Source organism: Vigna angularis, chromosome 1, assembly GCF_016808095.1.
Source record: "Vigna angularis cultivar LongXiaoDou No.4 chromosome 1, ASM1680809v1, whole genome shotgun sequence".
Lineage (NCBI taxonomy): Eukaryota > Viridiplantae > Streptophyta > Magnoliopsida > Fabales > Fabaceae > Vigna > Vigna angularis.
The window spans coordinates 2,789,190-2,861,071 of NC_068970.1; the positions used below are offsets into that span (position 1 = coordinate 2,789,190).

At 30.4% G+C, this 71,882-nt stretch overlaps 7 protein-coding genes and 1 non-coding gene across 10 annotated transcripts; 4 read left to right on the forward strand and 4 right to left on the reverse strand.

The window, feature by feature from the left end:
• The first annotated feature begins 11,206 nt into the window (after positions 1–11,206).
• Positions 11,207–15,347, forward strand: LOC108319336 (two-component response regulator ARR2). Of its 3 annotated transcripts, none has more exons than XM_017550449.2 (7): positions 11,225–11,683; positions 11,995–12,147; positions 12,235–12,618; positions 13,223–13,299; positions 13,400–14,581; positions 14,688–14,799; positions 14,882–15,347. In XM_017550449.2, exons 1-6 carry the CDS (start codon positions 11,428–11,430, stop codon positions 14,757–14,759), a joined length of 2,124 nt encoding a protein of 707 aa, XP_017405938.1. In that variant the 5' UTR covers positions 11,225–11,427; the 3' UTR covers positions 14,760–14,799; positions 14,882–15,347. The 3 variants fall into 3 exon arrangements, with proteins under 3 accessions (XP_017405931.1, XP_017405938.1, XP_017405944.1); XM_017550455.2 differs by having other exon boundaries at positions 14,688–14,793; XM_017550442.2 differs by having other exon boundaries at positions 11,207–11,683; positions 14,688–15,347.
• Positions 15,348–17,609: 2,262 nt separating this feature from the next.
• On the reverse strand, positions 17,610–20,061 carry LOC108323895 (COBRA-like protein 7). The gene is made up of 2 exons (XM_017556707.2): positions 19,393–20,061; positions 17,610–19,198 (listed from the first exon to the last, which is right to left on the reverse strand). Exons 1-2 carry the CDS (start codon positions 19,910–19,912, stop codon positions 17,784–17,786), a joined length of 1,935 nt encoding a protein of 644 aa, XP_017412196.1. The 5' UTR covers positions 19,913–20,061; the 3' UTR covers positions 17,610–17,783.
• A 7,165-nt stretch (positions 20,062–27,226) lies between these two features.
• LOC108335761 (leucine-rich repeat extensin-like protein 6) lies at positions 27,227–28,300 on the forward strand. The gene has a single exon (XM_017571901.2). It carries the CDS (start codon positions 27,461–27,463, stop codon positions 27,989–27,991), a length of 531 nt encoding a protein of 176 aa, XP_017427390.1. The 5' UTR covers positions 27,227–27,460; the 3' UTR covers positions 27,992–28,300.
• Positions 28,301–34,934: 6,634 nt separating this feature from the next.
• LOC108338020 (GATA transcription factor 15) lies at positions 34,935–35,969 on the reverse strand. Its single transcript, XM_017574658.2, has 3 exons — positions 35,680–35,969; positions 35,463–35,603; positions 34,935–35,377 (listed from the first exon to the last, which is right to left on the reverse strand). The coding sequence occupies exons 1-3, from the start codon at positions 35,698–35,700 to the stop codon at positions 35,159–35,161; spliced, it is 381 nt and encodes a 126-aa protein (XP_017430147.1). The 5' UTR covers positions 35,701–35,969; the 3' UTR covers positions 34,935–35,158.
• Positions 35,970–41,299: 5,330 nt separating this feature from the next.
• On the reverse strand, positions 41,300–45,481 carry LOC108323297 (importin subunit alpha-2). The gene is made up of 11 exons (XM_017555713.2): positions 45,107–45,481; positions 44,886–44,982; positions 44,682–44,773; positions 44,466–44,597; positions 44,198–44,383; positions 43,949–44,112; positions 43,792–43,870; positions 43,469–43,597; positions 42,213–42,340; positions 41,735–42,122; positions 41,300–41,622 (listed from the first exon to the last, which is right to left on the reverse strand). The coding sequence occupies exons 1-10, from the start codon at positions 45,317–45,319 to the stop codon at positions 41,753–41,755; spliced, it is 1,590 nt and encodes a 529-aa protein (XP_017411202.1). The 5' UTR covers positions 45,320–45,481; the 3' UTR covers positions 41,300–41,622; positions 41,735–41,752.
• Positions 45,482–48,093: 2,612 nt separating this feature from the next.
• LOC108341744 (uncharacterized) lies at positions 48,094–48,875 on the reverse strand. Its single transcript, XR_008246514.1, has 3 exons — positions 48,714–48,875; positions 48,359–48,609; positions 48,094–48,228 (listed from the first exon to the last, which is right to left on the reverse strand). It is a non-coding gene; the product is annotated as an uncharacterized LOC108341744 (transcript).
• A 10,080-nt stretch (positions 48,876–58,955) lies between these two features.
• Positions 58,956–59,345, forward strand: LOC108330009 (zinc finger protein 6). The gene has a single exon (XM_017564449.1). It carries the CDS (start codon positions 58,956–58,958, stop codon positions 59,343–59,345), a length of 390 nt encoding a protein of 129 aa, XP_017419938.1.
• A 5,433-nt stretch (positions 59,346–64,778) lies between these two features.
• On the forward strand, positions 64,779–69,894 carry LOC108324574 (uncharacterized). Its single transcript, XM_017557517.2, has 6 exons — positions 64,779–65,019; positions 66,107–66,236; positions 66,358–66,416; positions 66,500–68,308; positions 68,704–68,864; positions 69,145–69,894. The coding sequence occupies exons 2-6, from the start codon at positions 66,137–66,139 to the stop codon at positions 69,749–69,751; spliced, it is 2,736 nt and encodes a 911-aa protein (XP_017413006.1). The 5' UTR covers positions 64,779–65,019; positions 66,107–66,136; the 3' UTR covers positions 69,752–69,894.
• The last annotated feature ends 1,988 nt before the right edge of the window (positions 69,895–71,882 follow it).

The window sequence follows — 71,882 nt, forward strand, 5'->3', positions numbered from 1 at the left end:
CTCTTTTTATGACGTTGTGACATATTAATCGTGGAAACTAATCACTAACTTTGTTTAATTCATTGTCATATTATAATCGAAAATGTAAAGAGTCAAATTCCTCGTCATATTCCACCAAACAACTTTACCCACAAACAGAAGTTAATAAATCTCATGTCTCTTACATATATGCCACGTCTTTAATTAATGTATAAATAATAAAGTGAGTAATATTCTCTTGTTATATTTTAAAAAATAGTTTTTTTTTCTCAAGAGAGGGATAATACTATATATGAGTACCACGTGATTTGATTTATAATTTTAAAACTATTTTTTATATGATTTATTTTTCCAATAAAACAGAACTTAAAATTTTACTATTAATAAGTACAACTAGAATTGTATTTAAAGGTGATTATTAATTAGTTGAAAGAACAGTAGAGTGAGTTTGAAAGAAAGAGAAAAAAGTAATATTATAGTCTCTATCTGGATGCCAACCCGCACGTTGTGAAGTTACGAAAGGAACTTGTCGTAGACGTAAACGTTTTGGCATAACACTGTACACTCATAAAATCAAAGTCTCTCAAATTTTGTGTAGTAACATACGAATATTATCTTCAACCTCAAATAAGAAAGTCCCAATTTAGCAGGAACAACAACATTTTTATATCTATTGTAACAATAAACTTTTTATTCAAATTTATAACATTTTTATTAAATCAAGTCACCTCCTTTTTAAATACCACATTTTATTGTTAAAAAGTTACTGGGCACTTCCTTTTTTCAAATATGATTGTGAAAAAAATTATTTTACTAAAAATTAATCTCATCAGTCTAATTATTAACAATGTGTTTTGTGGTGTATCTTCTTTATTAGGTGGACTGTCTTATCCTAATCCCATAATAATTATGTTAATCAATATATTATAATAATATTTATAACAGTAGTTTTTACAACTTGGAAAAATCTCATTGAGGTCTTAAACTTTATATTATTACTGAGCTTTTATTTATACGGTCTGCATGCTTGGATCTTACAATCAATAGTGTAACACCTTCATTACCAATATAAGTAGTTATTAGCATATAAACAAGACATGTTAGCTTTGATTAAGATACTAACGGTAACGATTCTATACAGTCAACATTTTTTGTTCCTTTCTCACATTAACATTGTTATTGAAATCAAGAAGATAAATAATAATATTAATAATAATTAATAATAATAATTTATCAACATCATACACTCATTTATTATTAAAAAATTGTTAATTCATAAATATCAAAACAAAATGTCTACCAATAATATCTTATTCAAATAACAACTGTTTAGCTCAAACTAGTAATAATTTATTTGACTCAAACTCATAATATAGATATTTGATTCTATTTTAATAACTTCAAAATTTTTGTATTAATCATATTATTTCTCGTTTGCATATAGTCACATATACATATATATTAGAAACTAACTAATCTTTATTTCTTAATTGATATTTTACTTAAAATATAATTTTAATTAAGATTTGTCATAACATGCGTTCAATATAGATTATAAAAATATGTTAAAAATAATATTTAATTACATAAATATATTTTGAATATTTTAAAGTGGGTTAGTACAACTACAGCTAAACTCTTAAAAATATAAAAATGAAGTAATCAAAATTTCATGACATCTCAAAAATTAAGTCAAAATTAACAAATAATCAAAGTTGCAAGAATTCAAGTCGACCATAGTATAAAGATAGCAAAACGAACATGAAAAAATGATAATTAGGAGAAAGCCAACAAAATTAACTTGTGCAATTTTATCTATTTTTTCAACTAAAAGGCATTTGATAATATAATAATATTGTTAATAAAAAGTAATTTGGACAAATATGTTTTTAGATAACTATTTTAATATTTTTAAATTATTTATTTATTTAATTATATTATATATGTATAGAAATATAACCGATGTAAATTTTGAGTGATAAAAATTACATCTAACATTAAAAAAATTAAAACTATTAAACATAGTGGGATAAAATAAAAAAGTATTTAACCTTTGTTCAAATGAGAAAAGAAACTTCAAATGTCTTATTCCACATGCTTCCATTTAATGGGGAAAAAATAACACTTTATTAAGAAAAATAAAGAAGCAGTTATTTTATAGAGAAAAATATTAACATTTTAAGTATAAAATGTCAATATTTTTGAATTTTTAAAAAACTTTAAAATTAGGAAATTTATAATTTTATTAATTTATTCAGTCGAACTTTAAATTAATATATTAAAAAACTAAATAGTATCTAAAGAAATTAATGTAGTGTTTTTAAAAATTTGTTTCAAAAATGTATTTTTAATTAAAAAATATGGTGTGTATGATGTGTCCTGAAACATTAATTAGAGAAGGTAGAAGAAGGTAAAAAATGAAGAAAAGGACGTGTAGGAGACGCGCACGTACATGGGAGTGGGGCCGCTTTCTGTTTTCAGCGATGATGACAGATGAGTTGCTGTGGGTCCCACTCTTCCGCGTTGGTCCACTCACTCTGCAACATCTTGCCCTCTTTTCCATGGCCCCACACCTTCCCAACACGCCACCTCCCTTTATCCTCTATTTTTCTATTTTTTCATTTAAGTTAAATTGCTGGATAAATATTTTCTTCATTATTATTATTTTAAACATATAAATAATCATTTCTTTATAAGTAAACTAAAATAAAAATCTAAAACTCATTTTGCTCTTTGGTTTAATTGAACCCACTGCTCACTATTTTATTTTAGTTATTAATATAAGTGAAGTCACGAAGTCAATTTTAGCTACTATAAATTTACATAAATGGAATTAAAAATAATTTATAATATAAATAGAAATAAAGAAAACAAGTTAACAATAAATACACAATTAAATAATAGAAATTTTTAGGAGTGTGTCAAATCAAAAATTGATAACGTACAAATGCTTTTCAGAAAAAAAAATACATTAATAACTTATGTCTTTTTGTCGTGTTAAGGATTTTTTAAATTCACTGTATGGACACTGTTGATGTTCATGATACTGAATAGATTTTACATGTAGAGTTGATTGAATATGAATTTTATATTTCTAATTATTAATTCAACCAATAAAATTAGTTTGTAATTTCAACATAATTTTATCATCTTGCTAAATCATCTAACTAAAAATCTAATTGACAGTTTACTCTTTTACTTCATTTTACAACTATGTTGTTTAAAATTAAAATAAAGATTCGCGAGTAAATTAAGTAAATACAAAAATGTTCAACTTATATGAATTTTCTTTATACATATCTATAGATAAGTAATATCCAACAATTAATCAATTCCATTAGCTGACTTTCTTTTTTATTTAAAGTTATTAAATGATGTAAATGTAAAAGTTTAGGATTCTGTGAGGGAAGAAATTATTATGATAAGTTACATAATTTGACTTCTATTAATAAAATATAGTATAAATAGTTTAATCATTCACTTTTATATATTTTTTTATATTTTTTATTATAATAAGTATAATTTATTTATTTTTGTGAAGTGTAATTTGTTATTATAAATTTGATCTGGTTTTCATATTTTCTTTCATTTTCTATTGTAATAAAAAATCATGTGATAACTTATTAAAGTATAACGTTAAATATGATGAAGAATAAAAATATTTCTAAAATATTTTTGTATATTTTCTCTTCTTACCTCTTAAGTTATTTTTTGTGTTTATCTTTCATTCTCTCACTATTTCTTTTATCTGAAAAAATAGGCAAACTTATTATTTTTGTTCTTATTTATTTGTGTAATATATTATTTTTAAAGGAAAAATTTGAAGTAAATGAAGAATAATCCTTTATATATATATATATATATATATATATATATATATAATTTTTTATATTTATAATTATATTAAATTATATATTATTTTTGTTGTATTAGTAATAATAATTGAGTATATGTGTCAGACCTCATTAAAATGCACCCAAAAACCCCAAGTAGTGGGATCCATGTGCCAAGAAGGGAGTGAGCGTCTCAGTTAGTGAAAAACATGTGACTGCACGAGAGTGACCGTTTGTTTTGGGTGACGGTAGTATTTATGACCAAATTTCAAATAACATGCCACTTCTCTGCATGTCTTTCTTCTTCTTCAAACTGCTGAAACTCTTTTCTCCTCCTTCTCTCTAAAATCTCCTCCTTCTCTCTAAGAAAACCTCACCATTTCTTCTTCCGATCACCTCTCAAGCATCGCTGGAACACTCCCGGCATCAAGAGCTTCCACTTAAACCGATCGGTTTATGATTCTGAGTCGTGCTCCTAAGACAGGAGTGTCGAACGTTAGTTCTTTGGTAGAGGGGAGCTTTATTCTGCTTAGTTGAGCATTCGGTTACGTATAAAGGTAAGGGAAGCTTATATAATTTGATTAATATTCTTGTTTGAACGTTGGTATGTTTTCATGATATGTTGTTTGGATTATTAGATGAGTATGAAATAAGTACGTACGACTTATTTGGATGTTTGTATGGATGACTGATATACGTTGTGAATTGAGTCGAGATATAACTTAATATTCAAACTATGGTATTCTGAGTAAACGTGGTAGTAGGGTCGAGAGTGGTTAACGAGCGTTTGATTCTTCTTGGAAGTACATGGTTGTACCTGAGTTCTCATGTTTTAGGGATAGAGTATAGAGTCTTCCTGTAATACTATATAGGATTAGTCAAACTTTGACCTAGAGTTCATATTAACCATTATGTTCCTCTTAAGCGTCCGTGTACATTAAGTTCTTCTTCTACAAGGAATTTCGTTAGTGGAGATCGTGTTATAATAATAGATATGTATAATGAGTGTTCAGCCTAAGTGTAGTCCTTCTTTAAACTTCCTAAACAGCGTAGTTGTGAGTTTATTAGTGATCGGTCTTGGATCAAGCGTTCAGTCTCAGTAGCGCTCGTTCTTGATAAGTACTTGGTCTTGGACCAGCGCTCGTTCAATAATGTTAGGTTTCTACAGGACTCGGTCTTGAACCAAGCGCTGGGTCTTGTTTTCTATAATATATTATTATTGTGCTTAGAATCAGAGTCTTTATTCAAACTAAATAGCGTTCGTTAATTCATAGTTTCTCATCATTATTAGTATTTAGTATAAATCAGTGTTGGTCTTTAAAAGGTGTTCGACCTAGAGTCTTAGTACTCGTCCTAGGTTTCGTGACGTCCGGTTTGAACTCTTAGGAGTCTGTTTATTGAAGTAGATGAGTAGCGCTCAGTCTTGTTAGTTTCTAAGAAGCATTATACCAGTCGTACTTGAGCTATGATAATAACTTATGATCTTATTTCACTTGAATATGTGGATGATAAAGTTTGAGAGAATTTGAAATGTGATGTGTATGAAATAGTTTGATTATGAACGAGTATTCCGGGGAGAAATATCTTAGAAAGTGGTTATTGATTGGTAAAGTATGAATGTGGGCAAAGCTTAGCGGGTGTTCATCCTGATATTCCATGATTACTCGTTCTCATGTAGAGAGGAGTAAGTCATGTGTGGGAATGGCAGGAGGTCCTAGTCCATAAAGTTAACTTAGACGGAACGGATCAACCTCGGGTGGCAGCTGTTGAGGGTATCCCAGTTACTAGATCACCCGGGTGCACGAACGTCGTAGCTACACAGGATTCATACAGTCCAGACAGTCAGAGTCATGTGGTCGTTATTTGCATGCATGGATGTATGAATTATGATGTGGTCGTTGTTGGTTTTGTTATGAATGTTGTATGTTGTGATTGAATAAATTAAATTACATAAGCTTACCCTGTTTATCATTTTTGCATGTGTGGTACGTCTTGTCGTTGTCCTGTTGCAATGATCATCCGTGTGGATGTGAGCAGAAGGAGAAGAGCTGCTAGAAGAAGTATTGGAAGACGCGGAGGAAGTGAAGGCCGAACCTTAGGGACGTTCGGTCTGATATTAGCTTTATGTTTTGTAAGACCGCTCGATATGAGTTCCTTTTGTATAACGTTCGGTCTAGTGGCAGTTAAAGTAGTGGTAACTAGCGTTAGTTTTTAATTCTCTGCTGTTATGTAAGGTCGTTCGGCCGTAATTGTTTATAGCCGAGCGTTGAACTGATCTGTAGTATTGTTAACGTGTGATTACTCTATGTGATTTTACACTGTATTTTTGGAATGTTACAATATGAGTTTTTAGTATATTATTTTGACTTTTCAGATATTATTATTATTGGTCAATAATAATTATTGATAATTGATCAACTTTAATATGTTAGGATAGTTGAAAATATAAGTTCATAATTATCCTTAAATTTATTTGAAAAAGTCTCGCATCGTATCATTAATCCTGATTTACTTATACATGTTTTTAAATTTTAATACAATGCAGGAGTGACTGTCTATTTTTCTAAAGCATGTTTTTCAATCATGAGACTTGGAAAAAAATAATTTAGGACACTCCGCAAACTATTATGAGAGTTGAAGAAAAAAACACCAACATAATTATTCATTACTTATTTTTAGAAGTCACTATTTTTTTAGATAATTCTAACTTTTATTTGTTAAATGTTTTTTATCATTAAGAATGCATCTGAATAGTTAATAACTAAATTACACAATTAAAAAAATAGTATCTATGCTTCTATAGTCAAAACTTTATCTTTCATTAATGATTTGTTTCCTGATGGAGGTTAGGGTGGTAGAGTAGTACATGTCTCCCACCATGGGATTTTCTCTGGCACCGTTCGATCAATTCAATTTTAAATGGAAGGTTCAGATTTCTTCTCGTGCGATGGACTTTTGTCTTCTTCCTCTTACATCACCAGCTCTTGCGCCCCGTCGAGCGTGACTTTTTACACCGTTATTTTATTTTATTTTATTTATTATCAACTTTTTTTTAATTTGTTTATTTATTTAGTATTATGATACCAAATACTGATAATTGGAAAATCGAGCTTTCCTACGTAGAAGATTATCTTTTTGTAGTGCAGATTTGGTGGATTTTATGAGAGTATTAATTAAAATCAGGAAGTTAGTCAAATTTTTAAGAACAAAAAGCCGCAGGTACGACGCTTTTTTATTTATTATAAGTTAAATTTAAATAAAATTCATGATTTATCATAGGTTAATGAGTTTTTATTTTATCCGTGATTTAAAAAGTACCATTAATTTACTTTGACTGACGCTTCCCTAATATTTAGGCATCTGGCGGACAAATTGTGGGTCATGCATATATGATAAGTACCACCATGCATGACCCCATATTAGAACCAGAGAATTATAAATTTATTTCATAATTTTATTAAAGGGTTAATCAACGATCATGTGATCTAATTAAAAACCTACACGTGTTTATTTTTCTAATTTTAACCACATCCCTGCTAACTTTGTTTGACTAAATTAGGATAAAATGAAAACGAGTGTTAAAGGATTTGCATAATGTTTTGCTTGATCGTTATTTAAGAACATTTTCCACATTTAAAACGTGTACTAAGTATTCTTCTTACATGAGTAAATGACATGAGAAGGTTAAGTTAAACAGATGATTATGTAACGATAATAATCGATGCCATGTTCTTCATACTAGGTATAGTTTGCAACAAATATTGTTTGACTTTGACTAATTTACATCGATTTTGCAAGCAACAAAAGTAATTTAAAAATAATACCATTTGCAGTAATTATGAGTTAAACAAAATAAAAAATAATAATTCTCTTGCAACAGCCATAATTAGATATATACACGAAAACAAAGATTACGATGATCAAAAGAATCGATTATTTCATATTTGATTTATTTTGAGAAAGTATAATAAATGATAAGAAAATTGCATTAGAAGCTCTAATAGATATGAATGATTAAAGGAAGAGATGATGGATGGTGGCATTGAAAGAATGGAGATTTTAAGAAAAAATAAATAAATTATTGGATGAGAATGGGAGTGATGATTGAAATGCAGAGAGAAGAGAAGCAGAAACAAAAACAAAAAACAGAGAGAGAGAGAGAGAGAGAGAGAGAAAATTATTAGAATGCTATGCGAAGAAAGACAGGGAAAAGTTGAGAAAAGTTACTCACACTTTTCTCCAACTTCCAGGAATCGCCATGTGGCTTAACTTAACTCACCATCTCCACACCCACACCAACATATTATGAATTATATATAATAAATATTTTAATTCCGCGCATGAAAGAGTGACGCACACAAATATTCGATTTTCCTTAAAAGCATATATCAGCTGTTTTGGGTATTCTCTAGCCCATAAAAAGCTTAAATGCAAGAAACAAGAAATAAAAAAATAAGCAAAATGATGGAAAGAGGCATTATTAATAGTATTGAATGATGAACTTTAAAGATTTAAATCTGTTGGGAGAAGACAAAGTGAAAGGGAAGAGTTAAACTGGGGAATCAATGTCACAGTTTGAACTTATGGTCTACAGTTTTGTTTTGTAAACTGCTATTATTCTAAATAATTCCACTTTTTCACAGTGAAAAGCGTTTCTTCTCTGCGGCCTTATTTATTCATCGTAAGCAAGAAAAGGTTCCCCAACCGAATATACGTTTTTCAGATGCTGCTGCTTTTTGCACTACTTTTCTTGCAATATAAAAATAAAATAAAAAATGTGTTTTTTTTATTTTAGAAACATTCCCTGTGAAAATTGTGGTAGAGGAGATGAATTTGTAGTAGGTAGAGATGGAAAAGGAAAGAGGTTATAGGATGAAAGGGGCTTGGCGAAACACGTGGCGAGAGGGGGGAAATGGTGGAGGAATAACAATATAATATTATCTTTGGATAGAAAAAGGGCAAGAGTGAGTCAGAGTGCACACTGATAAAACGCAAACGAAAGAGAAAGAGAGAGAGAGAGGAAAAAGGGATAGAGATTGAAGTTGTTGAGTGAATGAATAATGAAAGGATTGAGTTCAAGTGGCTTCAAAAGTAGAGCTTCCAAACCATAAAGTTCTTCAACCGAATACCCACTTTGCACTCCCTTTCTTACGTTACACAGGAATGACAACGGGTAGATAGGCATAGTGTTTACATGTAACCTGGCAGATAAAATTGTATTTGTTACTCTATAGATATTTTAAAATTTGCGTGTACTTGCATATACTCATAAAAATTGAAAAAAAATATTTTACACATTTTTAAATTAAAATTAAAAAAATATATATATAATATAATATAAATTAAATTTTAATTTTAATTAAATTTAACCTAATAAAATATAATATAATTTTATTTTTAATTAAAAAATATATAAATTAATTTTATTTTTTTTTTTGCAGATAACGGATACCCATGGGTCGAGTAGTATATTACCCGTTTAGAAGTGAATATTAAAATATCTGCTACCCGTTATCCGTGGATAGTAAATAACCGCAGATAATAACTGTCTGTCACGAATTTTACCCATAGATACTCGTGTTCGTAGATTTTTTTGTCATCCTTAGTTATACATTTTCACTTTCTTTAAAATAATTAATTAAAACAAACAAAATTTAAAAATTATTGAAAGTCTACGTCATCTAGAGATAAGACTAACTTATAATATATAAGTTGAGTTAAATTTAAAACTTATTTTTTTTAAATTTATTTGAAGGCCACCAAAGTGTACCGAAACAAGCAGCATTTGTTATATATAGAGACTTGAAATGTGATTTTGGGTTTAGAAGTAAGGAAGGTTGAGAAATGGTTTGGAGTCAAATCAATGAACTGGCTTGCATAAGTTTGGCATTGGTTTATATGTATGTGGACATTGACCCAAACTACCAACATCAAACTTTGTACTATTTTATTTATTTGTTTGCATAAAGCTTAAATGACAACAGACCCACCATCTCCATGGATAATGCTTCCTTTACTAAATGCTATAAATATTAATTCCCTCTTCATGCGCAATTTCATACCATCACAAAATTAATTCTCATTTTCTAATATTACATATTCCCACCCAATCACAATGCACATACTTTCCTTAAATCAAATTTTTTACTCATTTCCAACAATTAACATACTTTATGACCATTAATTGAATACCATCCGAATGTCCATAAAAACATTTCATCATTCTTACTCATTGAAAATTCTCTTATTGTCAATTTAAACACCATAATTCCTTTTATTGTCTTATACACTTTTATTATTAGAAAATAACATGTATTATTTGAAGAATAAAATAATTTAAAACGAGGTTCATTTAAAAATTGTTAAGCTTTTTATCCAAATATTATTATTATTATTATTTTTAACAGCATTTTAGTTAATGGTTTCCGTGTGCCGTAATTATTGTACTGTGATATATATATATATATATAACAAAAAAATAATCAAAGTTTCTATTGGTGTCAGTAGAAAAATAAATAATTCACGTATAATTATTTATTACCGTTAATTGATTTCTATAATAATTATTCGAGGTTATAATTTTAAAAACTGTATATATATTTTTCATTTTTTACAGGCATCTTATGGATTTTTATACCAACTTGAATAAATATTTTTTGCTTTGTACAATCGATACTTAAATTTGGTCATTTAACATTAAATACGATAAAATCCTCACACTTTTTCATTAAGTGGGTAAGACCTTAATGGAAAATAAAAAAACCAGTACTATACTATTTCAGTAAAAAAAAATTACAAAAAATAGTTGGGAGGTTATAAATATTTTAAACCAAATTTAAATTGATTAAGTAATACTTAATTTAGTTTTTCATGACTTTAATGAATAAAAAAATAATAATAAAAAACGAGTTTACTGAACACTAATGAGCATTAATTTAGAAATTAATAAGAAAATAAAAATATAATTGAGCATGATTATTAGATAAGCATGCATGGTCGTAAACATGGGCACAGTTAAAATAAAAAAAAGGTTTTGGAAGAGTAGATTTAAGAGGAGGGGTTAGTTCCTACCATGAATGAGCTGGATCCACTCTTTCAGGAGCCACTCACACCCAACTTTCACTATATTATAATTATAAAATTATAATTATTATAAATATGTAACATCACAAATTATCTCTCTGGAAATAGCAAAATTAAAACTACAACTATTACCGTCATACCATTATTACTGGAAATTAATTAAGTGGCATAATAATTAACATTGATGTCTTGCTTAATACTGAATAAAAAAATAACAAATGTCATCAATACCCGAGAATAATTAAAGAATAATTAAATACCCGAGAAATTCAGCTTGTAACAGTGACAAGGCGAGGACATAAGCTTGAGGCGCAGAACGATAGTTATTGTGTTTTTTTTTTTATTATTTATTTATTATGAAATAAAAATATATTTCTCACCCAAAATTCGTCTTCTCTTTCTTTCTACTCCGATTCCTGCTCTGCGTTTTGGTCCAATTGTGAACTCAGCAGCACCTGCTCCTCAATTAGTTTCGCTTCACTTTCGCCTCAAACTCGATTCGAACTATGTGAACGCCACTGTTGTCTCTCGTATGTTGTTGTTGCTGTTATTATTATTATTATTGTTGTGGTGGTGCTACTGTTCTGTTAGGTTCGGTTTGGATCTCCGAAGCATGAATCTGGGCAACGGAAAGGGATCCATGTCAACGGTTACTACAACAGGGGTTATGAAATCCGGAGATGTTGTCTCCAACCAGTTTCCGGCGGGTCTCAGGGTTCTGGTGGTCGACGATGATCCCACGTGCCTCATGATTCTCGAGAAGATGCTTCGCACATGCCTCTACGAAGGTACTACCACTCTATTACTACTCCATCGGGTTGTTACTGTTTTCTGTTTCTCTTCTCTATTTCCTATTCGAACGGTTATTAATTGACCTTCTCAAAAAACAACGAAAGAGAAACAGAACAAAAATTGAAACCCCAACTTAATTAACTACTTGGTGATTAGTTTCTGTTTCTTGATTTGTTGATTCTTCCTTTGAATCAGACTTTTGGTAACCGTTGGATGTCAGATTTGTAATTTTGTTTCTGTCGTGGAATTTTTGTTTTGTTGATATGTATGCGAAATTTTAGGAGTTTTGTTTTGGTTGTGGTTTCAGTTACCAAATGCAACCGAGCAGAGACTGCGCTTTCACTTCTTAGAGAGAACAAAAATGGGTTTGACATTGTTATAAGCGATGTGCATATGCCTGACATGGATGGATTTAAACTTCTGGAGCACATTGGGTTGGAGATGGACCTTCCTGTTATCAGTGAGTGTCTCGTTTGACCTGATTAGATCTGTTTCTGGTGGAGTGCATTGGTGTTTAAATTTACTTGCTTTTCTGTGATGGTTGCAGTGATGTCTGCGGATGATGGTAAAAGTGTTGTTATGAAGGGTGTGACTCACGGTGCTTGTGATTATCTGATTAAGCCTGTTCGCATTGAGGCTTTGAAGAACATATGGCAGCATGTGGTTCGGAAGAAGAAGAATGAGTGGAAAGACGCAGAGCAATCCGGCAGTGCCGAAGAAGGAGATCGCCAACCTAAGGCATCTGATGAAGCAGATTACTCTTCCTCGGCTAACGAAGGCAGTTGGAGAAACTCAAAAAAGAGAAGGGACGAGGAGGAGGAGGAGGCAGAGGATAGAGATGACACATCCACGTTAAAGAAACCTCGAGTTGTTTGGTCTGTGGAGCTTCATCAACAGTTTGTGGCTGCTGTGGATCAGCTGGGAATTGACAGTATGTATCTTTTGCCTGGGTTTTTGAAGTTGTTTTTGCTTTTCTATATTTGTTGCATTTCCACTGAAGACCTATGTAACGGAACTTTTGATGCATGGTTGTTAGGATTTTTGTTTTTATATTGTCCAAAACAACACTTTTACCACTTTGGTCTTCAGTTTTTAGATACTCCCAATTCCTGGATCATTGCAAGTAGGTTTTGCATGCTTTTCAAATTATCGGGTCAGCAATATTAATAGATACATTATGACTCCATTTTGGCTTTATAATTGCATCTGTAGTCAAGTCTTATCCCACAGGTTGGGTTTCTAGCCAATGAGGTCTAAAAATAATCAAATCATTTCTCTAAAACCATTTTTAATAGTCTTTCTTATATTTTTAGGAGTTCCTCTTCTACGTGTTTTACTTGACTATTTTCCACTTTTCTTATTGGAGCCTCTATTAGTTTGCTAATATCATGAAACCATCTATGGCGAGTTTTGCTCTCCTACTTTATCCTGCATTAATTTGGTCATCTTATCTTTTTATTGTATGTTCACTCGTCCTTTTGTAAGAATTATGATGTTATTTAATTTGGCACGACTCATCTGATATTTGTATTCAGAGGCTGTTCCTAAAAAAATTCTGGAATTGATGAATGTTCCTGGGCTCACTAGAGAAAATGTTGCCAGCCACCTGCAGGTATCATACTGTTATACTGTCTGTACTTTGGGAAGGACTTGGGTTAAATTTTATTCTTACTTGATTGAAGATCCCTTTTTTCATCCTGTTTTTGTTGCAGAAATACCGGTTGTATCTTCGAAGATTGAGTGGAGTTTCTCAACACCAGAATAATATGAACAACTCCTTTCTCGGCTCTCAAGAGGCAACGTTTGGAACAATTTCTTCAATTAGCGGGATTGATCTTCAAACTCTTGCAGTTGCTGGCCAGCTTCCTGCTCAAAGTCTGGCTACTCTTCAAGCAGCAGGACTTGGTAGGTCAACTGCCAAAGCTGGTGTACCAATGCCTATCATGGATCAAAGAAACCTTTTTAGTTTTGAAAACCCAAGGGTAAGATTTGGAGAAGGCCAACAGCAACATTTAAGCAGCAGTAAACCAATGAACTTATTGCTTGGAATCCCTACCAACATGGAGCCTAAGCAGCTTGCCAATTTGCACCAGTCTACCCAATCCATTGCCAGCTTGAATATGCGAGTCAATGCATCTGCCCCACAAGGCAACCCCTTATTGATGCAGATGCCACAATCCCAACCTAGAGGTCAGATGCTAAGTGAAAATACTGGTCCTCGTGTTCCTAGGCTTCCATCATCTTTGGGGCAGCCTAATGTATCAAATGGAATTTCTAATGGCTTTCTGGGAAGAAATGGCATTGCTGGTAATAACAGAGGACCTGCGTATAATCCTGTTCCACCAAACTCTTCGTTGTTGAGTTTTCCAATGAATCAAAGCTCTGAAATGTCCGTCAACAATAGTTTACCTCTTGGAAGCACTCCAGGTATGTCCAGTATCACAACAAAAGGCTCATTTCAGGAGGAAGTTACATCTGGAATTAAAACATCTGGTGGATTCCCAAGTTATGATATTTTTAATGAACTGCACCATCACAAGTCCCATGATTGGGAGATAACAAACCCAGGCCTGACATACAGTGCCCCCCATCATGCAAATCCTTTACAAGGTAACATTGATGTATCCCCATCAGTTTTAGTGCATCAAGGGTTTTCTTCTACCCAGCAGACCGGCCAGAGCAGAGATGCTACTTTAATTGGAAAATCTATGTTCTCCGTGGGACAAGGCTCGGAACAAGATAACCTCCAAAATGCTGTTCAACACCTCCATCCGCTTCTTGTTGACAATTCAGTAAGGGTTAAGTCTGAAAGAATTCCCGATGCAAGTTCCCAGACTAATCTCTTCCCTGACCATTATGGGCAGGAGGATCTGATGAGTGCGCTTCTAAAGCAGGTTTGCCCTTCATCCCTTTCTTTGGACCTGGAATATTTACACGTACTTGCATGTAACTTTCCGTTATGAGCAAATCGGTTTTCTCATGTGTTTCTAATGTTGGCAGCAAGAAGGCATGGGACCAGCTGAGAGTGAGTTTGAATTTGATGCTTATTCTCTGGACAACATCCCTGTCTAGAATAAACCCTGGCCAGTTCTTTCTGATTGCAGTTGTCAGTGTAAATAGTTTATGTTACACAAGCACGTTATCATCTTGCAGTTAGTAATTTTCGAACTGAATCTAAATTGTTCGACAAACAGGATTTGGTTGGTGTCAAATATTCAGACTTCTGGGAGTAGTAGTGTATTGTAATGCCTTAGTCTGGATGGTTAAGATGAATCGGCTACAAACGTCAACTGCATATATATATGCACAAGGCACGTGCAATTTTGACTGCTATTGATAGCAAAGTTGCTAGCAAGCTTCTCTAATTTTAGGGTGTTCTTGAAGGTATGTTGGCGTAGGACAGAATTGCAGAAGCAAGGTTTTGATACATCTGCAAAGTTGTCGTAGGATCTTTTCTAACTTGAAATAACAAATTATGAATTTTTTTTTCTTCTGTTTCTTTTGTAATTTATGTCATTCAAAGTAAGTAACGACTTCAGTAAGCATGTAAATATTGCATTTGGCTGCTCTAGACGTTTGGTCTGGCCATTCTTTTCTGGCTGCTTCTGTACTGCGATACTTCTGTGCTTTTAATGTTCATTATGTCATGCATTCTTTGTACATGAACCTGGTTAGGTACTTCTCTCATATTATATGGCTATTGGTCTATAGCTATGCAATATGCATTGCTAAGCATATTTCACGCTTATAAAAGAATCTCTCAACGCCAATGCAGCTTCCCGAAAACAACTTAATTATCAGAATTCATATATATATAGGGAAAGTTAATTTTCTGTAATTGTTTTTTTATTATAATTGTGCATGCAAATTTGGTATAAAAAAATTATGCAGTAATAATAGACCACCAATGCAAAACCTTTTTTGACGATTAAACATTCATATCCATAACAAATAAACCAAATGTAGATGAGTTTTAGCTAAAGCATGATAAACTGCTTAGGTTTTCTCTCATCTATTCCTACCAAGTTGTGGTTTCCATTTTTTCTTTCACATGCTTGAGCCGCTGATGCTGCAAAGAACTCTGTAAAGAGCTTTTAAACAGCTGTGTCTATTGCTTAGGCTTTCTTATCACTTAAGCCACTTTAAACTATAATTACAACATATCGATCAAGATTATAATTTTCAATTATTTAAATTAAGTTTACAGTATTAAGGGTTATTTTTTGAATAATAAATAATTTAAAATTAATTCTGGAACAATTCTCAGAAGAAAATATACAAGTGATAAAGAAAGAAAGAAAGAAACATTTATGCGGTCCTACTTAAAAAAAAATAGTGTTTCTTTTCAAATTAGAAAGAAAATAAGAGTTACAATTTTTTGTAGACTTAAGAGGCTAAGACAAAATATCTTTATTTATTTCGCATCTATTTTAAATTAAAGTTATTTATGTTATTTTGCACATTTTTTGTTTGATTTTACTTTTTATCTATGTGTGAGAGGATAGGGATTAGTTAGCAAGAGTCCTACGTTACGTTTACAACTTTTATTTTTCGAGACATTCAACTTCATTAAATATGAATTAATATTTTTTTGAATTTTTTTATTTTCAAATATTTTATTTTTAAAATATAATTTAAATTGATTGAATTTTATTTTTTAATAAAATATTTTATTATCACCAAATGAAAAGAAAATCATAATAATAAATCAAAAATATTAATACTGATGATATTTTTTTTATCCGATTTTAGTTGATAATTACTTTTCAGTGTCAATGTTTTTTTAACTGATATTGACAGTTTTTTTCTCGATTGATATCATTCAAATATTTAGGTCGACATCGACCAAAGTTAATTTTACCTAGTTTGTTTTTGTACCATCTTTCAATCAATGTCAACTAAGAAAACCTTTTCATTTGACATTATAAAAAAATCTAATTAATGCCAGTTGAAAGTATTTCTGGTCTAAATTAGAAAAAGAAAAAGCTAATATTGACAGAATAATGTTAGTGTCAATAGTAAAAATCCATTAAAGACATTGACAAAAAATAATAATATCGATAGATGCCTATAGAAAAACTCTAGTACAAATCCATCAATATTAACCTTTGTTATGAGAACTTGGATTAAAAAAACAAGAGATCAAATTAATGTTGCTTGAATTTTTTGTTTTAGTCTAAATTAGAAAAAAAAATGTTGGACACATTGATAAAAGGTAATAACCAAGATAGAGGTCCATGGAAAAATCTAATTCACATCTATCAATAATAGCGTTCTCAATATTGATATGAAAACTTTAATTAATATCAAACGAGAAACAAGATATTTACAGCACTAAAATAAACCTAACAATTTTAATACAAAACTAACTTCAATCGATATTAGTAAAAATAATCTTAATAGACACCAATAGAAAAAAAATAGTCTCAGATTTGAAATTGAACTAAGGTTAAAAAATAAAAATATAAACATAAATTTGAGAATTAAAAAAAGTTGGAATTGTTACTTTTTAAGCAATCTAGTTACTCTCATAAAATTTGAAAATTAAAATTACGTCTTAATAAATTCATCTTAAGATTATGTTTCGTTATGATAGTGAGTGTTTAGATAGTTAGCATGAGTTCTAAGTTTTGAAGTCATATACCATTCAAATTTGCTTCCAATTTAAGGCATGTTTGGTTTAATCTCAGAATCAATTATTTCGGCCTCTTATAATTTAGATTAATTTAAACACTTTAACTACTTATGTTGGTCTGCGTCGATTTTTAAATCAGAATAAAACATACCACGACAAGGAAAAATTACTGAGATTGAACGCAAACAAAAGAAACAATCAAAGGAGAAAAAAAAAACTTTTAATAGAAAAAGGAATATATTTCTATCATCTAACACAAATCTACAATCCTCTGTACTATAACATGCTCGAAAGAATCACATATGAATTGAACAATGAGTGACAGCATCCAAACCAGACACACGCGTGAATGTTACAATAGCACGACTAAGTCCACTGAGTTTCTGTGGTAAGGTCAATATATGAATCAAATCATGTCTCGGGACAGAGCAAGCCAAAGTCTAAATCAAACATAGCCACTATCATCTCATCAAGAGGAACGACAACAGTGACAGTAGCACTGAAGTTCCCAATGAAAAACCATCCCAAGAACCACCACTAGTTGGAAGCACGGAAGGAAGAGAGCATTCCTCTCCATTGAAAAGAACTTTAGTGGGAAAACCATCTCCACGAACCGTATTGATTCCAGGAGTAAGTTTCTTTGTGAAAGAGATCACTGATTGTTGTTTACCAGGCACCCTAGGATCTCTCAGAGGGTCAGCTCCGTCAGCTTCTGCTACAAGGTAGTTCAATCCTGGCAAACCTTGCATAATAATTGTGTTGTTTACACCATCTACAAGGGTTGCATTGAAAGAGTACATTTTCTCAAAACCTGCAGCTGCTTTGTCCATTTGTACTGCAGCAAACCAGTCTGCAAAATTGGTCTCACCCCAGTTAAAAAGTGTCACCCTTGCACTCCATCCTTTATTGTAGTCCGTGAGCAAATGCCAGTTGATGCTCACACCACAGTTATCACTACAGGGCATCGGGTTTGGCACTGGAAAATGTTTCAGGCTTGCCCAAGCAATTGCCTTGGCGGTTCGGTTTTCATAAGGAACAAGAAGTGCCTCTGGTGGAAGCAACATAGCTGAGGCAGTAGTACTACATGTTCTCTCTCTATTCTGGGGACATCCACAAGCACATGTTTTGCATGGAATAACTGAATCATTGTAATAGGCCGAAAATGAAACACAGCATTTACTTGATGTTCCCTTGGCTGTCGTAATGTTGCACACAACCTGCCAACTGGCCATCACAGTTTTGTTCGACGGTAAGCCAGAAGGATCGGGGTTTTCGGTGGGACTCACTCTTACAGGAGGGCCGCATTTATAGTCAGGGTTGAGTGTACCGCTTATCTTCCAGTTCTGCGGAGGTGAAAGTTGGGATCGGTTAAGCGCCGGTGGCATCTTGAAAACCTGCATTTGGAATCTTGAGGCTGACATGCTAGGATCCATGGAGGGCGGCAAAATAGTACCATTCCGGCAGCAAAAGGGAATCTTCCCAAGGTCAGAATCATTGAACTTGGTAGGGGGGAGATCAATTATGGTTGGCCTTCTCTCACAATTCAAAACAGTGGCAAAGTCAAGATCCTTATAGAATGTACCTTGCTTACCGAACAAACATTCAGAAGCATCAACAACAGAAGGATAAGCCCCTTTCATTGAATATATAAACTCATCATTCATCCAGTCCCAGCTCAACCTCCAGTTGTCAAGCCTCCCAAGTGGGTTATGATTTGCAATAGTAACCTCAGCCCAGTAATTAGAATCGTAAGTTCTTATCACGTCATACATAATACTAAGATCACCATTCTGACGTGGCAGAAACTCTTCATCCGTGGTGATGTTAGTTTTGAACTTGGGATCTCTAGTGCAGCACACACTACTAGCATTCTTCCCTGAAAAACCAAAAAGTAACCCCATCCCATTCATTAATCACAGCATTTCACTAAACCCGATCAATCCTTTCACAGATCAAAAATTACTAACCCAAAAACCTAACTTCACCGCAATTAAAAATTCAACCTTTTTTCTAAACCACATTTTCACAAGCACTTAAGCTACAGTCATAGATCAATGAGAATAACGCTACCTTGGGTGGTGGATGCACGACATACGAATCCATCATTGGCGAGATTGATGGATTTCGGCATCGGAACACTGGGCGGCGCCACCCCGAACACGGTGCCGACGAGGTTGATCTGAACCTGCATCTGGGTCAAGTCTCCGGCGGTGGCGACGGCGGTCTTAAGATCGGTCATGGGGTAGCCAGCGAAAACAGTGCCGTTTCCGACGGCGGCCGGGAGGGTTGTGCCGTCGGCGAGAACCGCATTGGACGCAGAGACCAACAACTCGTCATGGTCAAACCCCACGAAGACCTTCCACGACTTGAGTTCATCGAGGCCGTTGTTGAGTACTGTCAACGTCGACTCGAACCGGTAGGGCTGCTCCGCCGCGTTGGAGACATTCGGCGGCAGCCGCGAGCCGCCGGTATAGGCATAAGAAACGAGGATGCCATTGCAGGATTGAGCGTCGGAAAACGACCTGACGGACAGGAAGATTGTCAGCGCGACGATGGTGCTGAGGTAGCAACAGTGGATTGGGAGGAGCATTCTGGTTTTTGGAATTCGAAATTTGAACTAAGAGAGAGAAACGCGACGCATCGATATTAAGTAGCTTTTTTGAGAGAGAGAAAGTGATTGCTGGAAGAAACGCGCTTAAAGCAGCTGTAATCAGTGAATGGTATTTGAACGTGTTTGGATTTTAATTTTGTTTTCTATGTCTTTGTTTGTGCCGTGTTTGGTTAATTTATTCAAAGGACAAAGCATGTTCCGCTTGAAAACTTGCATCGATTGCGTTGCGTGTCTTTCCATTTTCATAGCCTTTTAAAATTTGTTAAAATATTAATTTAGTTTTTATTTTTATTCAATTTTGTCAATTCAATCTTAATATTATAATTAATAATGTACATTACATTTTAGTTCGTAATTTTTTTTTATATTTTTTTATATTTTAAAAAAATTAAACTTAAAAAAATGCTTATGCAGAATAATTTTTTTTTACAAATATAGCTACAGAGTTTAAAAATTGCGAAGAAAATACTTATATTAAAAAGAAACTTTTATTAAAGTAGAGCATTCAAATTAAACTGAATTTTTATATAAATATTATATTGAATTTTAAGTTAAACTAATTGATTTTTAACTTAACAATCATATTAAATAGTTTATACTTTTAATTTTTTAAACCAATGTTATATATTTCCAGTTCTAAATTTTTTATTTTAATTTCAAACCAACTCTATCTCTAAATTAAAAATATTTAATAACATTTATATAAAAATTAAATTTAGTCTAAATTTAAAAATAGATAAAATTATTTTATTCTAAAAGAAATTAAGACTAATAAAAATAACAAATTTAAGAATCAAATTAAATATTTGATGTATAATATCAACATATGATCGTGACACTAACATTTACATGTTATACATGAATATTGTTTTTTAAGGGCCTAAAAATATATGGCAGTTGAGCCTTATGTTGAAGTAGCTAGGCTCATAACACTAAGGGCACTATGACCTTAGCAGGGACTTCTCAAAGCTGAGCTCATTATCTTAGCTTCCCATTCTCTCTCTAAAAAGCTTGTTCCTCCATTTCTCTCTGCATTCTCTCTACCTTTCCCTCACGTTTAGTAGTTGCATGTTGGATTAAGTGGTGCTGAAGTGACCGCGGCGTAGAGACCTTCACAACTATCCGAATAGATTTTTCATTCTTTAGCGGGTAAGTAGCTCTTCACTGTTCTCCGCTGTTTGGGACCTAGGGCAAGTTGCATGTGTCTAGTGTACCCTTCTTTATGTTTTCCTCCGTTCATTCTAGCTCTAAGAGCTGTTCTTGGTCACCGCATTGCGGGTTGTAGGGAGTTGTCTAGATTATTCGCGTGTGGGGTACTGGAGCTGCGGGTCTTTGAACTGAGCAAAGAAGTTTCAAGGTAAGGGGAGCTAGGTTTTCTTAAAGTTTATTATTATGAAATGTGCAGATGTGCTTATCTCGGTGTAATTATGTTGTTTGGGTTGAAATTGTGTTTTTGAGATTTGCTGTATGAACTGTATGTTGGAAATTGTGACTGTGGATTTGGTTGGGCTGAGGTGATATTTGAGATTGATATGTTTGATGTATGCACTGTTTTGAATACACTGGTAGTGTTTTGGGGTCACTTGAGAGGAAGTGAGGTAGTGATTTTGGGAAGTAGGGGTTCTGGGCACATTTGGACTGTTGGGACATTTTAGGCAAGTCATTTGTGACTTGTTAGGATCATAAAACTGGACTAGAACATGTTAGAAGTGGTAAAATCGAAATTGGGTCCTTAAGTGTTGGAAATTGATGTTTCAAAAGACAAAACTTTATCTTAATCACTTTAGAAGGGTAGTATGAATGTTCAAAATCATTTAGATGAGTTTAGTTAAGTATAAAACAAGAATTAAGGGTGTTAGAAGTTAGTAAAAATGGTTAGGAATGGTTGGGTTAGGTGCTGTTCATAATTCTGCAGAAATTCTGCAGAAATTCTGCAGAAATTCTGCAGAATTATGCAGTTTCGCAACTGATAACCGTTCGGTCTTAGCGTTCGGTCTTAAGTGGAGTTCGGCCTTAGTACTCTATCTTGTTGAGCGTTCTATCTTAGCGTTCTGTCTTAGCGTTCGGTCTTAAGTGGAGTTCGGCCTTAGTACTATGTCTTGTTGAGCGTTCGGTCTTAGTGTTCTGTCTTAGCGTTTGGTCTTAAGTGGAGTCCGGCCTTAGTACTCTGTCTTGTTGAGCGTTCGGTCTTAGTGTTCTGTCTTAGCGTTCGGTCTTAAGTGGAGTTCGACCTTAGTACTCTGTCTTGTTGAGCGTTCGGTCTTAGTGTTCTATCTTAGCGTTCGGTCTTAAGTGGAGTTCGGCCTTAGTGCTCTGTCTTGTTAAGCGTTTGGTCTTAGCGTTCGGTCTTAAGTGGAGTTCGGCTTTAGTACTCTGTCTTGTTGAGCGTTCGGTCTTAAGGGGAGTTTGGCCTTAGTGCTTGGTCTTGGTGGCGTTCGGTCTCCCTTAGTGAACGGTCATGAATAATGTTTGGTCACTCTTCAGTCTTACCATTTATGGACCATTCGGTCCTGTCCTTTGAGGCGTGAGATACCGTTCGGTCTCCACCATTCACAGGGTGTTCGGTCTTGCCCAATATGGGTTACTGTTTTCTGTTCGGCCTATATTCCTATTTATGCCAGTATGCTATTTTACTTAATTGTTCCAGTTGCTTTAAGGGTTTATGTATGCATTAACATGTGGGTGTTAAAGTGGAAAGTATTAGTATTGGACGTAATTCCATTATCCTCAAGGGGGATACATGGTGATGTCCTTTTAATGTGTTTAGAATGAGTTGCATGGTAGCTCAGTCTTGGGGGTTTTCCTGACACTCCAATGGTCTTTCATTCTCAAGTAGAGAGGATTGATCCATGTGGTGAGGAGTAGCAGGAGGTCCTGGTCTTGGGTGCTTCTAGTATGGCCCAAGGTGAGTGATAACGGACTAACCTCGTGAGTGTGGTAGGGTGAAACCCATTGGCAATGGCTTTGCAAAGCAGTAGAAGCCACCACAAGTGCATAACCCGCCATAGCTCGACAATCATTCTAAGTCCGGACGAGTCAAGTTTAAGTGCAACAAGTCATGTTTGTATAGTATAGTATATTCGCCTTTACTTGCATGTTGCCTATGCCTGTTAATAACATGATTTTTATATCTAGCTCACCCTTGCTTGTGTGTTTGTGTTTGCTTGGGTATGTTTTCTTTTGCAATGATCATCCACTTGGATGTGAGCAGAGATGAATGAGGTGCCTCTGGAGCAGGCTTTGGAGGAAGGCGATGTTGCGGCTTGTCTCCTTAGGACTCTCTTAGTATTTCTTGTATTTTGAATTACTATTTAGCTGTTAAGGATTTTCCCGATGACTCCTATCCTTTTGAAACACTCTACTTGCGTTTAAGTTTTAAATTATGCTTCATTGTGGGATGACTGTAAGCTTAACTACTTTGTTTACAGTCTACTCTAACTGTTCTCTTTTATTTAAATATGGACTTAGCATGTTATATATGCTTCTATATAATCTGGGATGTTACAGTTTTTAATTAATAAAATCACTAATTGATATATAACACATTATTTCCTTACCATCAATTATTTAAACTATATTAAAAATAATAATTAAATTAAAAAAATTAATAAAAATTAAAAATCTTATTAAAAAAATATTAAAACTGAATTCACAAAATAAAATGAAAATAAATACTAAAATAATATCTTAACCTAAATCATATTGTTTTATCTTACAAACGGATTCTCTCTCTTTTTTTTACACAGAAGAAAAAGTGTCTGCTTCACTTTAGTAGAAAAAAAAAAAATTTGTAAAATGTTGAGGCTCAAACGTTCCATTTAACAGCTCTATTACGTGCTTTAATTTGAATTGGTAGATCCCAACGAAAAGATAGGTTTTTTAAGTGTTGACTCCAGCGGATTTATGTTGTCTTTGGGATATACTTTATAACGTCATTGGCCCAAACGCCTTGACTTGCGCTCACGTCTCTCTCACTGTCTCATCCCAACCATTCTAGTGTTTCCTATTATTAACTCTATTTTAAATATCTCTACTACTTTTTTTTTCTCTTCAAACAAGTTTTAAATTGGACAAAGTTCCTATTAATTATGGGTGAAAATATACATATTTGTAAGCTCTAATAGAAGTGAAAGATAATATAACTATTTCAAATTAAATGGATTACTTAAGTAAAGATTATATGATATATATATTACTATCACCACTTTTTATTTATTTATTTCTGATAAAAATATTCGGTTTTTTCATTTTAAATGTCAATTTACTACTGTAACACTAACACGCCAAGTTTTGCTTGAAAATAATCTCGAAGAGAAGTGATACCTTCGGAAGCCCATAATTTTTATTGCTAGGACCTGGGTGAGCCCAATTTTGGCCCAAATTTTGAACGGCCTTTTCTTTCTCCAGACTGCACAATTTGAAAATCAATGACTTTTAACTTATACAATTTAAAAAATTAAAAATTAAAAAGTTTGTAGGTTGCGTGCTAAAAGTTTCTTACCGAAAATACATCCATATCGTGTAATCTGAATTTTTTTATATGAAACAGATTGTACAACCAAAAACGGTCTTTCATAAAAAAATTATTTATGAATTTCACAATCAAAAAAATTAAAATTTATTTTAATTTCACAATCCAAAAATTAAAAAATGTTATACAATTCTGGAAATCAACTTTTACGTCAAAAGAAAGAATTTTTCATATTTATGATGTGGGAAAAGAGAATACGAGGGTGCAAAAAGAAATCTTGTTATAAAGAGTTGAGTCTGGGAGCATGATCTCCCTAATCTGGGCCATTGACCCATTGTGCTGTGTTGTATTACACTTTCTTTGCATGTTAAGATCTATGCTCATATCAAACAGAAAAACCTTACATAAATTTCAAACGAGAATTTGAATTAACCACATCCACAACTGTCATTATCAGCTACAAAAAACATTACATGTGGTAATTTATTCATGCCAACCAAATAATAACAGTTTAGTATAAAAAACCTGCATTTTAGATAAAAATTATAATAATTAATAATTTTTAACATATAAATTATGTTATAATTACAATTTATAATAAATAAATATTCTCTAGTGTATAGATTACATGTAAATTTATGATAAATCATTTATGTTGTTCGAAAAAGTTATTTTTAATTACTAATATTTTTTTAAATATTAAAATTCAAATTGGGAAGTAAAAATGGAAATAATGAATTGAAAGAGATAAAAGAATTCTTAGAATATTTTCATTAAAGATTGTAAAAGACAGTCTTAGTGGTTTTCCTTTGCTTTCACTCTATCAAACAATCAAATCTAGCTTAAAATAATTATTACGAGCGCCTATACATGGGTACTTATTATTTTTAAATTTCTAATAAAAACTTATCATTTTTCACTCTTTATTTCTATCACGTCATATTAATTATAAAATCTATCTTTTTTCTAGGTGTCATTAATTATTCTATTTTTTTTTTTAATTATATTACAGTGTTACACAAGCAGGAACAATATGAATAAAGGAAGTAATCATTGATGCCACATTTCATAGTATTTCCGACCTTCTTGATGATAATATACAACACATGCTGTTATATAGAGCTTATAAATTATTTCCTAATTCAATGTTGCTGATATGACAATGAAAAACTTCCATTTACAATGTAAAAGAAAGAAAGAAAAAGTACATGCAAATTTTGTAAAAGAGAGAGGATAGTATTTTATTTTTCTCTTTTTAAAGAAACAAACGAACATATATTGTCTAAAGAACCATATGTGTGGATGAATTTGAACGATGATGTCGCTATATTCCAGAAACTATAATGTTTTGAAGATATACACTCAAAACTATTTCAAACATTAAATCTCTTGCTATTACCAGTAAAGAAACACATACTCCATTCATCTACAAAACTTTTGCATTTAATGCTATTCGAAACAATCATAAAAGTTATGAGTTTTTTTTCTTCTTTTCAATAAATAATCATGAAATCCAAACGCAAACATTTGAAATAAGAAGAATGGACAAATAACATTTTGTAAAAGTATGGATAAGATGACATACATTTACAATTATTAAACATATATTATAAAAATAAAGTAATTATAAAAAAGTAAAATTTTCTATTTTAAAAAAATTAATATAAAAAAATTTTGTGTATCAAAATATTGTTTTGTAAATAAGATAATATTTTACTCTGATGTGATATATACTTAATAATTTTAAGTGTGAGTTTTGGTGATATTTGTATAACTTATCGATCATATATATTTATTCACTTATTTGTGTTATTTTTATTAGTTCGCTGCGTCCTGATTAATCTTTTCTTAAATATTGAATGTTATTGGTACAAACTTAACCATTGTATTATAATTGGTTGAGAAACAACACAAAAACATAATATTTTTTCTGTTTTTAGTTTCCCACAAGACTTTCATGTCACCAACTGATGTCAATATCTACCCAAAAAAGAGAGAAAGTGAGAATATGATAGAAGAGAAATGGGGGAAAGCTTGTTATTAATGGTGTTAGTTGCTTTGTTGAATAGCTTTTCTGCTATAGTACTTGCTCCTATATATTATTTAATGCCGTTCTGTTAGAAATTTAGCCATCTCATCAGTTTATCCACCAAGGAAAAAAATAGATACCAAAATTAATTATAAGAAAATATAATAATTAATCATTTTTTTTCAAAACAAAAATTATTGTTTCACTTTGACCTATTTAGAACACTCAATTTTTTACTGTAAAATTGATTCATTAACTAGTAACGTAACTATACCTAGATAGTATAAATTACCAATAAAACAATTATTAAAAATATTTAAAATTTGTTGATACTTCTATTTTCATCAAGAAAAATTATATATACAAATTTTCTAATTATTTATGTTTATGAAATTTGGTTTGTACACAATAAGAGTATAGTGTGATGAGTTCCTAACGGTAGCAGCCCCACGTGGAAGTTGCGTCTCCTTCTTGAGTTGCCTCATCATCACTTTCAACTGCAAAACAAAATGAATCATCACCCAATTCTCTCAATAAACTCTACCTTTTACTATCAAAATAAAACAGACACATATGCTGTCTTCTTAGCTTCTGCAGTGTCCTAAAACTAGTTATTTTTATTCAAAGTTACGAAACTAACCTAATTACCTATTTTGGTTATCATAATAACATAACACAGTTCCAACAGTGATAGTGTTCAATTCAAACAAGTCTGCCCAACGTGTGAAACCAAAACGTGTCGACCTCATCTTTTACAATATAAACTCAGTAAACTTTTATTTTTAATCTGGTGTCCGTTAAACCAACCATTCATTCGCACACAACGAAAAAATGCATATTATAGTATAAAGTTGGTGGCGTTAATAAAAAGTGTAGGATGGTAGCTTAAAAGATAAGAGAGTAAGAGAGTAGGAGTTCTTATTTCCTAGTCTTTACTCCACACACCACTCTTTTACCACTGGTTCACCCAACTTTCTCTTCCCACTCTCCACTCCATTCTTCATCTTCCTTTCCTAGGTAGTACCAGATGAGGTTGTTGTGTTTAACGTTGTTGCTTCTGGCTAGTGTGACAATGGGAGAACATGCCCATCATAAACACTCCCTTAAAACCACCTCACATGCGCAGATCCAATGCACCATGTGTTCATCTTGTCAAAACCCCTGCAGCCAAGTTCCCCCGCCGCCGCCTCCCTCACCGCCACCTCCTTCCACCACAAACTGCCCTCCACCGCCCTCTCCTCCTTCCTCCGGAGGCGGTGGCGGAGGTTCCTACTATTACTCCCCACCTCCACCCTCTCAGTACATCTACTCCTCACCACCTCCACCAGCATCCACCGGCGGTGGAGGTGGAGGTGGAAGTGGCGGAGGAATCTACTATTACCCTCCTCCCAGCAACGGAAACTACCCCAGACCACCGCCGCCGAACCCGATTGTGCCTTATTTTCCGTTCTACTACTACAGCCCACCGGCGGCGGGCTCCGGCGGTCCTGCGCCATCGAGGGCCTCTTTTCTTCTCTGTGCATTTACTCTCTCCTCCTTTGCGATGTTCTTGCTTTGATCGTAAATGCAAGAAACAAGAAAAGAAGGGATATAGTGGAAATAACGGCGCAGATTTGCAGATCTAGAGATTCTGAGGGATACGAGAGCGAGAGATGGAAGCGCTGGTGAATTTCCCGTTCTGCCCTGCACACACCTACAGAACCCACACATGTGAACACGCACGCGCGTCCTCTTATTATAATACACGCTTTTTCTCTTTGGATTTCTAGTACCAATGTAGATTTATCTGAAACTTTTATGTATTATTACTAGTAAAGTCTTCTTTGGTCAGTATAAAATTGAAATAAATTACACTTATTCACGTTCTCTACAAGTGATGCTAATGGTTACTGTTTCGGGTAATTGATAAATTATGTAATTGACAGCCTACGGATCGAACTGTGATACATTAAAGTTTTAGTTTAAAATTTGTTGATGAGTTTATAGACATGAGTTAAGTGTGTTGTGTAGGTGATGAAGATGACAGCGATGGAGGTAGAAGAGACTTTTATGATTTGAAAGTATGGGGTTGATTGAATTGTTTGTCGCCACCAACGTCATTCCAACCCAACTACATTCGGGAGCGTCTTAATGATGTCTCATAAATTAAACCCTAGCTTAACGTTCTCCTTCACAAAACATCAAAGCCTGTCCTTCACCTTGTCGTGCTTTCAAACTCCATAAGTTTGAATAAATACTTCCTACCTAATAATTCGCCAATTTAGAAAACCAAATGCACAGATACCATTATAATCCCTAAACAAATTACATATATTTATGCACGTAGTATTTTTAACAGGAGACATTTTTACATTCATTTAATATTGATAAAATAATCATAAAAATATAAAACTTTATATTTATTCAAGAAAAAATTCAATAAAAAATAAATAAAAACAGTGTAAAATGAATATAAAAAATTTTGATGTATCAAACAATATTTTTCTTTTCAACGTCACCGTTTCAAGTTGACTCGCTTTTAGATTCCTTGACCAAAATTTGGGTTGTGAACGCCCTGTTCTTCGACGCGGAGACACACCGTGCATAAAAAAAATGTTTTTTTTTTTCATTAAAAACAAAACAGATTTAAACTAAATAAAATTAATAAATTTATTAAACACTCTTCTGTCATCTTCAGCGGAAAGAAAAAAAAATATGAACACCCCAAAAGAAATTTCTGACTAGTTGAGTTTTTGAGTTTGATTGTTGTTTACATTATTGGAGTGTGCACTTTGGGTGTGATGAAGAGAGACAGGGTGCATGTTTTGTGTATTAATTTTTAGGAAAATGTTATGATCAGAAAATATAGTAAGGATATATTTTCATTTTGTTTTATGAAAAAAACAAAGTTAAGGACAAAAATGTGTTGGCAGGAACTAGCTGTAAGGCACAATGGTGGTGTGAATGGGCCCTCGGCCTTTTTATTTTATTATTATTTTATTTCTTCCTTTTCTTTCTCGATCATGTTTTGCCTCTGCTGCTACTACAATCTTTGTTGTGTACATAACTTTGGTATTTATACGGATCTACTACACCCACCATTAAAGGGACGTATACCTTTTTTAATAATTTCTTTGAATAGGTATATTTCAAATGTAACAGAAATGATTATTTTCAACCGTTGTTGGTACCTATATTTCAAAAGTAACACAAATAATTTCTTTGAATAGGTATACCTATATTTCAGTCTAATAACGATAATGTCAGCCTCCGATTAACGTGTAAAAAGTATGATTATTGCAACTCTTTCCATTAACATAACACCTAAAATGTACATTTTCTTATATGTAAATTAATTTATAAAATAATATTGTTCCTAATAGAAAACAGTGGAATTTAAAAAAAAAACATACTTTACCGAATGATATGTGATTCTAATAATTGATTGTGATTTTATTGAAGAACTTCAAGTATAGATCTATTGACTTTGGTAATATTATTTTAATTAATTTGAGATTAAAATATTAATATTATTTATGAAGATGAAAAGGAAAATTTTCTTGACTATCAATTGAAATGAAAAAAATGATTTTAAAGACAAAATTTCATTTTTTTTAGACTTCAATTTAATTGAAATTTTTGTTATGATATGTCTAATTCTCATCATTTAAGAGTGGAAAATAAAGGTTTAAAACAAATAATACTTATCAAATATTTTATAAAATTAATCTTAGATAAAAAAATTACTTATAAATATTAAATTATTAATTCTAAGGTTAAGAACTAAAATTTTCAACAGACCTAATAACTTTAACTTATTGTAATTAGTTTTAACTCTTCATGTTTTTCCTCGGAGAATAAAGAAATACATAATAGGATGTAGTGTTAAAATGCAAATAATTCAAGACATTTTTGGCTACACTAGCTGAAGTAATTATAAAACAAATTCTGAAAATTTTTAAAGATCTTTTTACAAAATGAAGAGAAAAAAATAACTTAAAAAGTCAGTGAAAGTTTTTTTTTACTCACTTTATACTGCTTTCATCTTAAACAAATTAGTAGGAGAAAAATATATCAAATTAATTATGATATATTTTAAATGTAATTGTCATTTTAAAATATAATAAATTAGCAGAATTTAAAATAACTGTAATTTTTTTTTCACTCTAGTTAATTAATTATGTCACTTATGTCTTTCAATTTTTATCATTATATAATGATAATGTCTATTAATATATTTTGAAATACAACAAGCATATATGACATTGTTGACTTAAGTTCATGTTTTTTATTTAACCATAGTCAAATATAATATAAACACCATTTAAATTTAAAACACTAATAAATACTATTACCATTTTACTTTTGTTCTATTGTCATTCTAATATTTCCATTTCCAATAATGTAAAAATTATATGGGTTTAAAACACGCCTATAACATTTATGAATAATAAAATTAAAAGTATTTATTTATAAGTAATTATGTATTTAGATTCTTTAATCAATATTTGTCATTTGATTTGGCATATAACATAGAGTTTTTCATTATTGAGAAAAGGACAATGATACTTTGATAATATTTTAACATCATTTACGTGTGTTATTATGTGATTGATCCAAAATTATTCTACAACCAATAATAATAATCATAAACACCAACATGGACCAATCACAGAATGACACGTACATAGTGTTAAAATGTTGTCAAAAAAATGTTGTCAAAATATCACTATTTTTAAGAAAAAGGGAGCTACTTTACTTTTAACAAAAGATGGTGACTAAACGTTTTATACATTAATATTAGGGATTATAGAAAATCATTTTATAATAATTAGCGGCACCATATGTGTTTGCGTTTACTTATTTTATCATTGTAAAAATATAAAAAGTTATCGTATAATTTTCATATTAGAAGTAATTAATTGAGTTTTAAAAATATTTATAAAGTTTAAAACATAACATATATTAATAAAAGATAAACTTGGTAAAGAATTGTCTATATTAAAACAACAGTTACAAAATAGTTATAAAAATAAATTATTTCTTTTACAAAATTAAAAAATAAAATAATTAAACAAAAAAATATTAATAAAGGGTAATATGGACATTTACAAATTTAAAAATAAACTCGTTAAATAATAGAAAGTTAGCCCAAAATAAAGTAATTAGCCTTTTATAGTACTTCACCTCAAATGAAATAAAATCAATGAAGAGTAGAAAATATATCTTGATCGTATAAGTAATATATGCTTGCAAAATATATTTTTGTCTTAAAATCTATTCTTCTAGTGATAATTTTACTTATCTATTCTTCTAGTAATCTATTATTCTATTTCCGCTATTGAATAATTTTACTTTTTTTATTAGTTTTTTTATTAAACTTTTAAGTGATTTGGTTAATTAACATGGTGCATCATCCACATGATTTATTTGTCTCATTGTTGTTTTTTTTTTTCATGTGAATGATATTTTATTTTATTATTTTGTTTACTTGAATCATCTACTAAAAAAGATAAAATTATACTTGGTTAATATAAAATAATATTTATTAATATAGAATGACAAGTGGTATTTATTATTTTTATTGAAAACTTGTTAAATAATAAAAAAATCACATTAATTGTGTTGACAGACTAATTTTTAGTTATTGTAAATGATGATATAAAAATCGTAGATAATGACATAAAAGTTATAAAAGAGTAGTTTTGTTATCTAACATGTTTATTGAGACTGATAAAAATCACTCATCATTTTATATTGACGAAAATAAATATTGTAAAATCTAAATTGAAAAACATAAAAATTCAAATATTTTATATGATAAAAAGTTTAATAAGACAGAATTGAAAACATTCAAAAATTTATAAAACACTTAAAATTTAAATATTTAATAAAAATCATGGGAGCAACCAAATCAATACAACTAACTCTAACCCAAAATCAAATAACAACTAATAACCTAATTCACTCAATGTAAAGTTGAAACACCAAGATCAAATAATTGGTAAAGGTGGTGATATTTGTCAATTTCTATATTAATGTGTTTCAATTCATCATTGAAGGAGATATAAGGGAAAATCAGTAGCACATAACTTTGTGCTAAACAAATTGATCTAATTATACAATTAAACTTTGTGTTTGACTCCAACAATGAGTATAAGTTGGATCTTCCTCCAATCACCAATCATTATTATCTTTCACTCCACTGCCAATATCATTCAGAATATTTCAGAAACCAAGACATATTACTAGCTGCATCTTGACAATTATTGTGTTCAATTCAATGAAATCATTATGTTGGAATTAAAGGAAGATGCCATGTTACGTATACATAAACTCACATTCAGAAAACTTGAGGACTACCTCATAAATCTTCCAACAATGATGGACTGGTAAGACAGCACCACGTTAATTAGGTACGATGTTTCTCATTCATGTCTTTGCAATGGTCAAATACCTGCAACTTGCACAAGTAGAGCTGTATTTGTACTTATGTTTTATACAATAAGCTCTGCAAGATATACCAAGAGAAGAAAACGAATTATGTGATAAAATGAGTAATGTAATAGAGAAGATTTGTTGATTTCTTTTACATATTTATTTATTTACATTATTATCACTTTCGTTCTATTTTATCTGGATTCAATCATGGTAACAAATATAATGTGTTTGGATAACACAAGGGTAATTCTATTTCACAAAATTATGATATATAATATCTTGAAAAATAATATAAACGAAGATTTGTTGTTTCACTTTGATTATTATAACCACAAAACTGATACAAAACACGGCAATGATTTTTTTGTCAAAACCACACCTAGAAAAGTAATGTTATATTATATATTTTGTCCTTTTCATCCAATTAATAAAAGGACAACACTTTAAGCAGTATTCTGATTGTCAATTAGGTTGTCTCCAATTAAGTATAAATTGTCATATGAAACCCATTTTTTCGTATTTAACTTCAATTGCCTATACAATTAACTATGGTCCAACTTTTTGTCATTCAAAACTCACCATTGTAGTCAAAAGTAGGAAAGCAAATTGAATTAGCAAAAATGCTTGAATTTCAATACTAACAACATAAAAAAAATAGTACTTAGTTTATAATGCATTGGTGGTCATGTTTATCAAGAGATTTCAAGTTTATTGGTAATAATATTTGATTGTTAAGATTTTCTAATATCTTGATTAGTTTTATTTTTAGATTGATTATCTTAATTGCTCCGGGGTGATTTATCTCCATCTTGGTTTACACGTAATTAATGAGAAAATCATTTTGGCAATGTTTTTTAGGAGGTGAAAAAGTAAAAGGAAAATCAAACATAGAGAAAAGACCAAAAATAAAATGTAAGAGCCGCAAAATTAAGTCAAAGAAACTGATGGCAAAGCAAACAAAGATTGAGATTTGAGATACATTGTCATTTATATTAATAAATGAAACTGAAACCTCACTCAATATTTGAAGTTCTTTTCCCACCTTTATTTAACTTCTGTCTCCATATGCTCAACATTGAAAAAGACGCATTTAGTTCACATTATAACAAATAGTCAATCCGACACAGTCAATTTTTTTTTTTAAATTACACTAAAACTTCAATTTTTTAAAAAGTATTGTATTACCTTTTTTTTCTTTTATAACATGCATGCATGCATCTACCAATGTAATTAATTTATTCTAAAACTTAAAACGTGATCATATACTTCTAAAAAAATTAAATAAAAAGGTTCTCTTTATGTTTTTATACCGAGTACAATTAATAAAAAAAGATAAAACTTTTTGTACTCCAAAAATGTGATGAAGCTAGATAGATATTAATGTTAACTTCACTTAAACGAGGATGCAGCCGATAAGAAAAATTAAACAGGGATGCAAATTTAATTTTGTAAATTCAAATTTTATTTAGAAATGTAGTAATTTGGATTGAGTTTTATAACTGAGAATACTCATTGAAAGGCGGTTACACTATAATGAGGCAATTATCAGATTTATAATAATAATAATAATAATAATAAAACTCAATTGGTAAATTGATTAAAAGGGACTTCTCTGTCCAAAAAAGACATTATTTGGCGCTTCAACTTTGTAACATCATATTACATTACTGTCTGAAATCCTTATCTTCTTTTCTATACTCAAACTAGCGGGAACTATGAATTTCACCTTCCCTCCTCTTTCAAATTCTTTCCTTTTTCCCTCAAATTGAAACCCCTGCAACTTTTTTCCATAAACAACAAACCGAATTTAACAACTTACCTAATATTATTCGTTCAATTACAATTTGAATGACCCGCTTTCAAATTTGGGCGCCTCTATAAACGCTATAATTTCACTTCACCAATTCATAGATCACAACTTAAGCATTTGATCGCCAATTGTTTGTTTAAAGCATTCGAATTTAGTAAATCGGAGAGTTAAATTGTTGGTCGGAGTTTCCTTCGTCGGCACCGACAAGTTCTCTGATATATGGTATATAGTAAGGTGAAAGAAAACAAATGTTGAAACATAGCAGAAGAAGTTTGAGAAATAGAGGACTAACTATATTACCAAAATTGGACTTGAATGATTTCATTTCTTACAACTGTTGACAACCAACCCACACACTCAATCACTCAATAGAGAAGAAAACTAAAACATATACAATTCGGAAAAGGTTAGGGGACATCCTAAAACAAAATCTAGATTTCTCCTTAATAATTCTTCTTCTGCATCTTCTACATCAATAAAATGATTAAATTTGGTTCAGGCATAAACGGATCCATAAGACAGCGACATCAAAAGCACCGCAGCTTTTTCTTCCTCCCCGAGCTTCTTCCAATGTGATCGATGCAACAATACCTCCCTCCCCAACGCGCCGCCACTCTTCTTCCCCTTTCTCCCATCCTCGTTGTTCCCCTTGCTTATCCCCAGAATCGCTCTCTTCTTCTTCCTGCTTCTGATCCCGCAGGCGTTGCACAGAGACTGAAAAAATAAACGATAAGAGAGTGAGATCAAGGGTTGATGTTAGTCCAGGTGGCGCGATCTGGGAAATGGAGAGAGTACTGACCTTAGGCCCTGCCGGACCTCCCCTCCAGAGTGGAGTCTTGGTGGTGCCGCAATCGGCGCAGGTTTTCTTCTGCTCATTGTTGCTGCTTGGACTGTTCCCCGAGGAAGGCGCGTTAGGGTTTGAGTCCTCACCCTCCGATCCCTGCACAACAACCTCCATTAATCAAACAAACCCTAATCAGAAACCCCGAAACCAGTATACAATAGCTAACACTCACTTTTCCAGTTGGATCCACCATTCTGATCACCGAGATCTGAGATTCGATTGATTTCCGAGACCACCACTCGTTACGGCGGAATCAGAGCGAGGGAAGAAGCATGCAGAGGAAGCAGAGGAAGCAGAGTGAGTGTGAGAGAGTGAGTGTGCTGAGAGAGAGAGAGTGAGGGAGAGAGAGAGAGAGAAAGAGAGAGGGAAAAAGAGAGGGAGAGAGGGAATCGAATCGAAACGACGACGCTCGCAACGCAGACACACGCGCACCAGCCGCAGCAGATCTAATCTTAAAACACCAGAGCTTTATAAATGGGATGCCAAAACCCTAACCGATCCCATAGAAAATGTCCAGAATGCCCCTTCCCTCCTCTTCTTTTCTCTTCACCCGCCAAAACTCACAAAAATCATCAAAAACGCGCCATGCCTTTCCCTCTAACCTTTTATTAATTCCTATTTCTTAATCATCATCATTCTGCCAAATTCTTCTCTTTCACTTCTCTTCCATTCTTAAAACATTATTAATATTTCACACTCCCAGAATACTCGTAGAATTCGAAACCCCAATGTTCGATAGTAATCTGATCAATCCATCTAAAATAACTGTTCGACCAAGATTGATAACAACATTTCAAAAAACCAAACCACTGTTGTTTACGAAAGTATAAGGAAAAACAACACTAAACAGAAATAAAGCTAATTTTGACCACTCTTGAGCTTCTTCACTCAAAGTTGTTTCTTTCTTAATATTGAAATCAAACCATGGATATATGTATACAGGTTTTTTGTCTTGCATTGATTCTCTCATACTTTGTATTTATGAAAACAATAAATTCTTCAAGGTAATTTCTTCTGGAAATAACATCTCATTGCCTAGTCATAGGGTAAACATGTCTGTCTCTTTAAATTTTCCATTTGATTAACTTATAAAGGTGTTCACTTTAATGACAAACAAGATTATGAATGGTGAGACATGATTAAGAACTTGTTTACGTGTTCAGTGTGCTGTTTTCGTATATTTATTTATTTGTTGTTTAGTAATCATTTAAATTTGTATCTTACTCTGCTTTTAATTTCTTTTTTAGTTTTAATGAATTTTATTCCAATATTAACAGTGACAGAATCACACAAATAAAATTAAAAAAGTTAGGTAGACTACTGGAAGAATCTTTTCCCTTGTCTTGACACCCATGATTCAACCCAAAACAACTTATGTTCTTGTTTGACTATTTTGATTGTAACTGAAACATGGTCAAACATGTAATAATACATTACATAAAACTCACAAGTTTATTCGGTTTTAATGACCTTGGTTAATATTCACTTGTTGTTATTGTGTTGGAGTTTCATGGATCACTTTTTCTTTTTATGTTATTTTTGTTTCTTGGCATAAAGTTGGAAATAAAAAAAATAGATAATTAGAATAACATACAGCCTATTTAAGTATCTAGTCATTATCTTGGGTTACACTCTTCCAATGTCCAAACAAACAAACATGACATAATTATTTTAGTACGTCATATTACTATTTTCGAAGATGGAAAAAGAAAAGTATTTGAGTGAGTGGTAGTGTTTTATTTCAACTGATTTCAAATTCCACAAGATATGGAAAGGAGGAGATAGAATAATCCATGCAAAACTAAAACTAGAAAAAGTGGAAAGTCATGTGGCTTCTAAGATTAAGAGAAAGAAAGAATATATATATATATATATATATATATATATATATATATATATATATATATATATATATATATATATATATAAGACATCCTTAATAATTGATTATGGATAAATTCATAATCGTGGGCGTTTTTTTATTTGTTTTATATTGCAATAATAATAAATAAATAAAAATAATAGTGAATAAAATTATCGATATTAAATTCAATAAAATTAATTAATTTAAATATTCATGTTTTATTGAATAATTTAGTTTGATATGTTGTTATTTTAAATAATAAATTTTTATTTATTAAAAATAAAAAAAATATTTTAGTTTAAATTTCGTTTTAATTCTAATTCTTATTTTAAAAAGATTTTTTTTACATCAAATTAATTTTAGAAATTTGTTTAACATGTTAATTTAAAAAAAAATATTATATTATTTTCATCAATGTAAACAATCTTACTTTGTCATCCTCTTTTCCTTTTAGCCTTCCTTTAATTCAAATAAAACATTAGGGTTATTTACCTTTGGAGCATTGTGGTGTGGAATAAAACATTTTTTGATCTTAAAAAACTAGAAATGAGTAATTGGTAATAGTGAGAAGAGTTTTAAAAAATATTTTTGTGGAAACTATTTTCCCACTCATTCAAATAAGCAAGACAATCAATGCATACGGTGAAAGAAATAAACTTAATATTCTAGTCTTTTTGTGAAAGAGTGAAGCCTGTAGTGTAAAGAAAATGAGAAAAGAGCGAAATACATGACATAAAATAGTGAGGACATTATGCGATGCACATTGCAGAAAGTAAAGTTGGTACATAAGAAGTGAACAAAAGTAAAGTTTCTTGTGGAACAACATTAACTTTATTTCGTTAGTACTGAGGTTGACTTCTATGATACTATAAAACTTGATTAAAAATCAAACACAGCAGTAACCATCATGATTTTTTTTTTTCTTAAAAAACAAAACCAGACAAATTGGGGAGTAAATAAGCAAATGCTGACAATACCTTTTTTGTTTCTATTAGGTCCTGTAGCCTCTTTTGGACCACCTATATGAACTTTTTTTTCTTTTTCATTTTTGTTCTAATTCAATTTCATTCTTATAAGTTCTCAATTTCTTTTCTTTTCCATATATACTTTTTAATACTGGGACGTTTTCTCTTTCTCTCTCTTTTATATATAAATTTATGGTCGGGAGTACAATATTTAAGATTAATGGAACAATAGTTTACAATCTATTTAATTGTTTTGACAAAAATACATATATTTCAATATTAAGTTAGTTAATGTTTATTTTAATGATAAAATGTTTTTATATAAATTGAAAATCATAAAAGAGTTCCGTTACTTAAAAGCATTTTATCTTTCTAAATTTATTTTTTTTTTAAGTTTGTCAACGTGAATAGCACTACAAGTGTACACCTCTACTGAATTCCAATGTTAATGTTATGTATTCGGGTAATTAAGTTTAGTGTCCATTAATTTTGTACATATATATGATTTATTATATTTAATTCATGTTTAGCTTATATTTAATATGATTTAATTGTTTTACGATAATTCGTTTGCACTTACTTTTTTATGTGTTTTGTGTTTCTTGTATTTATTTATCTATTTTTTTTATGATGTTTACTTTATCAGTGTGAACAAATGAAAATGTATATTTAAAGGCATCTATAGAGGATGAGGAGCCATTAGTTAGAGTAATGAGAGGTCTTTAGAAGTATTAGTAGTAGTTAGTCTTTTTGTACATAACTTTGTTGGTTTAGTACAGTTGTATAAATGTCATATCTTCATAGTCCCATATTTTGTAAGACTATATATTATAGTTTACTTTTTTTTGAAGTATCCTATTTTATTATTCTTAAGCTACTAAAATGGGATGTTACACAAAATATGTTTAACATCTAAAAATAAGCATGTTTGACACATGTAAGAGACAAAAATGTTATATACACCAAAAAATACCTTAATTGTCAATTAAATTAATGGTGTTAAGATTAATATTTATTTAGTAATCATATTAAATTCAGTAAATAAAAGGAAAGCAAAGATTATTGAGAAGGGAAATTATATATATATATATATATATATATATATATATATATATAAAAGATAGGATGTGCTAATTATTACAGGAAAATTATTAAATATTGATCAATATTAGAGACAAAAAATAATTAGTCATTATGGTGATCAATTTACATAATAATTTATAAACTAAAAATTATTGATAATTAAAATAATTTCAAAAAATTACAACTAGATATTAAAATAGTTTCTATTATGAATCAGTTTCCAAATTAGTCACAAGGATGAATTACTAATGTTTTGGTTAGCAAATGAACTAGTCTCTAAATTGATCTCTAATTATAAAATTAATTTCTAGACATATTTTGAGTTACTAAAATTGATTATTATTTATAAGTTTTCTTGTAGAATATATTTTAAATTATCAAAAGTTGAATAAAATAAAAAAACAAACAAACAAAACAGAATTTAAACTGGGATTTTTTTGTCATATTATTTAAATGCATAACACTATCCTAAAACTCTCATCTCTTTTAGTACTAATCTACAAAATTACGTAGCCAATTTTTTTATATCATATTTTTATATCAATAAAGTCGACAAAAACCTTGTACAAAGTTATTGCATGTTTCGATAAAAAGAATTATAATTTACATTGGTTTGAATGTATATAGAATCAATTTAGTTTTTTATACTTCTTATTATTGAATAATGCCCGTAAATTTAATGATAATTAATTAAAGATTCAGAGTAATTTAATAGGAAGTTCTCTTTAAGAAATAATGCATAGATTATGTTGATAAATTCTACCTTCATCATATGAATTAAAAGAAAAAACTTTTTTTTTCTCTTATTCTTTAACTATTATTTGGAATTATTTTATTTTTCCAAATTATGCAATTTTGTGAAAGTCTACTAACCTCTATCTCGTTAACATGTAAAGTCTAATAAACAGATATTGAATTGATACAAAAGTTGAATTCCCGAAGAGCCAGAGAGAGGAGATTGGAATGAGAAAACAAAAGTAAAGGATTTTTGCTTCAACTTCTAACAGACTTATCTAAGTCTTCATTGAATTCCTAAAAAGCTAATTGATGCAAATAAATAGCATGTAAATGGGAATTGCTCCCTGCACCTCATCACCCATCGTTTTTCTTCCTGCACACAAATTACGTGTTCTATCTAACAATACTAGATGTCCTGAATAACTTCTTTAAATATTTGTAATAAATCGGTTCCTTTTTCCAAATCTTTTTCTCAAGTAGGGTCTCTCCAAATCTATCTATTATAAATTATTAGGATTTTAATATTCTCTTTCATTTCAATAAATTCTGCCCCTTCTCTCTATCTATCCAAAGGAATGGAAGGACAGAGGCCCCTTCTCTCTATCTATCCAAAGGAATGGAAGGACAGAGGCTTTTGGTGTCCCCTCCAGTAGAAAAGAATTAGGACCTCACAATAAATAGTTAATACAGTGGGAGAGGTCCTGCGGATTTATGTAAAGTAAACTGTATGCTAAACAAACTTTTTTTCTCACAAACTTTTTTTCTCAAACATAATCTATACCGAACCATAATTTATTTTGATCAATAAATTGAATTATTTTTTTAATAAAAAATATCCAACCAGTATAACAAATATCGCTGATTAAATATGCAACGTATTGTCTGTAAAAGGTATTTTTGAGTTCATATATGATATATATATATATATATATATATCAATCAAAGGGTAAAAGTTTATAATAAAAACACCACTGGTCGAAGGTGGAGATACCTAATAAATTTTGGATTATACACATTTGTTAGGTTAAAGCTAAAGGTTTAACTTAATCTGCCTGTGAACCTTAAAAACGGTCGTTTCTTATGCTTTCCAAAAGCATATTGGTAAATTATGACTGCCCAAAAATATATAGGAATTTAGAATAGAACGTAAAATTGGTTTCGGAAATATATATTTACCAAAATCAAATACTGACGCAATAAATCTTTACCAATAAAAAGTAGTAGCACTCAAAGCCTCATTTGAACAAAACCCCCCTCGCCAAATGGCCCGTGTCCCTTCCACAGCAACATATAAAATCCCTTCCAGATTTCTCACCACCACTCTATTTTTAAAACAGTAAACACTGCTGAAAAGGTCATTATGCTGCTGTTAAATCCACCAGTCCCTTCTTTACTTGGACACCCCGGCACCTCATAAACCACAAGGGACACCAGACCAGACTGTAATACTTCATCCCACAAGCCCCTACAAATATTGAAATCAAATAGTTTAGAAATAATGCTGAGGCTTCTTCATACAAAATTAGCCAAAATTATATATACGATTTCGGATCTAAAATGGCATGCAAAGCATTTACCTTCTCAGGAAAAGATCTTCAGCTGAAGTTGAATCCACCAGACGGGACTGGGAGCTCATTTCCAAAACCAAAACCAGGTTGAGCACCGTCTCCTGGAGGTAGGGTCTCGTCCTCATCTTCCAACCAGTATGTTTCAAGAAGTTTAACGGCCTTTTCGTAGATTTCGTTGTTGTCATGACTCTGCAGGTTTTCAATCTTCTCCAATCCCTCAGCATCATCTATCATCTGTGCATACAAGTTGACATCTCCAGTGTTGCCAAGGCTCTTCTCGGCTTCTCCCACCTTCAGAATATTCTCTAGGCCTTCTAAACAGACCGTGACAATTCTTGGGTCCGGACAAACAAGAAGATCACAAAGAGGCTTTATACAACCTTGACCAACCAAGTACCTTAAAACACCATAAAATTAAGTGAATACCATCATAAAGTCCTAAAGAGTGTGAATTATAAAGAACAACCAATCAATGGAAAATACATACTTAATCTGGTCATGAGTTCCACCAGATGTAGCATTTGAGATTGCCCAGGCAGCTTCCTTTTTAATGTCAAACTCAGCATTTTGAAGAAGATTGACAAGGGGGGCAACCAGACCAGCTTCAATAACAGCCTACAAGTTTTTTCAACAAACAGAATGTGTAAAAATTTTTTTTTTGCAATAATAGTGTATGCATAAGCTTGTTCATGATTCAAATCATGAATTGGGAGGCTTATCATCTTATTGGTGAATTCTAAGATTCATGACAAATAATTAAGATTCACATATATAGTTAACAAAGTCATAAAAAACACTCATGGCTCATGATCATGATCAATAACAATAAACTTAAAACAGAGAACATTTTCAAAATATCAATACGTAAACAAGTTATATCGATCTCTTCTTTCACCCAATAATAGAACAGCAAAAACCACAAGTATAAAGATAGCCTCATCAAAGAGGAGAGACGAGTATAAAAAAAAAGCACTGAAGCAGGGGACCACTGACCAGCAGGACCTCTCCAATAATGAATGCAACCAGCAATATAATAGAAGACAGGAACTGTACAATTTCGAAGAGACAGAATGGAGAAAAATGCAGGGTCTCTTTCTAAAATAATTTGTGTTGGTCATACTATATGGTTCAGATTGTTTAATTCACCCCACTTTGCCTCACATTTTATAAGAAAGAAAATGAACAAGGCATTTTCCGAACCAGGTTATGCAAAATCTGATCCAATTACATGTGCATGCAATCCGACCACGAACTGAATTGTGTGATGCAGAAATTTATAGCGATTCAGGAACATTCAGGCAATTCCGAACCCAAAATGATTCAACTACCTATCATTATCATTGAAATCGAGAATCATATCACCTCACAATTCTCGCAATTTTGACAGCACAAACACGTACACACTAAACCCTGCTTTCGGCAGGTCAACAAAGCTCAAAGCCAAACATTGTAATATTTACTAGACACCACTTTTTCCCTTGTGAAAGGGGGGACACTATATCAAGCATCATTCTCTCTTGGTATATCCAAGGAGAAACTAAACCTTGGTTATAACTCCACCATATCTCCACCTTAACTGCTTATTGTTCATAATGACAAAAGCATAAACAAATCATCAAGAACAAGCTATAATCAAATGTTCTCAATGAAATAATTCAATTTAACATGTACACAAATTCGAGACAACAAAATCATCAAAAATAAAACTTAAAAGACAGTGACAACTGGGCATTGCCAGCTTACCTGTATCTGTTCCTTATTTCCAGCAGTAATGTTTGATATAGTCCAGCAAGCTTCTTTCTTGATGCTTTTTTTATGATTATGACTCAACAGGCTCAAAAGGCAAGGGAGCGCACCATGATTGATAATAGACTAATGGAACAAAAAAAACATCCACCAGAATTAGGAGATTCTTTGAAGAACAATATACATGCACAAAACAGAAGATAATAGCAGAAAGTACACACAGAAGAATTCCTGCTATAGAGGTGACGACTATTGTACTACCTCTTCTGCTCCTTTCAAAAGTATCAAGAGAATGACTACAAATGATGACAAGTCATTACCTGAGTTTGCATGTCATCTCCAGTCACAATATTTCCGACAGTACGAAGGGCAGGAATCAGAACCGAGGGAGATTGGTTCCTGAAAAGCATATATACAAAGTTAAGGCACAACTGACACAATAATCCATTTAACAGGTATAGTAGAAGTAGTACTCACAAGAGCAGCTGCACCAATCTGGGACATACACCTGCTTCAATAACTGCTTGAATCTTGTCATTTGTGCCATCAGAAAGATATGATAATGCCCAGCAAGCATCTGTCAAGACTTCTTCATCATTGGAGAAGATCAAGCGCTCAAGTGCTGGAAGCGCTGGTCTCACCTGTCCATCAAATAGCAGTAAGAATAAGCTAAAAGACACTATCTCAAGAGCTGAATGAACCGATAAAGAGATAAAAGGACATTACCTGCTCAAATGGAGGCTGTGGCTTACCCCTACAAAAGTTAGATAATGTCCATGTGGCATTTCTTAGCATTGAGAGTTTTGCATGTTCATTCAACTGAGCCAATAGTGGGACGAGGGCGCCATGGCTGAGCACTAGATCTCGACACCTAGGGGAGTCACCAGCAACATTTCCCAAAGCCCACACTGCCTAGAATTTCCAGGGAATTAATGTTTCAGTACAATTAAAAGGCAAGATGCATGTGCTGCCCCACTCGCATTCAAACACTTACCTGCTCCCGAACATCATCGCTAGGCGAACTAAGCAGCTTGACAAATATAGGAACTGCCCCATGATCAATGACCACCTTAGTATTCTCAGAAGTCCCAGATGCAATGTTTGTAAGCGCCCACGCAGCCTCAAACTAAACAAAAAAACAATTAACATAAACAACTAACAAATTTCAACCACATAAGAATTAAGATGCACAGCAAAAAGGTCCTCGAACCTGAAGTTGAGGGAAATCCTCCCTGACAAGAAACTCAACAAAACGCGGAACAACACCAGCTTGAATAACTTCCTCAATCGGAGGGCTCCGCTCTATAGCAAAAAACAATAACCAAGTATCAACACATAGAATCCAAACTATATATGCTACTAGGCTATCAACAACTAGAATTTAGAAACACAATATTGACAAAACAGGAGTTACCAATTGAAAGAAGCTTGCGAAATTGCGTGGTGGCTTCAAGTTGAAGAGTATTATCATCCGACCAAACTCCAGCAACCATCGCAGGAAGACTCTCTAACTGCACAAATAAATAACCATAAAAATTGGTTCTATAACTAACTATCATTGCAGTATCGAACCAGGCGATTAAACCCTAATTCGCACAAAAGCAATAAACAGAATGCAAAAGAGTGACTATGCACCTTCTTGTCGACAGTGGAAGCCTGAACAGGAGTGGCAAACTGTTGCTGAGCTTGGAGACCTTCGCGACGCTTCTTCTGCAAGCTCTCCTCGCGCTTGCTCTTTCGGATCTCGACCATGTTATCCTCTCTTCGCCGACGACCCTCATCAGCATCAACTGCAACCTTGTAACGGTTGCGGCGAACCTCGGTTCTGGCATTTGGCCTTAGAGACATGGTTTTGGCGGAAATCGGATGTGTGAATAACAGGGGAAGAAGAATTTGAAAAACCCTAGCTAGATACTTGACACTACAGATTGGATTGGACAGTTAGGTTTATGTAATGTGAGGGTTTGGATCTTGGATCTAAACCTTCGCCCTCAATGCGGGTTATGGATCCAAGCAATGGGTCCTCAATTATAAATCATACCACAATCATAATCCGACCTAATGTTTTAAACTTTCAACGGTCATTTCATCCCACCATTTAATTATTCATTAATCATTTACATTTTAACTTTCCATCTGATTAAATTATTATAAATAATAAGATAAGGAAATTCTCTATTAATGTTAAAAATACTAATAGTTTTTAAGCTATGAATAATGGTATGAAAAATTTATTGGTTTTAATAATAATAAATCTTATCCATGACTCTTTCTAATTTATTAAAGGTGTAACTTGACATAAATATTTCATAGGGTGATTTTTATTAACTTCCAGGAATTGTGAAATAAAAATAAACCATAAAAAAAATAAACTTATTTTATTTTATTTTTTTTGTCTATGACATTGAAATGCAGTAGTATTAATTTTTTCATTAATAATTTTTTAGCAAATTAATTCCTCACATATACATTTGTGTGCAGCATCACTTCAATTTTCTATCAAAGCAAATTAAAAAATGTGTTTCCTAACTTATGATTTATTTGATTGAAATGTATCTTATTCATAGCACTTTTATTATATAGGTTTAATTATATTAAAACATACAAAATTCAAATAAATATTTTATTTAATTTAAAAATATGAAAAAATATATTTAAATTTGATATTACCTCTCTCTATTTCCATAAACTATATTATCATCTATTCACCATCAAGATATAATAGAAGGTAAATTAATTATATATCTATATCAAAATCATAATAAAAAATATAGGATAAACTAATTATTCAACTAAATATAAAATCACATCACAATCAACCTATTAATTGTTATACCAGAAGTTTACTTAAAGTCACACAAATAATTTAAAATTTTTCTTTTGAAATATTAGTAGTTATTTTATTAAACTCAGAAGTTATTCTTCTTTCTACATATTCAAATTTAAATTTGATATGTGTAATTTAAATCTAAATATTTATACATAGCAGATTAATTAAAAAATAATAATCTTATGCTAGAGAAAAAAAAAACAAATCACACCTAAAGAATTGGGCAACTTATAAAAAAAACATCCAAAACTATCAAAACACATATTAACACTTAAATTAACTAAAGTATCACCCTTCTCATCTTACAAAAACTCATTAAATCTAAAAAAAAACAAGCTAGAAAATGCAATATAAATATATTTATAAAACTTTAAAGGACTTACTCTAAAAAAAACTGATTAATTCGATTTGTAATTCGTTCAACCATTGTTTACATGCTTAAAATTAAAAATAAATAAATAAATAAACTTATTTTAGTGACTCTACCTAAAACAATCTTTTAAATTTATACGGTATATTTTTTTATTTTATTTCAATCATACTTCTAAAAGAAACTTTGTCACTTATCCATAATTTAATATTATGTTTTTTATTTTAAGGATATTGTGGTAAAAAAAAGTCAAATAATTTAAATTATATACAAAATTAAATTATTTATATAGCATCTCAAATTAATATGTTAATTTAGGGTTCAATTATATATATATATATATATATATATATATATATGTGTGTGTGTATGGAATTAAAATTGGACCAAAATTACTGATTATAAAAAATACGCATACTAAAATTGTAAAAAAGTAAACAAAATAAATAAAAATCGAGGATAGAAAAGAAATTTAAATTTAAATTTACTGAATATTGTCTTTTTTAACTCTTAGTTAACATGTCTTTTATTTAATTTTAAATACAACGTAATTGTATGAAGGTATTGTCTTGGTGTAAAAAGTTTTTAAATTATCAATATAGCTGCATATTAAGTTTTAAGATTTTGTCTGAAATAAAAATCAAAGAAGAAATATATAACAGCACACTAAAATAATTTTTTTAAAATTAGTCAATTCTTTTTAGTCTGTATATAACATTTTTTCTAGTTTTATTCTGTTGCTGAACATTTCTCATCTTGATAGTCTGATTTGGGTGAAAAGCTTGTTGAATTTGCAATTTCCAAATTCGAACCTTTCAATTATGTAAGTTAACTTGTAATCAAACTGGTTTGCTGCAGTGTACACATGCCCTATTGGGCCTCTTCATATTTTAGCTATTTTTTATTTATTTATTTTAATATTGTTCTTTTCTATTTTTGAAAAAATATAAATTTTACTTTTTTATAATTATTTTATATATGTCATATTAATGTAATTGTGTGTATGTTACTTTAAATAAAAAGTTGTTTATTGTCTCGACTTCCTAAACAAAAACACTCTCTTTATAAATTAGTTCTTATCCATAGCGTAACTTGGTTCAAAGAAAAATTAAGAAAAATTCACCAGACAAGATTTGAAACATAAAATCGTGTCAAACCCAAAATTATACTTTCCCTGAAGTTCACACAAAGGTGTAGCTTTTATCTAAAGGAGATGGAAATACAGATAATGGGGTCTCTCTAATTGTAAGGTTCTCCCTAGTAACACTGGTAATTTCTGTCTGAGATCCTCTCAGTCGAGAAGCATGAAGAGCAGATGTCAGAAGTACCTCTCTTCGAACATTTTCTTGCTCCTGTGATATTCTCAGTGCACGTAGTGCCGTTAGGTATAAAGCACAACCTAGGAAAACCGAGGTTAAAGCAAACACCCCTGCCCCACAGAACAAACCTTCTCTAACACTAAGGTAACTGGGTTTAGTTTTCCACCAATTCTTCAGATGCCCTGACTCTACACTCACTCCTGCCAACAACAGAATCTCTCCAACTGCAAAACAAATCCTACACCACATTGCCAAATCAATATTCATATTTTGTCTCAATCTAATGATCTTTCATTTGATCTGAAAAAACTGATAATAAGGAACCATTTGTCATGCAATAGGTAGAAAACTAATAACTTTTTCCTTACCAAGTTGTAACGAAGAAGAACCCAGCTAGGCACGTTAATGATTTGGCAGAAGCAGAATCAGGATCCAATGTGAGTAATGCAGGAGATGAATTACTAACTGCTATCAACATGAAAGTGTGCTCCACCAATATGGCCAATGCTAGTCCAATGAAAGCACAAGAAGCGCATAACAATGGCCTTTTCCCACTGCCACTGTAAACACATTCTGATTTACTTCCCTTTCCATTTACATCTCTGCTCATCCATATCACCTGCCATATCAACACCAGATTATAAACAATGCTCATTTCTTTTTATGGTCTTTGAACTAGCAAACAGATACCTAATTTTCAAACAATATTAACCCAACCAGTACCTTCGAACGTGTGGCTTCTGCTATGAGACACAGAACGAAGCAGAATAGGCCCAATAGGATTGTGAGAGCCATGAGAAAGGCACCTGTTTTGCTACTCAAATCTGTTTTTCTTCTCTTTGGTTCAAGGTCAGCATGTGTGACTGCCATTGTTGTTTGTGTTAAGGAGAAACACAATTCACACAACAGGTTTTTATGTTTGGAGTTAAGTTTTATGTTATGCAGGAAATGTTTGAATAGAATAAAAACAGAATTGCTTGGAACAAAGGTTACTTAAAGGCCAGAGATTCCCATGTTGTAGGATTTGATACCATGGCATTCACACAAGGTACATTGAATAGTTAATTATAAGCACTAAAAGGGTACTGTTTGATGAGGATAAAGCCTGTGCTCATGAATATACTAGAATCTTTACTCTCCCAAAATATACAAGCCTTTCGGTTAATTCAGAGTTCTTAAATGTTTACAAAAGCGAGAGAACATTTATGCATGCATTGCCCTTAAAAGGTATTGCCAAGTACTGAGTAAGAACAGTGGTAAATCATTTTCTGACACTGCTTCTCAGATTAATGTGTTTTATTTGCAACCCTGACATAAAAGTAAGGTTGTTTCTCTTGTCATCTAACGATAGCATTGAAAATTAAGATTAAAAGCAGTGATAATCGAACACTCTTGATGAATTTTCTCTTATCTCTTCTTACTGTCGTGTTATATCTTTATACATATGTTTTTCCATTTATCTATTGATCACTAGAAATTGAATAGTATACAAGGTGTCCAAATATAATTTTTATGAGATTAATGTGTATTTGACTCTCTGCAAACCCCATATTAGTGAGAATTAGCCACCCTTTTATCTTCTAGAGAGGAAAATGAGAAGTAAAAAGAAAACTGAGTGCTAAATTAGAAAGTGTTTGATGAAGAAATCTTTCTGGAAAAAAGAGGAGTAAAGACCATAACCGAGTAGTTAGGACTTTCTGGAAAGTTGAATGTTTCTTTCTGCAAATGTTGGTTAAAATTTAAAAATTAGAAAGTTCAATGATTCTTTGTTTGGGATTTGGGATAAATAAATATGATGGACAGCCTATTATTCTTTTCTAGAGATTTATATTCTTTGTGGAAGGCTTAAAGTGGAGGCATAAGTACAGAATTTAAAGAAGGAATTTTACGAGATGAAATTAAAACATCTTTGAATGATTTTTTTTTAAATAACTTTTTTAAAAAAATGTTAAAAGGGAGTAAATTGATAAATGAATTTATGAAGTGGGTTGGAGTGATGCTTTTAGAAATAATATGGTGTGGGTTTGTTGCCAAAAGAAATTAAAATAAAACCTAATTTTAAAACATTGTGAATATAATTCTTTCTGCAATATTAATTAAACAAAAAAAAAAGTGTTTTCAAAATTTTTACGAAATTTAAGTATAACAAAGGTCAATGTGCAATTAACACAGTTTTGCCCTAAATAAATTATAAATTATATATACAAATCCAAACAAACGATACATGTGTATTCGTTTTTTACTTTTATAAAAAAATATTATGTACTTAAACATTTAATTATTAATAGAGAAAATATATTCGTTAATTTCTTATCCAGGTGTGTTCACTTTGTTAGATATTTTCATTTTTTTTATAATAAAATAATAAAGTTATTATTTTATTATTATAATTATAAAATTAAATATATAATTATTATTTTTAAAACATTTGTATATAATTAGTTTTAACCTTAAAAATGTAAAAGCCCATAAAATATAGTATTAGAAATGACAATGTCTTGTAAATATTAAACTCATTTATTTTAATATTAAAAGTTTAAAAGTATAAATAAAATTTCAGTCAACCATTTTTATTATCTAAATCATATTATTTTTCTAAAATATGTTTTCTTGATGTCTTTTATCTTCTTTCTAAGATTCCTAACTATTAATTCATTTGTTTAAATACGAGAATACTTAAGTGATCACCGCTACAAGGTCTTAATTTCTATCCAATTAATTATTGCACAAGAGTAAGTTAATTTGTGTTATTCTCTCCTTATGCATGTGGGTTTTTGGTTAATGTATGTGTTCTCTAATTACTCTATAGTATTTTTTGCTTAACAATTATCCTAATAACATACCCTGATAATATTTTTGTAATTTGTAGGAGCAAATAAAATTATTTGAGTTAAGAAAATCGTCTAGTTCAAACTTTTAACAGGTAAGAGAAATTAAAAGTCACACTAATAATAACACATCATATTAAGAACTCGACACATAGAGAACAATTTTTTTTCTTAAAAAAATATTAATTGAGTCACATTTTCATTGGGATACAATATCAATAATTAACTTAAAAATTTTCCACTAAAATATAAACCAAACATATAATTCAGTCTAAATAATTTATCTTATGTTGAAAATCCTATAGAAAGTGCTCTAATATTAATTATGATTAATAAAAATTATTATTTTTTAAATAAATTCCTTTTTCTTTTAATTTTTTTATATGTTTTTTGATATTGGTTTTACTTCTGAATGTTCTAAAGATTTACCTGTATAAATATCTTAGAAAGGTGCAAGGTCAATTATTTCAACTTCTCATTAGTATTTTAATTTTTCAGAAAACATTTATACATTTTTAACTCTATTTCTATCATAATTTTTTTTTTTTCGGTATACAAATCGCTCTAAAACGGGGAGAGTTAATTCAATCAATTAAAATAATTATTTTTAATAGAATTCATGGTAATAAATTATTGTGAATTTGATTTAATATCTTAATTTTTATTTTGGAATACTTGCACAATGTATATGTAGGTTTTAATATAAGTTTGGGTTTTGTTATGGTGGTTTTAATATAAATTTGGGTTTTGTTTATTCCATTTGAGACGGCATAATTATTTGAAGATGAGATTAAGAACTTAAAAGAAAATTGTATGCAACAGAATTTAAGAGTGTAGGAGTAGACGAGTTTAAGAGACATTTTGAAAATTTTGATTTCTAAAAAAAATAATGGACTAAACTTCTTTAATCTTAACTTGTTTTTTATTTATTTTTTAAATAATTGATATAAACATATTAGAATATTGTAAACAAAAATATTCAATAAATCAGACGTTTTTTTTTAATTTCAACCCATTTATCAATTGTAGTTGTTATAATCACAAAAAGTAATTAATGAAGATAAATAAATTGTTTCTAATTTATAACTTTGATATTATGTTTAAAATTATATTTTGTCAAACGTAATCTTACAAAATTAATTTATAAAAAAATATTTATATTTATTTATATATTATAAATTTATCTTATATTAAATACCAATAAATTGATCATGAGAGATCACTAAGATGAGCGTTGATTTGTGTCCATAAATGTAGCCCTGATTTGAACCTATAAATAACTTTTAACTATTATTCTCACCTCTTCACTACAATCACTTCCTTCACTTTAATCTAAATTCACTTCTTCACTTTCTTAGTACGATCAAAGCCAATGTCACTCTCCCATCGTACTTCGTTTTTAATGTTTTCGAATTTGCTGAATTTTTTGATGAATGATAAACTGAGAATGAAGATTTTCCACAGTACATAAACGAATAAGGGAGTTGGAAGGCAAAGTGGTGCGAAGTGCGGTGTTCTTTCTGTTTCTATTGTACATTGTATTTTGCTGTTGGTTCGTGATAGTGTTTCCTTTTAGTTGAAATTTGCGTGGGTCTGATGAGAAAATAGTATAAAAGAAAGAAAATAGTATAAAGTTAAGCGACAAAAGATAAGCATAGTACAGTGAGTAAATGCGATTTTAGTTTTGAATATGATATTCGGACTCTCTATTATTCACAATGTTTTAACTCCAGGCGGTAATTAGTTTTAATGGCCAAAATTTTGAAAAAATAATAATGTAAAAGAAAATTAGAGATTTCAGGCGTTTTAATTTTTGTAGTGTTTAGATTAAAAATTACTGTGAATTTAAGTGTGTACTATACAGAGTATACCAGTCGGGAGCTGTCCATCATTTGTTGTGGGACGTCGATCGATTGTACTATACAGAGTATGTCGGTTTGGAGTCGTTCATGATTTATTGTGGAACGTTGATCGGTTGAAGTAATCGATCGATTACACGACAAGTCAGCAGGTATAATTGGAAAGCATTAATGGTTAATTAATTGGGTTAATTAATACAATATTATTGAGTTTTATTATCTAAAAATATATTATATTAATGAATAACTAATGAGCTTGATGATTTTGAAACCTATAAATATAAGGTATTTTTTTCAAAATTGCATTGAGGTCCTCTTAAGAAACATGTGTGATTTGAACATTAAAGTATTTTCTGTATGTGAACCATCAATCGATAGAGAATTTCAATAAGTTCAACGATAAAAAAAACTGAAAAAGAGAATGAACGGTTGGAGAAGACCAAGAAAAGCAGGACCTCAAACACTTTTCGATCGAAACAACATAGTGTAAATCTAAATCATATATTAAAAAAAAAAGTAGAACACAGGTCAAACAAGTATAATTGAGCCTTCAAAATTAATATCGTTATCCTTTGGGTTTGTTGGCATATGTGTCCCCTACCAATTGAAAATGGATTGGTTGGTAGTGTGTTTTGTCTTTTAGAGGAAGCAATGATGTCCATTCACCATGTTTTTAACTTCTGAACCAATGTTTTCAAACAATTGGTCCAGCTTTTGTAGATGGCCATCATAATAACGTGCAAGTGTTGTGGAAACCAATTGTGGTGTGACACCTGGTGCAAACTTGAGGTGGAGGATATATCATGTTCTTCCTCTCTCTCTCTCTCTCTCCTTCCACTTTAATTGCTTCCATTAATTGCTAGATAAATACCTATACTTTACTCCTACTTTCCTGCATCTTTTAAATTTGCTTAAATTCACAATCAATGTAGAAAATCATACATTTTACGTTAATCACACAAAACAAACTGATGTTTAAACTTATTTTTTATATTATTATTATTATTATTATTACCAATGAATGCTGAAATATTGCTTTTTACATCAATAACATCTACAATAATTTACCAATCTATGTAAAACATCTAAAATAATATTAAAATTATCAAGATCTTTAGTGTAAATTTGCGGACAAATGATAAAATCTTAAAAATAACTTAAAAAGTTTTTACATGTTAGAATGAAACTCGTTATTGTTCAAAGAAATAATATATACTTGTAAAATATTCTAACGTATTTTTATAAATATGAATACGAAAGATTAAATAAGTATTCTTAAATATTAATTATATTTATATGTTATAATTAAAATACTACTTATTTCAAGTATATAATAATAAAAATAGTTAATAACAATACGATGATATATCTTCGTAAATAATAATCATAATATCAAATTATTAAAATTAATTATACATTTAGAAATTTTTAAAATAAAAAAACTTAATATTTTATTATCAGTTCATACTATTTAATATATTTATTGATCGGAATAAAAACAATTAAAAAATAATATTCAAAAACTATCAATGTTAAATGAATACAAAATTATACTTATAGTTAAAATATAATAATGTAAAAAAAGAAAAATTAGTGAAGTATAACTTTTGTAGGAATAAATAAAATAAAATATGAAACCTAAAAGGAGTTAAACGACTACTTTTTTTAACATCATAAAAAAATAAAAAATTCTGTCCACTCATATACTATGATTTTCACATTCGTACTTATCCCCACAATATATTTTATTCAGCACCACCAAGAGAAAATTACATGACAATACAATATTCATACAAATTACTGAGCAATATATGTAAAATTCAATATCAGCTAAATATTGCAAGTGATTGAAGTTAACTCTGAGCCTATTTACGTACTATACGGTAATCTTGTCAAAATAGTTATTAAAGTTAATTACTTCGAAAAGTTTATTGTTCAAAAAGTCAATATAAATTACTTCATTAAGTTACTTTAAAAACCTTCCAAAAATACTGATAAAATCATTTTATGCTTGCTCCTCCATTAATGGAACCGTGTTCGTTTTTCTGCTTTTAGACCAAGGAAGAAATTATTGAATAGTACATAACTAAAATCTGGAGCTAAGTACACTTAGATTTTTTTTCCAACAATACTTATGTCTCCCATTTTTTCACCAAGAAATTTAGTAAATCAACGTGTTAATGTGATGGAAATTTTCTACAAACAAATTAATTTCATAAAAGAAAATTTAAAATAACAAGTTAAATAAATGTTTAAAACTAATTTATGACAAATTAATATGTAAAAATTCTAAAATATAATTTATTATCTTTTTTACTTTATGCATAAATTAATTATAATTTACAAAATTGTTTCATATTTTTTCTCCTATTATAAGTATTTATACCTTACTTTAATGATTATTGATATTTTTTTTCATTGAATCTAAGTATTTTTTATAAATAATAGTTTTAACCTTAAATGGTCAACGTCTTGAAATGAGTAATTCTTATATTGAAAATCTTTGTACTCATTATCCTTCTAGTGAAAATAGTGAAAAAAAAAATACATCTTAAATATTGTCACACCGATCTTTATAATATTAGTAAAAGTTAGTGTAAACCAGGTTTGATAAAACTGGACTCATTATTATTTGTTATAAAAACAAATTAAATTTAAACTTCATCCTTTTAATTTATGATGGACTTTTTCTTAAAAAAGCTAGTAAGATACTTATAAATGTCTACAAATAGGATTTTGACTTGAAACTTCATATTGTATTAAATTAAATTTTAAAACTTAATCAACCTGATTTTTCTAATGAACTTATAAAAATTCAGTTTTATTTTAAACAGGTTATTGTTACACAAGTGAGATGTTAGAAAAAATACTAGGATGTCTAACACATGATTAAACATGCCAATTTGTCATAAAGTTTAGGTAACTTAATTAGCCTTATCCTACTAAATCATAAAAATAACTTTCCTAGTAAAATAAAGTAGCTGAGACAAATATCTAGCATTTAGATTCTCTTAACTTTATACGAATCTAGCTTGCATCATTAGCAATTTTTTTATTTATTTAAAATGAAAACAGTACTCAAAATAATTAAGCATATTGACTTGGTCAAAGCGGTGATAAACTAAATAGTAGGTCAAAGTAAAACGATAAGTCTTTTAACGAAACCATTTTTTCTTTAATTTGATTTATAAATATGTAAGTTGATATGTTATGAAGATCTTAAATGGAGTAGAATTTATTTTGGGTTGTTAAAAACCAATCTTATGACATTCACGTGACAACGAGATTTTTGCAATCGAAAGTCACCACGAGTCCATTAATTTTCAAATTGAATTGTAAATTTAATTTCACCCTGGCGGAAAACAACATTAGCATTTATTTATGATTTCAATTTGAAATCAATTGCAACCAAAGAGAATAAAAAATCAGAAATCTCATAATTAGGGTTCTTTAAAAATTGAGAAAAAAATAATATAAAAAATAAAAATAATATTCTGATACCAATTGTTAAAATATATTTCTGATATAAAACCAAAACTATAACACAATCAAATATTAACAATTTCCTATCAATACATTTTTAGAAGTTCAACTATATACTAAACTTTTCAATGTCTAAATCATTACATTGGTAGCATCTTTCTTTCTTCGCTATCCAAAAAAGAAGAGATAAATAAAAAGACAGAAAATTATACAATCAAGATTATCTTAGGATAATATTGATCTCCCGGCCACTGCCTTCCCATAAATATATTTAGTCATCATAATATATTTTTATTCATTCATTATAAAATTATATTTCGAAAAAAAAAACAAACTAAATCTTACCTGTGAGTGATGATCGACAAAGGGTTGATGTGGCTGGATGCTACTATCATAATGAAACCTTACACATATAACACACGAGAAACATTAGTATTAATTAAGGCTATTTTGTTTTATTTGAGAGAGGATTAGAGTAAAATAAGAATAAGAATAATCAACAGAAAAATAAATAAATAGCAACAGTATATTTTAAGTCACACGAAAAGGGAAACAATAAAAATATAAACTTTACAACTTTTCTTTGACATATATTTTAGAACTTTAAACAAAAAAGCCGTGTTAATTCGTAAAAATGCAGAAAAACGTTAAAAGCTCTTCAACCTCAAAAGAGGAATATGTTCCGTCTAAAAGAATATACTCCGTTATATTCGTTGGATAAATATTTAGTGATTTTTTATATCTGTAATATTCTTAAATATTTACAAATACTTTTATATTTTATTTTCTTAAAATTTTATAAAATTATTTAACGAAAATTTCTTAAAATATAAACTAAGATAAAAAAAGTTATTTTTAAATATAATTAAAATCAAATTAATCAATAAAATATTAATTCAAATAAATTCCATCTTTTTATAAAGTGAATTTAAGCAAGTTGCTAAAATATAAATTTTTAAAAGTTTATTTTTTAATAAAATAACTTCAATTTCATAGGTTTAAATACAAAAATAAAGATATATAAAGTCAAAATTTAAATAATTATTTTATGATTAATATTTTTGTAATGTTAATTTTATTTTGATTACTTAAATTTTAAAAAAAAAAATAGAAATAAAATTTGTTAAAAAAATTTAACGTAGCGGACATTTATAGATCAAAAATTATGATGTACTTAATCGTTCCATTAATAAATAAATAATTAAATATTCATATATATATATATATATATATATATATATATATTATTCGTATATATCCATCATGAATATCTATTTTGTATTATATATGTGAATTATTTTAGTCTGTAAACAAAAAGTATGAAAAGTATGAAGTGAGTTAGAGTATTTTAATCCGCTTTCTTAGGTTTTTTATTCAGTTTCTTTTTGAGTTCAACCAAAAGTAAATCCCTCCCTCCTGTTCTTTCCTGATTTCAGTCCAAATCATTTATATTTTTAATAAATTTATGCTTAAAAATTATAAATTATAAAATTATGAATATTATTTATTTTAAGAAATAGACTTAAAAATTTATTATTTCTATTAATTTAATTAAATAAAAATAAAATTATTAAAATCATACCATACTCAATATTATACAGAATAAAAAAAGTATAAAATAAATAATTTCTTATGGAGTGCTCACCAAATTACAAACTCACAAGACAAATGTTATGTGGAGGGGATCGGAAAAATTAATCCACATTTTTATGCAAGGTAAGCTTGTCCATTCTATTCATTTTCCAAAAGTCAAATGTGAGAAAAAACAAAACAAGAGGAATGACCACATTGTTATCCTAATTATTAAGGTGCATTATTGTTTAATTTTATATATAAATAATGAATATAATCCTGAAGTACTAAGTGATAATTTTAATTGGAACTTTTTCAATTTTATTTGCAATAATTGATTTTGAAACTTTTAAAAGGTCTTGTTCCGGTACAGGTTCGAGTCACCTAAGTCCGGCACAATTTCCTTCGGATGTTGTCTAGTCCACGCTCTTTCTGTTCTCTCCATCCAGTCAAGCCTTGTTCAATTTCCTATGCACCGGTCGGAGGTGTACCTGTTAAAGGTGCTTTGATGCCAAAGTTAGTGATGGTCCGATTGGTAAGTTAAATACTGTAATAAATGTGTAATTAATTAAATTCTCTACTTCTTACTTTTGACATGTATTTATAGTTTTTGTTATAGGTCTTGGATTAATGAAGCCTTAATCACGTCCAACCAAGACTCTACGATCCTTAATCAATGTTTTATCTTAATCATGTTCGGAGGCATCCACCCCAACCGGTCAGCCTCGCCACTCCTACCCAGTACAGGTTTAAATTTATTTTTTACTTGTACCTAATGTATCCGAATTTACGTACAAAGGATAGAAATCATGCCAAATTTTTGTTTTCACATTAGTATATTATCTATCCTATTTATTATTTTGACATGTAAGTCACATATGAATCCAATCACCTCCCCCACAGATAGTAAATTGAATAGAAAGAAATGAATTGAATTTATACAGACATTTTTATTTTTATTATTTTTGTTATTGTTGAGATAAAAGAAAGGAGAAAATATCGGGGTCATGAATTAGATTTTACCTAATATACCGGGGGCCCAAACTGCAGACCATTTCATAAATAGACACGAAAGCATCTCTCGATCCCCAATCACTGCTACAGATACACATATTATTATAATAATAATAATAATAATATTTGGTTCAAACTTAGTATGGTATTATCTGTCATTTATAATCAGCAAACTAACTCCTTAATTTCATGTCTCAAAACATTCATCCATGAAGCTGTTTGGTTTCTCCTTGAACTTGAAGGCTGCCATAGCCGGTGAAGATGGTGCAAAGAGGTTCCACTGCCGATACTGTCGCCGCCAGTTCACAAATTCTCAAGCACTTGGAGGGCACCAAAATGCGCACAGGAGGGAACGTGCTAAGCTAGCCCAGTTCAAATACCTTCTCAATCTTCGACAACAACATGGCCATAGGTTTAAAGCACCATACAACAACGGACCAAAAGGGTGTTTGGTTCCTCATCCAAATAGCTCACCCAACGTTAGTGTTGGTAGTGCAACTAGTGCAGCTTTGTTTCAATTTCATGGTGCAGGCACACTGCTCCAGCAAGTTCCAGCGCGTGACCATGACGTGGATGTGGATCTCAACCTCAGACTCTAGCTTCCTCCTCACACAACTTCAACTCAACTTCCCTTCGTACCAGGTGAGATAATTAGCCCATACTTTTTTCTTTTAATTAGGTCTTTGTAGTACTTTCTTTCTTTAAGGAAACACCTATAGCTTTTTTCATGTATACCTTATACAAAATGTTCAAAAAGAAGTGTGGATGTTATAGCCAATGTATAATTTGTGTTAACAAGTTTTTTTTGCTTTCTTTTCTTTGTGAATCACTAGCTGGCTTTTTAAGAAATTGGACGTACGTGATTCGGAGGATGGGGACGTCATGACTTAGATATTGATTCATCACTGTCTATGCAGTTTGATTTTCCTTTAGAAGTTTCCAATTTTGTTTCTATGATGCGTCAAAGTTTGTAAATTTCCTGTGATTATAGCTTAACTGTCATGGTTTGGATTTGAAATACTTGCACCAAATATAAGTAATATATCCGAGATACACATCCTCTGCAACCAAAAGATGGAAATGATTCGTTAGATGTTTGGAGAATGAATTGTCTTACGATGTTGTATTGTCTCAGTCTTAACTAATTAAGGTGTCATCGGCTAACAAGATAATTTTTCATTTAATTTATAAAACTAATTCAAGTTTAATGAATTTTAGTTTAGTTAAAATTATGAAACATATTCTTAAGGTTTTACTGTGGATTGTACGGTTGATAAGCTGTGTTAACCAGAATTCTGAGTATAGCTGTGAGTACCTTCTCTTTTCCTTTTGAGTTTTTATGAACATACAATATTCTATTACTTTACAATTCACTTTTTTTTTCTCACCTCTCTTTATATTTTTTAAGAAAATTACATTAGACGACTCAGTTATGAAAAACCTACTTCTATTGGTGTATATATGTAAGAGTATATGATTGGGTTAAAATAACAGTCTATTATTTCTTTTACAGTATTTGAGAAAAGAATCTGAATGATATATATCTATATATATAGGCTTTTGTACCATAATAGGCAAAAACGAGGGAGAGATTACGAGAATAGGCAAAAAAAAAATTAATTACGAAAATAGGCAAGTCGTGAGGGGTCCAAACGACTTTTAATGAAGAAGTCGTGCCTTCCTGTACGATTTCACACCGTTCATTTGACCAGTGTTGAAGTCGTGTACCCCAAAAACGACTTTAGAGCATGGTAATCGATTACGAGAGACTTGTAATCGATAACAAAGTCATTTTTCATAAAAAAAAAAAAAAAAAATTAAAGTTGTGTGCGGGGTTAACGACTTCTCTTATTGAAGTCGTGCACCCCCTCCCATTCTTATTTTTTATATTTTTTAATTTTTTTATTAATTAAAATCATTTATAATTTGTAAATAATATTTTTAAATGTATTTAATATAATTAAAATTATATCTAATTAATAATTAAATTTTTTAATATTATTAAATAAATAAATTTTATAATTTTAATTATTTTTGTAATTAAATTAAATTTTTTATAAAATAATTTTAATTAAATAATTTATAACTATAATTATTGTAATTATGTAATTGAAATTGAAAAATAATTATATTTTATTATAATTTATTTTTTTGAATTTTTATGATTATAGAATATCTTTTAACAAATTATAATTAATTAATAATTTTTTTTTCGCTATAAACTATTTAATTAATAAAAATACTAAATTATTTAGTTTCTCCTTCAAAGTAAGGTACATTTTAGTCCTCCTCCTTCAAATAACCTTAATTTTTGGTCAAAATGTACCTTACTTTGATAGAAGGACTAAAAACAAATTCGCTTGATAGTTTAGGCACTAAAAACATATTTAATCTAATTAATTATAATAAAAAATAATTTATAATAAAATAAAATAAGTTTATACGTTTTTATTTATGTAATCACAATAATTATGGTTAGAAATTATTTAATTGAAATATCTTTTATAAAAAATTAATTTAATTACAAAAATAATTAAAACCATAAAATATATTTATTTAATGATATTAAAAAACTTTAATTATTGATTATGTATAATGTAAAATGTTTTATATACATTTAAATATATTATATAAAACTTATAAATCTTTTTAAATAATAAAAAACTAAAGAAATAAAAGTGTGAAGGGGGTTCACGACTTTAAGTAAAGAAGTCGTCAATCCCCAAACGTTTTCAACTTTTAAAATTTTTTATTATTTTAAATTGTTTATAATAATTTTTTTTTATTAATTAATTATAATTCAAAAAAAGGTATAATATAATAATTAAAATTCATAAAATTAAATTATAATGAAATATAATTTTTAAATATTAATTACATATAATTTATATTATTTTAAATATATTTAAAAAAATTATTTATTAATTATAAATCATTTTAATTAATAAATAAATTAAAAATTTAAAAGAGGTAAAAGTGTGTGGCGGTGCACGACTTCTCATATTAAAGTCGTCATCCCCGGTACAATTTCAATACTTTTATTATTTTTAACGAAAAAAAGACGTGGTAATCGATTACAGTGTTTGGTAATCAATTACAACAACATGAATTTGTTTTTGGGATGCACGACTTCAACACTGATCAAATGAACAGTGTGAAGTCGTGCAGGGGCACGACTTCTTCGTTAAAGCTTTTGATTGTACACATATTTGGCAGTGTGAAGTTGTGCAGTGTGAAGTTGTGCATAGGTTGTAATTAAAGCTTTTGATTTTACACATATTTGGATATGTAACATAATAGTAGTAATTATATGTACTCTTTGCAAACATAGGCAAGCGTGTGAATGAGTTTTCTTGTGTCTGAGATGATTGATTAATCTCTTTGAATGATTAAAGCAAAGCATTTTGTGGTTGATATTGTATATGGATGATAAACTTGTATGATCTGCAGGTGTGTTCTGTCGTCAAAAAGGTATCTTTGCTTTTGGGCATCGTTATCTCAAACACAAACAGAATAATGTCTGATACAGAAATAGTGAAAGAAGCTTCTACTTTTTACCTCCACTCAGTGTTGAACGATTTCTCTCTTACAAAATTCGAGTTTTCGTTTTCGTTTCTACGTATTATAAAATAAATATTTATCTTTTAAAAACATCAACGTGTATGATTAAATTAATAATGAATATAGTCTAAAATCATGTTCAGACAATGACAATTAACATTCGCGCGCTTGAAAAAAAGCCCTAATTGAAGTTGATGAAAAAAATACTGTTAACATCGATAGAATAACAGTCTTTATATACTTAAATAGAAAATATGACTAACATCTAATATTAGTTAAAAAAATTACCCTAATTAATATCAACTAAAAAATATTCACTGATATCAATTGGAAAACAGTATCACTGATATCATCGATAAACTCTGATCACCTTCGATTAAAAATAGTTATACCCCTTTTGCTTGAAAAAACCCTAATTGATGTTGATGAAAAACAATTCTAACTTATATTTTAATTAATCTTATGCAAATTTTATACTTAACTCTCATTTCATAAGCTTGAATTACTATTATTATTATTTTGCTGAGTCATTCTAGCAAGCAACTTTTTCAAGTGTACATCTAGTTTCACTTAAACCCACTCAATGAAATATTGAAGATGGTCTTAATATTTTTAGAATAAATTACATTTGATCATTAAACCAAGATATGGACTTAGCTTCCAAAATCTTAATCAAGACGAGTTTTTTCAACAAGCCTCAACCTTATTTTTCAAGCCCAGATTGAATCGAGGGCTTAGGCTTTCAATTTTCGGCACGAATTAAATATAACATTTTAGCTTAATCTAATTAAGACTTGATTTACGTTTTGTCCATAAAAACTTGTAAATATTGGGGTTTGATTGAACTTTAACAACATTTTATTAATTCTGAATTAGACCTAGATTTTGAATTAAATTTTCAACATACTTAAATTTGAATTTTCTTAAAATTTAATCTAGATTGGACCAAATATTCCCATTATATAAAGGATTTCATTTTATAAACTCTTTAAAGCTTGTTGCTTTTTAAAATACCCAAAATATAAAAAAAAACAAAGGTACTAGAATAAGTAGTTTTCGTTTTATTTAATTTTTCAAAAGAATTTATAGTAGGACAAAAGTTCGACATGGGTATATATATATATATATATATATATATATATATATATATATATATATATATATATATATATATATATATATATAAAACAATTGTACACTGTTAATTTATTTATCCATATGAAAATACACGTAGACCTGAATAGTTTATAAAAAAAAAGTATTAAAAAAAAATTTAGATAACAAATTATCTTAAAAATAATTTAAATAAAATTGTATACTAAATTATTACTAAAAGCAAAATAATTTTTTTTTAAAATAAAATTCAAATAAATTGCATCATTAAGTATAAATTTAAATAAACTATTCTAAATAAAATAAAATAAAACATAAATTTATAAAATTAAATTCTTTATAGTTATTTAATTTTTAGTTTTATATTATCACCAATAAAAATCAATGATACCATTCTATCAAATGTTATAGCTTAAATTCAATCAATTTGATCCAAATAAATGTCCAATATAATATACCTTATCAATTAAACATATATTATTTTAAATAAATTAAATTTTAAAACTAGATTTTAATTTTTACATTTTTTTCAGTATAGAAATTTTTACATTATTAATTAATTAAAATCATCGTAGATTTCACTATTAAATTAACTTACATTTTGGTACCTGCGTTGCACAACTTATTTTATTGTTGAAATTTATGATCAATGTTTAGAAATTTTGACGTAAAGTTGTTTTTAATTACGAACAAGTTCTTTAAAAAAAATGTCAATTCACTTTAGCGACAAAGGTAAAACGATAAATGGCTAAGAAAATTAAATATATATAAAGATAAAATAAAAGGATTTAACTTGGAATAGTCGAGGGAGATTGTTTTGCAATTAAAAAAAATATATACATTATTTAATTTTAATTTATGGAGCTAAAGTAAATAGCCATTTAATGTTGTAATAATTTTATTACGTTTTTGAACTATTATTGGTTAAACATATCTAATAAGTGTTATATATATATTATTATTCTTGTGCAAATATCTATAATTCATTTTAAAATAGAGTTTTAACTCTTTAAAAATTAACTTTATACATGTCAAATCCGAAAATGAAGTATTTTAAAAGAAGAATGCAACTTAATAATGTTATTACAAAAATTAAAGGTGAAAGAAAAAGATGTTGTATCTCACTCTAAATCATATTATATATTCTAACAAGATTTTATATATTTTGATATTCCAATCATATTGTATATTTTTTAAAAACAAATTAGGGTGACCTAATTTAAAAGAGACACAAAACGAAGATGTTGTACACGTGGCAGTGAGTCAAACAATGGACCATGTATCCGAGTTAGGAATTTGAAATGTTATCGCTCGCAGAGAGACGTTAGAAAGTTTCCCATTTTCTCACATTCAATAATGGCAAAAAGGCCTCTCTTTTTCAAACTAAAAATTTCTTTGAAAATAAAAAGCATTTAATTTGTGTTTCCCTTTACTACTGGAACGTTGAACTGCACGATCTCACTGGAGCTGGCACTTCCTTCTTCAGTTCACCTCAAATTTGATGCATTTACTGACCCGTTTCCCATGTATGCCAATACAAACATCTTTATAGTGTTGTAAACATCGCAATGCTTTGTTCATTCATCTCGCCTTCTCAAGGTAAGCTCTTACTCGAATGCCACTGTAAAGTTTGCGCTTTTCTTCGTTTTCTTTGACGGGTTCATGTCCTTTTTTTTTTACTGGCTTTTGAATTTTTTTGTGTTTCTATTTGGCTACTGCTGTTTTGACGATTAGTCAAGTTGGATGCACATGTCATATGTATCAGTTGTGCTGTTTTGTTTCGTTTCACTTCTGGGTTGTTCAATGGCCTCAATTTGGCTTTGTGAGGTATCTATTTGTTGCTGTCATTGTAATTGATGAGATTTTTAGAGGTAACAACATCGCATCATAGATAAGTAATGCTTGTATGTAAGCAGATGTTTCCTTTTTTCCACTAAAAGATGTGAGTTTTTCTTAGATATTTATGGCCAGTAAAAAGCTTTTATTTTTTTCTCTATTCATACTCGAACTTTTTTTTCCATTAAGAATGATATGTTTGTACTTGATTTTAGCTCAAATTTAGTATATAGGATTTCTCGGTTATTCCACGTGATCAGTTGTATCGAGTTTGGAACCGTGTGAGATTCTATTGTCCGAGAAGTAAAAAAAAAGAATCATGGTTTTGACTCTAGTAACACGATGATCAAAGAGATTTGATCCAATCGTGTCCTGTTGCTTTACCATCGAAAGAAACTTAGAGATGATCATCTGAAATTTTTGTCGTTTTGTTTTTATGTAATGATTTGCTTTGGATTGCATTAGTTAATAATCGATTGATTCAATCAGTTATCCTGCGTGTTGCTATTGAGATTGAATCATGCTTTCCTAGTAAGTCATTCTATGTTTGGAAGAATGAAATAGCAGTAACTGTCAATGTTTGGATCATTGAATTTCTAGGATGAAATGGAATGGAAACTCAAGGATTGTATTATGTTCTTCAATACCTCTTTCTTAATTGTTTATTTTGCTACTCAGACAATTGATTAAACGATTTCCTCCTTTCCACTATATAACATCGGTGTGGTAATTTTATTGCATCCCTTTGCATTCCATCTATTTCGAAACTCATCTTAAATTTAGGTGGATTATAGATTATATTTATGGCTCGACTAACAGCATTCACCTTTCTTTTTGTTTCATCGTTTAGCTTGAAGGTTTATTAAATTCTGCTTTGAAAATGAGAGTTCAGAAAGAAGGAGCAAAAGATGAAGGTGGCTTTTTCCACATGTTTGACTGGACCTCAAAATCACGGAAGAAATTATTTTCAACCACGCCGGGTACCTCAAAATTTGATGAATGGTTTATGTCTCTTGTCAATTGTTGTACTTGTATACAGATTTATCGGTCTATAACTGATTGTGTTTTGCTTTTGGTCTCTTTTTTCTTCACAATTGGCAGAGTCCTTGAAACAAAGAAGAAAAGTTGATGGCAACTTGGCAACTATGCTTCCCTATCTGGTATCACTATATACTGTGCTCCAAAATATTATTTTATATAATTTGTGATGAAGTTTTAGCTGTTACTTGTTTAATCCTTTCAGGTGGACGAAGATGATGAAATTGGAATAGGGGGAAGTATTAGAGATAGTGGTGATCATAGCTGTGCTACTTCTGTTATAGATTCTGAAGTATGTGGAACAAGGGCCCCTGGTGTAGTTGCCAGGCTTATGGGATTGGATTCAATGCCGTTTTCTAGTTTTTCTGATCCATATTCTACCCCATATTTTGACAGCCAATGCATTCAAGATGTGCAGTACTGGAGGAAAAATCTCAATCATCTTCATGATCATCAGATTCTATATTCTGGAAAGTTGGTTGAAAAAGCTGAGGGAACCTCTAGGAACTTCATGGAGAAGCCTCTACAGACCCGTAGCAGGCCGATTGAAAAGTTTCAAACAGAAGTAATGCCTCCCAAATCAGCTAAATCTATTCCCCTTACTCACCATAAACTTTTGTCCCCAATTAAGAATCCTGGCTTTGTTCCATCAAATAATGCTACATACATAATGGAAGCTGCAGCAAGAATTATTGAACCTGGACGCCAAGCTGCTACAAAGGCTAAAGCACCTCTGGTAACATCATCAACAGTATCATTGAGGGTCAGAGACCTTAAAGAAAAAGAGGCTTCACAAAAGGGACAACTAATTAGTTCATCTTCAGAGACCTCTAGAGTTAGAGATACAAAAGGAAAAAGAGAAACCTCTCTAAGAACTAGTAGGCTTTCTGAAACTTCTCATAGGTTGTCTGAGTCTAATGATGCCAAATATCTAAACGGACAATCTTTGAACAAAAGTTGGAACGGAGTTGTGGATACACCTATCAGATCATCTACTCAAGTAGAAGAAGATTGTTATTCAAAAAATAAAGGGAAGTCTATATCACTTGCAATCCAAGCAAAAGTGAATGTTCAAAGAAGGGAAGGCTTGAGTTTTAGTAGTGGAAAAAGTTTAGTGGAGCAGAGAGAGCAATGTGACACTAAAAACTCCCAGAAGCCTCTGAAGGCGAATGTTCAAAAAGGTTTGCACATGAAATCCTCTGGTCAAGATGCTTCTAGTGTTCTCAGGCAGAATAATCAGAAACAGAATTGTCCAATGGATAAAGACAAACTACCATCAAAGCCATTGGTTTCCAATTCACAAGGTAGAAAAGTTGTCACTGGGGATTCTTCTAGTGGACGTCATAGAAGCTCTAGTAATAAATCCGTAGCAAAATCTAAAGCTGGGCCCAAAAAACCATCAACGAGTGTTTCAGACAGTGAAAAGGAAGTCTTGTATACTCGTACAAACAATTTCCCAAGGAAGAAGAGGTCTACAGACAGGGACTGGAATGATAGGGTTGTTGATAATTTATTCATCGACAAATCACAGAAGCCTGTTCAGTCTAATGTAGTTAGTAATAAATGCCATGGTGAGGCTGAAGAAGTAAAAAAGAAAGACATGGATGTAGTTTCCTTCACATTTACCATGCCCTTGACAAGAAGCAATTCTGGTTTTGAGACACCTGGCCTAAATTCCTTGGATCAGCATATTAGAAGAGTGTTGGTTGATACTGAAACTGATAATGCAGGGTCTCCTGTAGGATACAGTGCAGTTGGTGGTGATGCCTTGGGTATTCTTTTGGATCAGAAGTTGAGGGAGTTAACATATGGAATTGGGGACTCTTGTGATGACTCTCTCAAAGCAAGGTCACCCTACAGCACTGCACCAAAAGTTGCAGGGTCACCCACCCTTTATTCAGTTAACCTCTTTCCAGGGTTGCAACAGAAGAAAGATCAAGACATAATGTCGACAGATAAATTATTCAGTAGCCGCACCTGTCTTCCAGAACTATCATCCCAGCATAGGCTTCGGGTATGTGAGAATATTTTAGCATTTGTTGTTATTATCCTTTTCCTATCATGAGTACATAATGGCAAGACTCTAGTTAAATTTCCACACTATGAGAAGTTAGGCTTGCTTACATTATGGTTAAATTTGGAAGTTAATTCCCCATTTCCCAAGAAGAAAAAGGTCGTCGGGGTTTCGCTATGGTCCCTTTTTAGTTAATTCAAATCACAAATGACAATTTTTTATGCAGTTAATGTGGAACTGAATTTGGGGTGTTAAAGTAAAATACAAAAAAAAGTAACACAATACAATTGAAAGAATCAATAGCATTGTATTGTAGAATCAGCGTAACTTTGGTAGGAGGCATAATATTCCTTATGATAACCATTGAACGTTAATCAGCTCAACATATTTTACAGCTTGATAAGATGGAGGAGTGTGAGATGAATCCTATGGAAGCAGGGTTATTCAATTCAGGACAGCCGAGTCCAATATCTGTTCTTGACCCTTCTTTTTCCACTGAAAGCTGTGAATCTCCATTCAGCGCAAATGCTTCCAGTTCAGAAGACCAAAAATGGAGGTAAAAGTGGCATCATGCTTCTGCTTGAGCATAGACAATATATTATTTCTTCTAAAATAAGTCATTTAATGAGTCAGAAGAACATAACTGTCTTTGGTTTTAGAAATAAAACATCTGATTTTTTTTTAAAACACTTGCTTTAGAAACAATTTTCAAAACTGAATAGATTTTGAATGTGAGATTGGTTAGTCAGCAGTGTAGAACTATTCTATAAAACAATTTTGAAAACTAAAAAGGTACATACATGGCCGTGATCACTACTGACAGTATCTACTTTCAGGAAGCAAGTTGTGGGCTCAGGAAGTGGCTATAGAGACTTGTTTGATTCAGCATCAGCTTGGACCATGCTAAGGAAACAATCAAGTACATGTTCCCAAATGAAGATTGGACAATCAAGCACATGGGAGTTAGAGTATGTAAATGATATATTGTGTAATGTGGAGTTGATGTACATGGACTTTTCTCTTGGCAGAGCTCGTGAGATCGTGAACCCTCATCTGTTCAACCAGTTGGAAAATCGAAGGGGAAGGTTTGAGAGTGATAGTGGTGAGTGCAGAATAAGAAGGAAAGTTATATTTGATTGTGTGAGTGAGTGCTTAGACTTGAGATGCAGGCGATATGTTGGTGGAGGTTACAAAATGTGGGCAAAAGGGGTTGCAATGGTGAGAAGAAATGAATGGTTGGCAAAGGAAGTGTGGAAGGAAATTTCAAGTTGGAGAGATATGAGGGACTCAATGGTGGATGAACTGGTAGATAGGGACATGAGCATCCAATATGGACAATGGCTAGATTTTGAGGTTGATACTTTTCAACTTGGTGCAGTAATTGAAGACCAAATATTTGATTCTTTGGTTGATGACTTCGTTGCAGAAATCCTGCAACTGTAAAACCACACCTCAATCAATGGCTGTGTGATTGATTTTTAGCATTTTACCATTGAATTAGAATAGTTACTGTGTTGCATATAACTTGAACAAGATGTCTCTGGTTTTATATTTATTTATGAGAGACAATAGTGTTACAGTATAAATCATAGTAGTGGAGTGGAATTGTCTTGTTAAAAAATATAACAAGTAGAACTTTCTTATTTAAAAATGGTATCATTTAATATCTTCTATCTGCTGAAATCTTAGTCGAGGATTGATATGTATATATGGAAAAAAATATAATCGAATCCACCGCTTGGAGCAAGAATGTCACATTCATTAGTTGAATAGAAAGTTAAAACATTTTTAAGCTTATAGACAGGCAGCTTTGAAAATTCTAATTTTACCTTTGAGTTTCGGAACGTCTAATCCGGAAATATTTCGAATACATACAATCCCAACCTTCTAGATGCTATAACTCCTTTGTATTCTAAATTATATAATTAAAAGTGTAAAATAAAATTTGAAATTGTATAATTTAAAATATAAAATTTATATTCCAACTTATATAATCTAAAATAAAAGAATTCATTTTCAATGGTATTAACCTTTCAATAAATGGGTGACCAACTAAATTTTATATTATGGTTGTGAAATGTGTATATTATATTCAATGAAAATACATTTTTATTAGAATTTGGCTTGTTTATCAATTTAAAAAGATATTCATATTTTATTGTGTCATATATATTCGACTGAATATTAGATTTGTATTTTATATATTTTTTATCCTTTTTATATTTTAAGAAGACAAGTCTTTCTTCTAGATTCATTAGTAGTCTTGTTAAATTTTATAATTATATAAACAAACTCAAAATGAAATGTAATTTTTCTAACCCATTCAATTATTACATAAAAAAATATTTAATTAATTATAAAATTATTTGTGTAATCTTCCTTTATTACTTTATTGACAAAAAAAAATCGAACACAAAATTTGATTTTACTAGAGAATTCATGCTAAGAGAATAATATTCCATTTTACAATATAATCACTCTAACATAATATCTCCACCACTCAATACCTCAATAATAATAATAATACTAAAAATTATTAAAAAAATAATCTAATAAATTAAAAACAAAATTAAAATAATAAAACTAAAAAACAAAAAATCAACGGGATTTCGAAATCTATCGAATTTCGGCCTTAACTTTTTCTCATCGGATTTCCAAATCCGTGAATTTTTTAAACGAATTTTAACATCTGATTTGCTTCTTAAGCTTCAAAATGCAGAGAAATCAACTTTAACCATGTTAAAACGCTTACACGTGATTCTGTTCCAAGAAGAACATTCGTAAGCACTAATTACTGTTTACCTATCTTTTCCTTTTGTTTTCTTCATCATTTACTGAGAAGTAGATTCGTTCATTTGGTGGTGCAGGAAGAACTCTTGGAGATGCAAAGAGAAGCACTCTTTAGATAAAATAAAGGAGATTCTGTTGATAGAGGACATGGGTCAAGTGCGGCAGGGTAGCAGATGAAGATAAAGGAAGACGATAAAGACAAAAATGTCTTTGCATCTCGCCTAGGAAAGTCTATGGAGAAAATATGGAAGTGCAAAAAAAAAAACGCCCTTATAAATAACTCTTTCACATTTTCCGAAATTACTTCCTAAGTTACATAATATAAGGGAATTTCGGTAGTTTGTCATGTAAATTTGTTATTCTTAGGGCTAACTATCTTTTTAATCTTGAAATTCAAAGTAATTTTGGTTTTAAATTTTCAAAATTTTTAAGGTTCTTAAGTTCCTCAAAATTAAAAAAAGAAAAATTAATACGATTTTATCTATAAACACTCCTGAAATTTAATGTTTAGGAATTAAGATTATAGTTTTTTTTTTTCAATTTTAAGGAACCAAACGAACTTTTCTAAATTTAGGTAATTAAAATTAAAATAACCCAAATTGAATGGGAAAACGTAATTAAATCTAATTTTTATTTCTCCCTCTACAATTTTTAACTAAAACTTTAAATTATTACTTTTTATTATATAGCCTGTCTATTACAAACGATAGTCTGCACCTATAAAGATTATATTCTCTAAAGTGAACAAATAAGAGTTAAAAATAAAATATTTTACTTTAATGTC

Excerpts from the sequence above, each read along its gene's own strand:
- LOC108335761 (XM_017571901.2), top strand. The coding sequence starts at position 27,461 with ATGAGGTTGTTGTGTTTAACGTTGTTGCTTCTGGCTAGTGTGACAATG.
- LOC108319336 (XM_017550442.2), top strand. The coding sequence starts at position 11,428 with ATGTTGTTGTTGCTGTTATTATTATTATTATTGTTGTGGTGGTGCTAC. Across the intron at positions 11,684-11,994 it reads TCGCACATGCCTCTACGAAG|TTACCAAATGCAACCGAGCA; the intron begins GTACTACCACTC and ends TTGTGGTTTCAG. Across the intron at positions 12,148-12,234 it reads GATGGACCTTCCTGTTATCA|TGATGTCTGCGGATGATGGT; the intron begins GTGAGTGTCTCG and ends TGATGGTTGCAG.
- LOC108324574 (XM_017557517.2), top strand. The coding sequence starts at position 66,137 with ATGAGAGTTCAGAAAGAAGGAGCAAAAGATGAAGGTGGCTTTTTCCAC. Across the intron at positions 66,237-66,357 it reads ATTATTTTCAACCACGCCGG|AGTCCTTGAAACAAAGAAGA; the intron begins GTACCTCAAAAT and ends CACAATTGGCAG. Across the intron at positions 68,865-69,144 it reads TCAGAAGACCAAAAATGGAG|GAAGCAAGTTGTGGGCTCAG; the intron begins GTAAAAGTGGCA and ends ATCTACTTTCAG.
- LOC108323297 (XM_017555713.2), bottom strand. The coding sequence starts at position 45,319 with ATGTCTCTAAGGCCAAATGCCAGAACCGAGGTTCGCCGCAACCGTTAC. Across the intron at positions 44,774-44,885 it reads TCGCAAGCTTCTTTCAATTG|AGCGGAGCCCTCCGATTGAG; the intron begins GTAACTCCTGTT and ends TTTTTGCTATAG. Across the intron at positions 43,598-43,791 it reads GAGATGACATGCAAACTCAG|TCTATTATCAATCATGGTGC; the intron begins GTAATGACTTGT and ends TTGTTCCATTAG.
- LOC108330009 (XM_017564449.1), top strand. The coding sequence starts at position 58,956 with ATGAAGCTGTTTGGTTTCTCCTTGAACTTGAAGGCTGCCATAGCCGGT.
- LOC108338020 (XM_017574658.2), bottom strand. The coding sequence starts at position 35,700 with ATGGTGGATCCAACTGGAAAA. Across the intron at positions 35,604-35,679 it reads TGGTGGATCCAACTGGAAAA|GGATCGGAGGGTGAGGACTC; the intron begins GTGAGTGTTAGC and ends GTTGTTGTGCAG. Across the intron at positions 35,378-35,462 it reads GAGGTCCGGCAGGGCCTAAG|TCTCTGTGCAACGCCTGCGG; the intron begins GTCAGTACTCTC and ends TTATTTTTTCAG.
- LOC108323895 (XM_017556707.2), bottom strand. The coding sequence starts at position 19,912 with ATGCTCCTCCCAATCCACTGTTGCTACCTCAGCACCATCGTCGCGCTG. Across the intron at positions 19,199-19,392 it reads TCGTGCATCCACCACCCAAG|GGAAGAATGCTAGTAGTGTG; the intron begins GTAGCGTTATTC and ends TTGGTTTTTCAG.